General features: G+C 37.1%; 8 protein-coding genes and 1 long non-coding RNA gene across 19 annotated transcripts; 5 read left to right on the top strand and 4 right to left on the bottom strand.

Moving 5' to 3' along the window:
* Positions 1-17,527: 17,527 nt before the first annotated feature.
* On the top strand, positions 17,528-18,828 carry spn-D (spindle D). The gene is made up of 5 exons (XM_064684180.1): positions 17,528-17,743; positions 17,799-17,905; positions 17,971-18,131; positions 18,201-18,329; positions 18,587-18,828. Exons 1-5 carry the CDS (start codon positions 17,589-17,591, stop codon positions 18,767-18,769), a joined length of 735 nt encoding a protein of 244 aa, XP_064540250.1. The 5' UTR covers positions 17,528-17,588; the 3' UTR covers positions 18,770-18,828.
* Positions 18,829-18,996: 168 nt separating this feature from the next.
* dor (vacuolar protein sorting-associated protein 18 dor) lies at positions 18,997-22,718 on the top strand. Of its 2 annotated transcripts, none has more exons than XM_064684193.1 (5): positions 18,997-19,357; positions 19,425-20,065; positions 20,204-21,623; positions 21,958-22,109; positions 22,170-22,718. In XM_064684193.1, exons 1-5 carry the CDS (start codon positions 19,084-19,086, stop codon positions 22,632-22,634), a joined length of 2,952 nt encoding a protein of 983 aa, XP_064540263.1. In that variant the 5' UTR covers positions 18,997-19,083; the 3' UTR covers positions 22,635-22,718. The 2 variants fall into 2 exon arrangements, with proteins under 2 accessions (XP_064540263.1, XP_064540264.1); XM_064684194.1 differs by having other exon boundaries at positions 18,997-19,204.
* Positions 22,719-23,161: 443 nt separating this feature from the next.
* LOC135429747 (protein C19orf12 homolog) lies at positions 23,162-23,786 on the bottom strand. Its single transcript, XM_064684196.1, has 2 exons — positions 23,574-23,786; positions 23,162-23,500 (listed from the first exon to the last, which is right to left on the bottom strand). Exons 1-2 carry the CDS (start codon positions 23,773-23,775, stop codon positions 23,280-23,282), a joined length of 423 nt encoding a protein of 140 aa, XP_064540266.1. The 5' UTR covers positions 23,776-23,786; the 3' UTR covers positions 23,162-23,279.
* Positions 23,787-23,846: 60 nt separating this feature from the next.
* LOC135429748 (uncharacterized) lies at positions 23,847-24,449 on the bottom strand. 2 transcript variants are annotated; one of them, XR_010436460.1, is made up of 2 exons: positions 24,274-24,449; positions 23,847-24,130 (listed from the first exon to the last, which is right to left on the bottom strand). It is a non-coding gene; the product is annotated as an uncharacterized LOC135429748 (long non-coding RNA). The 2 variants fall into 2 exon arrangements; XR_010436461.1 differs by having other exon boundaries at positions 24,213-24,449.
* On the top strand, positions 24,294-28,491 carry hfw (leucine-rich repeat domain-containing protein hfw). Its single transcript, XM_064684195.1, has 4 exons — positions 24,294-24,605; positions 25,662-26,566; positions 27,113-27,623; positions 27,694-28,491. Exons 1-4 carry the CDS (start codon positions 24,588-24,590, stop codon positions 28,084-28,086), a joined length of 1,827 nt encoding a protein of 608 aa, XP_064540265.1. The 5' UTR covers positions 24,294-24,587; the 3' UTR covers positions 28,087-28,491.
* Positions 28,492-28,596: 105 nt separating this feature from the next.
* Positions 28,597-54,463, bottom strand: LOC135429743 (coiled-coil domain-containing protein CG32809). 9 transcript variants are annotated; one of them, XM_064684183.1, is made up of 18 exons: positions 54,150-54,462; positions 53,099-53,280; positions 52,748-52,801; positions 52,528-52,667; positions 51,852-52,460; positions 43,493-43,583; positions 42,759-42,851; positions 42,352-42,466; positions 41,074-41,172; positions 39,972-40,135; positions 39,680-39,745; positions 39,532-39,615; positions 39,169-39,231; positions 38,548-39,010; positions 38,309-38,491; positions 38,019-38,112; positions 32,197-32,373; positions 28,597-31,977 (listed from the first exon to the last, which is right to left on the bottom strand). In XM_064684183.1, exons 2-18 carry the CDS (start codon positions 53,202-53,204, stop codon positions 30,943-30,945), a joined length of 3,636 nt encoding a protein of 1,211 aa, XP_064540253.1. In that variant the 5' UTR covers positions 53,205-53,280; positions 54,150-54,462; the 3' UTR covers positions 28,597-30,942. The 9 variants fall into 9 exon arrangements, with proteins under 9 accessions (XP_064540253.1, XP_064540254.1, XP_064540256.1 ...); XM_064684184.1 differs by having other exon boundaries at positions 54,317-54,458; XM_064684190.1 differs by lacking the exon at positions 28,597-31,977 and adding an exon at positions 37,397-37,417 and having other exon boundaries at positions 32,212-32,373; positions 54,150-54,463.
* LOC135429741 (uncharacterized) lies at positions 40,367-41,067 on the top strand (the record flags this gene model as incomplete). The annotated part of the gene is made up of 3 exons (XM_064684181.1): positions 40,367-40,382; positions 40,451-40,649; positions 40,710-41,067. Coding segments are annotated over exons 1-3 (573 nt in total), but the record flags the coding sequence as incomplete, so codon positions are not given.
* b6 lies at positions 45,742-51,358 on the top strand. Its single transcript, XM_064684179.1, has 5 exons — positions 45,742-46,389; positions 48,284-48,377; positions 48,477-48,597; positions 50,274-50,495; positions 50,560-51,358. Exons 1-5 carry the CDS (start codon positions 45,864-45,866, stop codon positions 51,268-51,270), a joined length of 1,674 nt encoding a protein of 557 aa, XP_064540249.1. The 5' UTR covers positions 45,742-45,863; the 3' UTR covers positions 51,271-51,358.
* Positions 54,464-56,252: 1,789 nt separating the features above from the next.
* Positions 56,253-58,427, bottom strand: a6. The gene is made up of 2 exons (XM_064684182.1): positions 58,109-58,427; positions 56,253-58,039 (listed from the first exon to the last, which is right to left on the bottom strand). The coding sequence occupies exon 2, from the start codon at positions 58,035-58,037 to the stop codon at positions 56,754-56,756; it is 1,284 nt and encodes a 427-aa protein (XP_064540252.1). The 5' UTR covers positions 58,038-58,039; positions 58,109-58,427; the 3' UTR covers positions 56,253-56,753.
* Between the last annotated feature and the right edge of the window lie 12,663 nt (positions 58,428-71,090).

Consider the following 71,090-nt stretch of genomic DNA (forward strand, 5'->3'; position numbering starts at 1 on the left):
CAGATTAATAGTTGGGATCCATACGAATTCAAAAAGGTATAAAATTTCAAAATCGGACAGCATTTACCCGAGATATTCAATAAAAATCATCGAAAAAGTTTCGTTTTTCGAACCGACCCCGAATTTGAGAAAAAACGTGATGTAACCCCTTGCCATTTTGATGATTTTGGTCAAAAATTAGATTTTTATTTTTTTGATGCCAATCGATAGTACTGATCCTTACGAGTCGAAAATGGTATAAAATTCCCAAATCGAACACTATTTGGCCGAGATATTAAAAAAAATCATCAAAAAAGGTTGACTTTACAAACGAATCGGTTTTTGGAAAACCACATTTTTTAACCCATCGATTTTTAAAATGTTTGAATGCAGATTAATAGTTGGGATCCATACGAATTCAAAAAGGTATAACATTTCAAAATCGGACAGCATTTACCCGAGATATTCAATAAAAATCATCGAAAAAGTTTCGTTTTTCGAACCGACCCCGAATTTGAGAAAAAACGTGATGTAACCCCTTGCCCTTTTGATGATTTTGGTCAAAAATTAGATTTTTATTTTTTTGATGCCAATCGATAGTACTGATCCTTACGAGTCCAAAATGGTATAAAATTCCCAAATCGAACACTATTTGGCCGAGATATTCAAAAAAATCATCAAAAAAGGTTGACTTTACAAACGAATCGGTTTTTGGTCAACCACATTTTTTAACCCATCGATTTTTAAAATGTTTGAATGCAGATTGATAGTAGGGATCCCTGCGAATTCAAAAAGGTATAAAATTTCAAAATCGGACAGCATTTACCCGAGATATTCAATAAAAATCATCGAAAATGTTTCGTTTTTCGAACCGACCCCGAATTTGAGAAAAAACGTGATGTAACCCCTTGCCATTTTGATGATTTTGGTCAAAAATTAGATTTTTATTTTTTTGATGCCAATCGATAGTACTGATCCTTACGAGTCGAAAATGGTATAAAATTCCCAAATCGAACACTATTTGGCCGAGATATTCAAAAAAATCATCAAAAAAGGTTGACTTTACAAACGAATCGGTTTTTGGAAAACCACATTTTTTAACCCATCGATTTTTAAAATGTTTGAATGCAGATTAATAGTTGGGATCCATACGAATTCAAAAAGGTATAACATTTCAAAATCGGACAGCATTTACCCGAGATATTCAATAAAAATCATCGAAAAAGTTTCGTTTTTCGAACCGACCCCGAATTTGAGAAAAAACGTGATGTAACCCCTTGCCATTTTGATGATTTTGGTCAAAAATTAGATTTTTATTTTTTTGATGCCAATCGATAGTACTGATCCTTACGAGTCCAAAATGGTATAAAATTCCCAAATCGAACACTATTTGGCCGAGATATTCAAAAAAATCATCAAAAAAGGTTGACTTTACAAACGAATCGGTTTTTGGTCAACCACATTTTTTAACCCATCGATTTTTAAAATGTTTGAATGCAGATTGATAGTAGGGATCCCTGCGAATTCAAAAAGGTATAAAATTTCAAAATCGGACAGCATTTACCCGAGATATTCAATAAAAATCATCGAAAATGTTTCGTTTTTCGAACCGACCCCGAATTTGAGAAAAAACGTGATGTAACCCCTTGCCATTTTGATGATTTTGTCAAAAATTAGATTTTTATTTTTTTGATGCCAATCGATAGTACTGATCCTTACGAGTCCAAAATGGTATAAAATTCCCAAATCGAACACTATTTGGCCGAGATATTCAAAAAAATCATCAAAAAAGGTTGACTTTACAAACGAATCGGTTTTTGGTCAACCACATTTTTTAACCCATCGATTTTTAAAATGTTTGAATGCAGATTGATAGTAGGGATCCCTGCGAATTCAAAAAGGTATAAAATTTCAAAATCGGACAGCATTTACCCGAGATATTCAATAAAAATCATCGAAAATGTTTCGTTTTTCGAACCGACCCCGAATTTGAGAAAAAACGTGATGTAACCCCTTGCCATTTTGATGATTTTGTCAAAAATTAGATTTTTATTTTTTTGATGCCAATCGATAGTACTGATCCTTACGAGTCCAAAATGGTATAAAATTCCCAAATCGAACACTATTTGGCCGAGATATTCAAAAAAATCATCAAAAAAGGTTGACTTTACAAACGAATCGGTTTTTGGAAAACCACATTTTTTAACCCATCGATTTTTAAAATGTTTGAATGCAGATTAATAGTTGGGATCCCTGCGAATTCAAAAAGGTATAAAATTTCAAAATCGGACAGCATTTACCCGAGATATTCAATAAAAATCATCGAAAAAGTTTCGTTTTTCGAACCGACCCCGAATTTGAGAAAAAACGTGATGTAACCCCTTGCCATTTTGATGATTTTGGTCAAAAATGTTTGAATGCAGATTGATAGTAGGGATCCCTGCGAATTCAAAAAGGTATAAAATTTCAAAATCGGACAGCATTTACCCGAGATATTCAATAAAAATCATCGAAAAAGTTTCGTTTTTCGAACCGACCCCGAATTTGAGAAAAAACGTGATGTAACCCCTTGCCATTTTGATGATTTTGGTCAAAAATTAGATTTTTATTTTTTTGATGCCAATCGATAGTACGGATCCTTACGAGTCGAAAATGGTATAAAATTCCCAAATCGAACACTATTTGGCCGAGATATTCAAAAAAATCATCAAAAAAGGTTGACTTTACAAACGAATCGGTTTTTGGTCAACCACATTTTTTAACCCATCGATTTTTAAAATGTTTGAATGCAGATTGATAGTAGGGATCCCTGCGAATTCAAAAAGGTATAAAATTTCAAAATCGGACAGCATTTACCCGAGATATTCAATAAAAATCATCAAAAAAGTTTCGATTTTCGAACCGACCCCGAATTTGAGAAAAAACGTGATGTAACCCCTTGCCATTTTGATGATTTTGGTCAAAAATTAGATTTTTATTTTTTTGATGCCAATCGATAGTACTGATCCTTATGAGTCGAAAATGGTATAAAATTCCCAAATCGAACACTATTTGGCCGAGATATTAAAAAAAATCATCAAAAAAGGTTGACTCTACAAACGAATCGGTTTTTGGTCAACCACATTTTTTAACCCATCGATTTTTAAAATGTTTGAATGCAGATTGATAGTTGGGATCCATACGAATTCAAAAAGATATAAAATTTCAAAATCGGACAGCATTTACCCGAGATATTCAATAAAAATCATCGAAAAAGTTTCGTTTTTCGAACCGACCCCGAATTTGAGAAAAAACGTGATGTAACCCCTTGCCATTTTGATGATTTTGGTCAAAAATTAGATTTTTATTTTTTTGATGCCAATCGATAGTACGGATCCTTACGAGTCGAAAATGGTATAAAATTCCCAAATCGAACACTATTTGGCCGAGATATTCAAAAAAATCATCAAAAGAGGTTGACTTTACAAACGAATCGGTTTTTGGAAAACCACATTTTTTAACCCATCGATTTTTAAAATGTTTGAATGCAGATTGATAGTTGGGATCCATACGAATTCAAAAAGGTATAACATTTCAAAATCGGACAGCATTTACCCGAGATATTCAATAAAAATCATCGAAAAAGTTTCGTTTTTCGAACCGACCCCGAATTTGAGAAAAAACGTGATGTAACCCCTTGCCATTTTGATGATTTTGGTCAAAAATTAGATTTTTATTTTTTTGATGCCAATCGATAGTACTGATCCTTACGAGTCCAAAATGGTATAAAATTCCCAAATCGAACACTATTTGGCCGAGATATTCAAAAAAATCATCAAAAAAGGTTGACTTTACAAACGAATCGGTTTTTGGTCAACCACATTTTTTAACCCATCGATTTTTAAAATGCAGATTGATAGTAGGGATCCCTGCGAATTCAAAAAGGTATAAAATTTCAAATTCGGACAGCATTTACCCGAGATATTCAATAAAAATCATCGAAAAAGTTTCGTTTTTCGAACCGACCCCGAATTTGAGAAAAAACGTGATGTAACCCCTTGCCATTTTGATGATTTTGGTCAAAAATTAGATTTTTATTTTTTTGATGCCAATCGATAGTACGGATCCTTACGAGTCGAAAATGGTATAAAATTCCCAAATCGAACACTATTTGGCCGAGATATTCAAAAAAATCATCAAAAAAGGTTGACTTTACAAACGAATCGGTTTTTGGTCAACCACATTTTTTAACCCATCGATTTTTAAAATGTTTGAATGCAGATTGATAGTTGGGATCCATACGAATTCAAAAAGGTATAAAATTTCAAAATCGGACAGCATTTACCCGAGATATTCAATAAAAATCATCGAAAAAGTTTCGTTTTTCGAACCGACCCCGAATTTGAGAAAAAACGTGATGTAACCCCTTGCCATTTTGATGATTTTGGTCAAAAATTAGATTTTTATTTTTTTGATGCCAATCGATAGTACTGATCCTTACGAGTCCAAAATGGTATAAAATTCCCAAATCGGACACTATTTGACCGAGATATTCAAAAAAATCATCAAAAGAGGTTGACTTTACAAACGAATCGGTTTTTGGTCAACCACATTTTTTAACCCATCGATTTTTAAAATGTTTGAATGCAGATTAATAGTTGGGATCCATACGAATTCAAAAAGGTATAACATTTCAAAATCGGACAGCATTTACCCGAGATATTCAATAAAAATCATCGAAAAAGTTTCGTTTTTCGAACCGACCCCGAATTTGAGAAAAAACGTGATGTAATTTTTAAAATGTTTGAATGCAGATTAATAGTTGGGATCCATACGAATTCAAAAAGGTATAACATTTCAAAATCGGACAGCATTTACCCGAGATATTCAATAAAAATCATCGAAAAAGTTTCGTTTTTCGAACCGACTCCGAATTTGAGAAAAAACGTGATGTAACCCCTTGCCATTTTGATGATTTTGGTCAAAAATTAGATTTTTATTTTTTTGATGCCAATCGATAGTACTGATCCTTACGAGTCCAAAATGGTATAAAATTCCCAAATCGAACACTATTTGGCCGAGATATTCAAAAAAATCATCAAAAAAGGTTGACTTTACAAACGAATCGGTTTTTGGTCAACCACATTTTTTAACCCATCGATTTTTAAAATGTTTGAATGCAGATTGATAGTTGGGATCCATACGAATTCAAAAAGGTATAACATTTCAAAATCGGACAGCATTTACCCGAGATATTCAATAAAAATCATCAAAAAAGCTTCGATTTTCGAACCGACCCCGAATTTGAGAAAAAACGTGATGTAACCCCTTGCCATATTGATGATTTTGGTCAAAAATTAGATTTTTATTTTTTTGATGCCAATCGATAGTACTGATCCTTATGAGTCGAAAATGGTATAAAATTCCCAAATCGAACACTATTTGGCCGAGATATTAAAAAAAATCATCAAAAAAGGTTGACTTTACAAACGAATCGGTTTTTGGTCAACCACATTTTTTAACCCATCGATTTTTAAAATGTTTGAATGCAGATTGATAGTTGGGATCCATACGAATTCAAAAAGGTATAACATTTCAAAATCGGACAGCATTTACCCGAGATATTCAATAAAAATCATCAAAAAAGTTTCGATTTTCGAACCGACCCCGAATTTGAGAAAAAACGTGATGTAACCCCTTGCCATATTGATGATTTTGGTCAAAAATTAGATTTTTATTTTTTTGATGCAAATCGATAGTACTGATCCTTATGAGTCGAAAATGGTATAAAATTCCCAAATCGAACACTATTTGGCCGAGATATTCAAAAAAATCATCAAAAAAGGTTGACTTTACAAACGAATCGGTTTTTGGAAAACCACATTTTTAAACCCATCGATTTTTAAAATGTTTGAATGCAGATTAATAGTTGGGATCCATACGAATTCAAAAAGGTATAACATTTCAAAATCGGACAGCATTTACCCGAGATATTCAATAAAAATCATCGAAAAAGTTTCGTTTTTCGAACCGACCCCGAATTTGAGAAAAAACGTGATGTAACCCCTTGCCATTTTGATGATTTTGGTCAAAAATTAGATTTTTATTTTTTTGATGCCAATCGATAGTACTGATCCTTATGAGTCGAAAATGGTATAAAATTCCCAAATCGAACACTATTTGGCCGAGATATTCAAAAAAATCATCAAAAGAGGTTGACTTTACAAACGAATCGGTTTTTGGTCAACTACATTTTTTAACCCATCGATTTTTAAAATGTTTGAATGCAGATTGATAAAAAGTATAAAATTCCCAAATCGAACACTATTTGGCCGAGATATTAAAAAAAATCATCAAAAAAGGTTGACTTTACAAACGAATCGGTTTTTGGTCAACCACATTTTTTAACCCATCGATTTTTAAAATGTTTGAATGCAGATTGATAGTAGGGATCCCTACGAATTCAAAAAGGTATAAAATTTCAAAATCGGACAGCATTTGCCCGAGATATTCAATAAAAATCATCAAAAAAGTTTCGATTTTCGAACCGACCTCGAATTTGAGAAAAAACGTGATGTAACCCCTTGCCATTTTGATGATTTTGGTCAAAAATTAGATTTTTATTTTTTTGATGCCAATCGATAGTACTGATCCTTACGAGTCCAAAATGGTATAAAATTCCCAAATCGGACACTATTTGGCCGAGATATTCAAAAAAATCATCAAAAGAGGTTGACTTTACAAACGAATCGGTTTTTGGTCAACTACATTTTTTAACCAATCGATTTTTAAAATGTTTGAATGCAGATTGATAAAAAGTATAAAATTCCCAAATCGAACACTATTTGGCCGAGATATTAAAAAAAATCATCAAAAAAGGTTGACTTTACAAACGAATCGGTTTTTGGTCAACCACATTTTTTAACCCATCGATTTTTTTAATGTTTAAATGCAGATTAATAGTTGGGATCCATACGAATTTAAAAAGGTATAACATTTCAAAATCGGACAGCATTTGCCCGAGATATTCAATAAAAATCATCAAAAAAGTTTCGATTTTCGAACCGACCCCGAATTTGAGAAAAAACGTGATGTAACCCCTTGCCATTTTGATGATTTTGGTCAAAAATTAGATTTTTATTTTTTTGATGCCAATCGATAGTACGGATCCTTACGAGTCGAAAATGGTATAAAATTCCCAAATCGAACACTATTTGGCCGAGATATTCAAAAAAATCATCAAAAAAGGTTGACTTTACAAACGAATCGGTTTTTGGTCAACCACATTTTTTAACCCATCGATTTTTAAAATGTTTGAATGCAGATTGATAGTTGGGATCCATACGAATTCAAAAAGGTATAAAATTTCAAAATCGGACAGCATTTACCCGAGATATTCAATAAAAATCATCGAAAAAGTTTCGTTTTTCGAACCGACCCCGAATTTGAGAAAAAACGTGATGTAACCCCTTGCCATTTTGATGATTTTGGTCAAAAATTAGATTTTTATTTTTTTGATGCCAATCGATAGTACTGATCCTTACGAGTCCAAAATGGTATAAAATTCCCAAATCGGACACTATTTGACCGAGATATTCAAAAAAATCATCAAAAGAGGTTGACTTTACAAACGAATCGGTTTTTGGTCAACCACATTTTTTAACCCATCGATTTTTAAAATGTTTGAATGCAGATTAATAGTTGGGATCCATACGAATTCAAAAAGGTATAACATTTCAAAATCGGACAGCATTTACCCGAGATATTCAATAAAAATCATCGAAAAAGTTTCGTTTTTCGAACCGACCCCGAATTTGAGAAAAAACGTGATGTAATTTTTAAAATGTTTGAATGCAGATTAATAGTTGGGATCCATACGAATTCAAAAAGGTATAACATTTCAAAATCGGACAGCATTTACCCGAGATATTCAATAAAAATCATCGAAAAAGTTTCGTTTTTCGAACCGACTCCGAATTTGAGAAAAAACGTGATGTAACCCCTTGCCATTTTGATGATTTTGGTCAAAAATTAGATTTTTATTTTTTTGATGCCAATCGATAGTACTGATCCTTACGAGTCCAAAATGGTATAAAATTCCCAAATCGAACACTATTTGGCCGAGATATTCAAAAAAATCATCAAAAAAGGTTGACTTTACAAACGAATCGGTTTTTGGTCAACCACATTTTTTAACCCATCGATTTTTAAAATGTTTGAATGCAGATTGATAGTTGGGATCCATACGAATTCAAAAAGGTATAACATTTCAAAATCGGACAGCATTTACCCGAGATATTCAATAAAAATCATCAAAAAAGCTTCGATTTTCGAACCGACCCCGAATTTGAGAAAAAACGTGATGTAACCCCTTGCCATATTGATGATTTTGGTCAAAAATTAGATTTTTATTTTTTTGATGCCAATCGATAGTACTGATCCTTATGAGTCGAAAATGGTATAAAATTCCCAAATCGAACACTATTTGGCCGAGATATTAAAAAAAATCATCAAAAAAGGTTGACTTTACAAACGAATCGGTTTTTGGTCAACCACATTTTTTAACCCATCGATTTTTAAAATGTTTGAATGCAGATTGATAGTTGGGATCCATACGAATTCAAAAAGGTATAACATTTCAAAATCGGACAGCATTTACCCGAGATATTCAATAAAAATCATCAAAAAAGTTTCGATTTTCGAACCGACCCCGAATTTGAGAAAAAACGTGATGTAACCCCTTGCCATATTGATGATTTTGGTCAAAAATTAGATTTTTATTTTTTTGATGCAAATCGATAGTACTGATCCTTATGAGTCGAAAATGGTATAAAATTCCCAAATCGAACACTATTTGGCCGAGATATTAAAAAAAATCATCAAAAAAGGTTGACTTTACAAACGAATCGGTTTTTGGTCAACCACATTTTTTAACCCATCGATTTTTAAAATGTTTGAATGCAGATTGATAGTAGGGATCCCTACGAATTCAAAAAGGTATAAAATTTCAAAATCGGACAGCATTTGCCCGAGATATTCAATAAAAATCATCAAAAAAGTTTCGATTTTCGAACCGACCTCGAATTTGAGAAAAAACGTGATGTAACCCCTTGCCATTTTGATGATTTTGGTCAAAAATTAGATTTTTATTTTTTTGATGCCAATCGATAGTACTGATCCTTACGAGTCCAAAATGGTATAAAATTCCCAAATCGGACACTATTTGACCGAGATATTCAAAAAAATCATCAAAAGAGGTTGACTTTACAAACGAATCGGTTTTTGGTCAACCACATTTTTTAACCCATCGATTTTTAAAATGTTTGAATGCAGATTAATAGTTGGGATCCATACGAATTCAAAAAGGTATAACATTTCAAAATCGGACAGCATTTACCCGAGATATTCAATAAAAATCATCGAAAAAGTTTCGTTTTTCGAACCGACCCCGAATTTGAGAAAAAACGTGATGTAATTTTTAAAATGTTTGAATGCAGATTAATAGTTGGGATCCATACGAATTCAAAAAGGTATAACATTTCAAAATCGGACAGCATTTACCCGAGATATTCAATAAAAATCATCGAAAAAGTTTCGTTTTTCGAACCGACTCCGAATTTGAGAAAAAACGTGATGTAACCCCTTGCCATTTTGATAATTTTGGTCAAAAATTAGATTTTTATTTTTTTGATGCCAATCGATAGTACTGATCCTTACGAGTCCAAAATGGTATAAAATTCCCAAATCGAACACTATTTGGCCGAGATATTCAAAAAAATCATCAAAAAAGGTTGACTTTACAAACGAATCGGTTTTTGGTCAACCACATTTTTTAACCCATCGATTTTTAAAATGTTTGAATGCAGATTGATAGTTGGGATCCATACGAATTCAAAAAGGTATAACATTTCAAAATCGGACAGCATTTACCCGAGATATTCAATAAAAATCATCAAAAAAGCTTCGATTTTCGAACCGACCCCGAATTTGAGAAAAAACGTGATGTAACCCCTTGCCATATTGATGATTTTGGTCAAAAATTAGATTTTTATTTTTTTGATGCCAATCGATAGTACTGATCCTTATGAGTCGAAAATGGTATAAAATTCCCAAATCGAACACTATTTGGCCGAGATATTAAAAAAAATCATCAAAAAAGGTTGACTTTACAAACGAATCGGTTTTTGGTCAACCACATTTTTTAACCCATCGATTTTTAAAATGTTTGAATGCAGATTGATAGTTGGGATCCATACGAATTCAAAAAGGTATAACATTTCAAAATCGGACAGCATTTACCCGAGATATTCAATAAAAATCATCAAAAAAGTTTCGATTTTCGAACCGACCCCGAATTTGAGAAAAAACGTGATGTAACCCCTTGCCATATTGATGATTTTGGTCAAAAATTAGATTTTTATTTTTTTGATGCAAATCGATAGTACTGATCCTTATGAGTCGAAAATGGTATAAAATTCCCAAATCGAACACTATTTGGCCGAGATATTCAAAAAAATCATCAAAAAAGGTTGACTTTACAAACGAATCGGTTTTTGGAAAACCACATTTTTAAACCCATCGATTTTTAAAATGTTTGAATGCAGATTAATAGTTGGGATCCATACGAATTCAAAAAGGTATAACATTTCAAAATCGGACAGCATTTACCCGAGATATTCAATAAAAATCATCGAAAAAGTTTCGTTTTTCGAACCGACCCCGAATTTGAGAAAAAACGTGATGTAACCCCTTGCCATTTTGATGATTTTGGTCAAAAATTAGATTTTTATTTTTTTGATGCCAATCGATAGTACTGATCCTTATGAGTCGAAAATGGTATAAAATTCCCAAATCGAACACTATTTGGCCGAGATATTCAAAAAAATCATCAAAAGAGGTTGACTTTACAAACGAATCGGTTTTTGGTCAACTACATTTTTTAACCCATCGATTTTTAAAATGTTTGAATGCAGATTGATAAAAAGTATAAAATTCCCAAATCGAACACTATTTGGCCGAGATATTAAAAAAAATCATCAAAAAAGGTTGACTTTACAAACGAATCGGTTTTTGGTCAACCACATTTTTTAACCCATCGATTTTTAAAATGTTTGAATGCAGATTGATAGTAGGGATCCCTACGAATTCAAAAAGGTATAAAATTTCAAAATCGGACAGCATTTGCCCGAGATATTCAATAAAAATCATCAAAAAAGTTTCGATTTTCGAACCGACCTCGAATTTGAGAAAAAACGTGATGTAACCCCTTGCCATTTTGATGATTTTGGTCAAAAATTAGATTTTTATTTTTTTGATGCCAATCGATAGTACTGATCCTTACGAGTCCAAAATGGTATAAAATTCCCAAATCGGACACTATTTGGCCGAGATATTCAAAAAAATCATCAAAAGAGGTTGACTTTACAAACGAATCGGTTTTTGGTCAACTACATTTTTTAACCAATCGATTTTTAAAATGTTTGAATGCAGATTGATAAAAAGTATAAAATTCCCAAATCGAACACTATTTGGCCGAGATATTAAAAAAAATCATCAAAAAAGGTTGACTTTACAAACGAATCGGTTTTTGGTCAACCACATTTTTTAACCCATCGATTTTTTTAATGTTTAAATGCAGATTAATAGTTGGGATCCATACGAATTTAAAAAGGTATAACATTTCAAAATCGGACAGCATTTGCCCGAGATATTCAATAAAAATCATCAAAAAAGTTTCGATTTTCGAACCGACCCCGAATTTGAGAAAAAACGTGATGTAACCCCTTGCCATTTTGATGATTTTGGTCAAAAATTAGATTTTTATTTTTTTGATGCCAATCGATAGTACTGATCCTTACGAGTCCAAAATGGTATAAAATTCCCAAATCGGACACTATTTGGCCGAGATATTCAAAAAAATCATCAAAAGAGGTTGACTTTACAAACGAATCGGTTTTTGGTCAACTACATTTTTTAACCCATCGATTTTTAAAATGTTTGAATGCAGATTAATAGTTGGGATCCATACGAATTTAAAAAGGTATAACATTTCAAAATCGGACAGCATTTGCCCGAGATATTCAATAAAAATCATCAAAAAAGTTTCGATTTTCGAACCGACCCCGAATTTGAGAAAAAACGTGATGTAACCCCTTGCCATTTTGATGATTTTGGTCAAAAATTAGATTTTTATTTTTTTGATGCCAATCGATAGTACTGATCCTTACGAGTCCAAAATGGTATAAAATTCCCAAATCGGACACTATTTGGCCGAGATATTCAAAAAAATCATCAAAAGAGGTTGACTTTACAAACGAATCGGTTTTTGGTCAACTACATTTTTTAACCCATCGATTTTTAAAATGTTTGAATGCAGATTGATAAAAAGTATAAAATTCCCAAATCGAACACTATTTGGCCGAGATATTAAAAAAAATCATCAAAAAAGGTTGACTTTACAAACGAATCAGTTTTTGGTCAACCACATTTTTTAACCCATCGATTTTTTTAATGTTTAAATGCAGATTAATAGTTTGGATCCATACGAATTTAAAAAGGTATAACATTTCAAAATCGGACAGCATTTACCCGAGATATTCAATAAAAATCATCAAAAAAGTTTCGATTTTCGAACCGACCCCGAATTTGAGAAAAAACGTGATGTAACCCCTTGCCATTTTGATGATTTTGGTCAAAAATTAGATTTTTATTTTTTTGATGCCAATCGATAGTACTGATCCTTATGAGTCGAAAATGGTATAAAATTCCCAAATAGAACACTATTTGGCCGAGATATTCCAAAAAATCATCAGAAAAGGTGGACTTTACAAACGAATCGGTTTTTGGTCAACCACATTTTTTAACCCATCGATTTTTTAAATGTTTGAATGCAGATTAATAGTTGGGATCCATACGAATTCAAAAAGGTATAACATTTCAAAATCGGACAGCATTTACCCGAGATATTCAATAAAAATCATCAAAAAAGTTTCGATTTTCGAACCGACCCCGAATTTGAGAAAAAACGTGATGTAACCCCTTGCCATTTTGATGATTTTGGTCAAAAATTAGATTTTTATTTTTTTGATGCCAATCGATAGTACTGATCCTTACGAGTCGAAAATGGTATAAAATTCCCAAATCGGACAGTATTTGGCCGAGATATTCCAAAAAATCATCAGAAAAGGTGGACTTTACAAACGAATCGGTTTTTGGTCAACCACATTTTTTAACCCATCGATTTTTAAAATGTTTGAATGCAGATTGATAGTTGGGATCCATACGAATTCAAAAAGGTATAACATTTCAAAATCGGACAGCATTTACCCGAGATATTCAATAAAAATCATCAAAAAAGTTTCGATTTTCGAACCGACCCCGAATTTGAGAAAAAACGTGATGTAACCCCTTGCCATTTTGAGGATTTTGGTCAAAAATTAGATTTTTATTTTTTTGATACCAATCGATAGTACTGATCCTTACGAGTCCAAAATGGTATAAAATTCCCAAATCGGACACTATTTGGCCGAGATATTCAAAAAAATCATCAAAAGAGGTTGACTTTACAAACGAATCGGTTTTTGGTCAACCACATTTTTTAACCCATCGATTTTTAAAATGTTTGAATGCAGATTGATAGTTGGGATCCATACGAATTCAAAAAGGTATAACATTTCAAAATCGGACAGCATTTACCCGAGATATTCAATAAAAATCATCGAAAAAGTTTCGTTTTTCGAACCGACCCCGAATTTGAGAAAAAACGTGATGTAACCCCTTGCCATTTTGATGATTTTGGTCAAAATTAGATTTTTATTTTTTTGATGCCAATCGATAGTACGGATCCTTACGAGTCGAAAATGGTATAAAATTCCCAAATCGGACACTATTTGGCCGAGATATTCAAAAAATCATCAAAAGAGGTTGACTTTACAAACGAATCGGTTTTTGGTCAATCACATTTTTTAACCCATCGATTTTTAAAATGTTTGAATGCAGATTGATAGTTGGGATCCATACGAATTCAAAAAGGTATAACATTTCAAAATCGGACAGCATTTACCCGAGATATTCAATAAAAATCATCAAAAAAGTTTCGATTTTCGAACCGACCCCGAATTTGAGAAAAAACGTGATGTAACCCCTTGTCATTTTGATGATTTTGGTCAAAAATTAGATTTTTATTTTTTTGATGCCAATCGATAGTACTGATCCTTATGAGTCGAAAATGGTATAAAATTCCCAAATAGAACACTATTTGGCCGAGATATTCAAAAAATCATCAGAAAATGTGGACTTTACAAACGAATCGGTTTTTGGTCAACCACATTTTTTAACCCATCGATTTTTTAAATGTTTGAATGCAGATTAATAGTTGGGATCCATACGAATTTAAAAAGGTATAACATTTCAAAATCGGACAGCATTTGCCCGAGATATTCAATAAAAATCATCAAAAAAGTTTCGATTTTCGAACCGACCCCGAATTTGAGAAAAAACGTGATGTAACCCCTTGCCATTTTGATGATTTTGGTCAAAAATTAGATTTTTATTTTTTTGATACCAATCGATAGTACTGATCCTTACGAGTCCAAAATGGTATAAAATTCCCAAATCGGACACTATTTGGCCGAGATATTCAAAAAAATCATCAAAAAAGGTTGACTTTACAAACGAATCGGTTTTTCACAGATTGATAGTAGGGATCCATACGAATTCAAAAAGGTATAACATTTCAAAATCGGACAGCATTTACCCGAGATATTCAATAAAAATCATCAAAAAAGTTTCGATTTTCGAACCGACCACGAATTTGAGAAAAAACGTGATGTAACCCCTTGCCATTTTGATGATTTTGGTCAAATATTAGATTTTTATTTTTTTGATACCAATCGATAGTACTGATCCTTACGAGTCCAAAATGGTATAAAATTCCCAAATCGGACACTATTTGGCCGAGATATTCAAAAAAATCATCAAAAGAGGTTGACTTTACAAACGAATCGGTTTTTGGTCAACCACATTTTTTAACCCATCGATTTTTAAAATGTTTGAATGCAGATTGATAGTTGGGATCCATACGAATTCAAAAAGGTATAACATTTCAAAATCGGACAGCATTTACCCGAGATATTCAATAAAAATCATCAAAAAAGTTTCGTTTTTCGAACCGACCCCGAATTTGAGAAAAAACGTGATGTAACCCCTTGCCATTTTGATGATTTTGGTCAAAAATTAGATTTTTATTTTTTTGATGCCAATCGATAGTACTGATCCTTACGAGTCCAAAATGGTATGAAATTCCCAAATCGAACACTATTTGGCCGAGATATTCAAAAAAATCATCAAAAAAGGTTGACTTTACAAACGAATCGGTTTTTGGTCAATCACATTTTTTAAATCGATTTTTAAAATGTTTGAATGCAGATTGATAGTTGGGATCCATACGAATTCAAAAAGGTATAACATTTCAAAATCGGACAGCATTTACCCGAGATATTCAATAAAAATCATCGAAAAAGTTTCGTTTTTCGAACCGACCCCGAATTTGAGAAAAAACGTGATGTAACCCCTTGCCATTTTGATGATTTTGGTCAAAAATTAGATTTTTATTTTTTTGATACCAATCGATAGTACTGATCCTTACGAGTCCAAAATGGTATAAAATTCCCAAATCGGACACTATTTGGCCGAGATATTCAAAAAAATCATCAAAAAAGGTTGACTTTACAAACGAATCGGTTTTTCACAGATTGATAGTAGGGATCCATACGAATTCAAAAAGGTATAACATTTCAAAATCGGACAGCATTTACCCGAGATATTCAATAAAAATCATCAAAAAAGTTTCGATTTTCGAACCGACCCCGAATTTGAGAAAAAACGTGATGTAACCCCTTGCCATTTTGATGATTTTGGTCAAATATTAGATTTTTATTTTTTTGATACCAATCGATAGTACTGATCCTTACGAGTCCAAAATGGTATAAAATTCCCAAATCGGACACTATTTGGCCGAGATATTCAAAAAAATCATCAAAAGAGGTTGACTTTACAAACGAATCGGTTTTTGGTCAACCACATTTTTTAACCCATCGATTTTTAAAATGTTTGAATGCAGATTGATAGTTGGGATCCATACGAATTCAAAAAGGTATAACATTTCAAAATCGGACAGCATTTACCCGAGATATTCAATAAAAATCATCAAAAAAGTTTCGTTTTTCGAACCGACCCCGAATTTGAGAAAAAACGTGATGTAACCCCTTGCCATTTTGATGATTTTGGTCAAAAATTAGATTTTTATTTTTTTGATGCCAATCGATAGTACTGATCCTTACGAGTCCAAAATGGTATAAAATTCCCAAATCGAACACTATTTGGCCGAGATATTCAAAAAAATCATCAAAAAAGGTTGACTTTACAAACGAATCGGTTTTTGGTCAATCACATTTTTTAAATCGATTTTTAAAATGTTTGAATGCAGATTGATAGTTGGGATCCATACGAATTCAAAAAGGTATAACATTTCAAAATCGGACAGCATTTACCCGAGATATTCAATAAAAATCATCAAAAAAGTTTCGTTTTTCGAACCGACCCCGAATTTGAGAAAAAACGTGATGTAACCCCTTGCCATTTTGATGATTTTGGTCAAAAATTAGATTTTTATTTTTTTGATGCCAATCGATAGTACTGATCCTTACGTGTGCAAAATGGTATAAAATTCTAAAATTGGACATTATTTGGCCGAGATATTCCAAAAAATAAACAAAAACACGATTAAAATAAATTCTCTCAAAATTCTTTGAAAATTTGTTCTAAGTCGATTGGACGGTAAACATACATTTTTTATCCAACCGTTTTCCGCCAATTTACCACTGTTGCGGGCGAAAATTTCCAAATCGCTGAAACACGTTTTCATTAAGTTCTTATGTAGAGCTTCAAAAATCGGTTTGAAGCAAATCGGACAAAACTTAAAACTTCAGCAAAAAAATCTTAGAATCGCATTTTCCACCGGGGAAGCTTTAATTTTTTACGAAAAATGTGAAACACGGCTCAAGGGATTTTTGGGGAGGGGAAGGGATTTGCTCGCGAAACGTCACCCACAAAATCTTTGATCGCCCTTTCCACCAAGGAGGAATGCATTTTCCAAAAAGTGTGAAACACCCATCAGATGAATTTGAACATAGATCTTTGAAAATGAGTTTGAGGCCGTTTTAGTTTTATACATCGGGGTCAGTTCTTTGTTCATGATTTGTGTATTAAAAACTGTAATATCTGGTCCCTATTTGTTGCACAATATTAAATTCAATTCATCCATTTGAAAGTTTGTTGACTATTTACCTAGGAACACTTTTTTTAAAAAACCTAGTTTAAAAAACCTAAAAAAAACATTGAGCCCGCCAAAACATATCTGTTATTAATTACAGAGACTTTCATAATTAATCACCGAGCTCTGTTAACAGGCATTTAAAATGTATCCCTTCGCTTGATCATAAATAAATGTATGTGTCGGAAGTTTGCGAACAGCTGATAATTTATCGATATCTGCTGTTAATCTTGATAGCACACCAGAGAACTCAAAGCTATTGCCGATATTGAAACGCTTTCATTAAACGCAAATCTCAATGGAATTGAAAACTGCGAAAAGTCTTAAGGACGAGAAATCTCTGACGATTACAACTGATATAACAGCGCTCGATAAATGTTTGCGAGGTGGCATTAGACCAGGCAAAGTATACGAATTGGTAGGCAAACCAGGTACAGGAAAGACCCAATTATGGCAAGTAACAGCAAATGCTTAATTTAACATTTTCACTTAGCAACCGATATTCTAGTATGAAGCTCTGCTTGAATGTTCAAATACCCAGGTATGCTTGTGGTTTGGCGGGCAAGGCATTATATTTTGATACCCGTAAGGATTTTGATCCAGCTAGACTAAAAGGTTTGTGATAAGGTGTTTTACAACCATTAAGCAAATGTTAAATCTACCGATTTTCATCCATACAGAGTTGGCCGAAAATCTTGCTGCGCGTCTGAGATACACATCAAAATCAGCACCCACAGCAACGCAAATGTTACAGAATGTGTATTATGTAGACTGCCGCAATACAGCTCAACTTGTGGCTGGCTTATTGAATTGCCATAAGTACCTAGAGAAGGAGCCCAATGCACGCACACCAGCGAATGCTTATTAGTAAATAAGCTTGCTAAAGAAAACCTTTTGTTTTCCCTTGCAGATAAAACTGATTATAGTTGATTCAATATCATTTGCAATTCGTATGGTAAATAACGTCTCCGATCGGACAGAACTCCTGATGGAAGTACACGATGGTATGCGTCAACTTCAGCGGATGCACGATGTGGCCGTAAGTGCTAATATTCCAGCCAGTGTTGCCAATTCAGCTATTTTCTAGCTGAATTTGTCTATTTTCAAAAGGTCAGCCAAAAGAGTCTTCTTTTAAATGATTTGCCAACTTTTAAGGAATTATGATTATTGGCAATATGTGATCTAAGTTAACAATTATTAAGATTAGATTCGGCTTTTTTATTTTTGAAGTGACAGCTGGCAACACTGATGCCGATCTTCATATCATAAATATGATAACTGCTTACTTCTTCGCAGTTCGTCCTAACTAACAATCAAGGATATCGACGGCGAATAAGTCGGTTTCAATTACAGGCCGTCCTAGGTCAAAAGCATTCGCATTTTATAAATAAACGCATCTGGCTTACAGAAAACGAATGTTTTGTAGGTAAAACGGCGAAAACAAAAAGATTAATTTGCAAATTATTTAAATACACGTAATAATCGGATGTTTTTTTCTAATAAAAAGTTTAATCGCATACTATTGTGAGGTACATGAATTTTGTTTATTTTAATTATTTAAAAATGTAACTACACGATTATTTGAATTCGCTCGCGAATTTGTGCATCAAACGAAAAAATACAGCATTTTAGTATATTTAAGTTGCGAGCCTAATATTTTTTGGGATTTTTTTGCGCATTTCCATCGGTCACACGAAATAGGGCGTTTATTGGAAAATAACAAGTAGCAGTTAGACAAAGATTAAAAACAACAAACCCATAGCCATTTTACAAACCAGATCTACAAAGTCAAAATGGCACAGGCCAAGACGTCGCAGCCAAAATTCTTGCCCCCCATCGAAAAGAGCTCTAATACTTACGTTGCCACTGCCGGTGGAAACCCATTCGACGAGGCTGAAGATGAGGAAATATTCAGTAAGCGCAGGATGACACTTAATATACCCAGTAATTGCAGCGGGGACTTGATGCATTTAATTGTCGCAAACAACTGGGTGTTTTGTTTGCTGTCAGCAGAAGGGCGGCTGACGCTGCTGCGATTCTTTCCACCTCGCGCAATTCCACCAGGCCGTGAGCTAAGCCCTTTTCTATCGATTGCGTATCTTAAAATTAATAATAATTCTGCACTTGCTTACAGAAACTGCGTTAGAAAAATATCTCGCTGGCTATAAAATTACAAATATTTTTCTTGATACTACCGGCCATCACCTCATTGTTTCACTGGTGCCCAAATCACCAGGTGTCTCGTCCGACTTTCTCTACATACACAGCACGGAATCGCCCCAAGGACAACAGCTTAAAGTGCGTCGAATCGAGAAGCTAAAAGATCACGAAATCACATCGGTTGCTTTTAACACATACCATGGTGACAAATCCACGACAGGCTATATACTGATGGGCACCAGTCGCGGGCTCATCTTTGAGACGGAATTGAGCACAGCCAGCGACACGCAGAGAAAACAACTCTACGACCTCGGTCTGGGTCTTAGCAAATATCCCATTAACGGGCTGGAGGTGCTGCGTGTGCCCAATAGCAATCGCTGGATAGTTGTGGCCACCACACCGGACAGTATTTACACATTCCACGAAACGCTAAAGCCGGAAGAACGTTCCCTCCAGCCCATATTTGCGAGCTATGTAAATGGCGAGCGGGAGCCATACTGTGAAAAACAAAAAACCGATTTGAGTTACTCAACGCTTCGGTTTTTTGCTCCTCCCAATAGCAAATATCCAAAACAATGGGCCTGGCTGTGCGGCGCTGGCATACGCATTGGTGAGGTAAGTGCAAACTGAAAGATAAGGTTCCTAAAAACAGACTGATAGAGAGAGACGGACATGACTATATCATTTGATCAAAAATATATACACACTTGTATATGTGTTACACCTCAAAATAATGTTTGCTCCTGATTATAGCTTTCAATAGATCCAAATAGTATTACACCGCTGATGGGGGACACATTGATCAATTTGGATTTGGAGAAAGGCAAACATTTGTCTTACGACGAGCGCCGTATACATGTACCCAAGTCCTTCGTGCTGACGGAATATCATGCCGTGCTTCTTTACGCGGACTACATAAAAGCCATCTGTTTGCTTAACCAGGAGTTAGTCTACTATGAAACATTCGATGAGGCCAGAGTTGGGAAGCCTTTGAATATGGAACGGGACGCTGTCACAGGTGCCATATACGTTTACACAGATAAAGCGGTCTTTACGCTAAGAATCACCCGCGAGGAGCGAAACATATGGCGTATATATTTAAATAAAGGCCAATACGAGCTGGCAACGGCGCATGCCGCCGGAGTGCCCGAGAATCTGCATCTGGTATTGGCGCAGCGTGCCGAGGCCGCATTTAAAGAGGGCGCCTATGAGGTGGCCGCAAATTATTATGCAGAAACCAATGAAACATTTGAAAAGGTGTGCCTAAAATTCATGGTGCTGCCCGATAAAAGACCGATAGTTAACTACGTTAAAAAGCGACTCACTAAGCTGACCATGACGAATGTGCAAGAACGGGCCGAACATCAAGCTGATGCCATCAAGGCCTTAATCATCTGGCTGATCGATCTATATCTAACGCAAATTAACACGCCCGGCAAGGACGAAGCCTTGCGCCAAGAATGGCAGGCGGAATACGATGAGTTCATGCGTGAGCCACCTGTTTTGGCATGCACAAGTGAGCAGCGGATTGCCGTGCGACAGCTGATTGCAGAGCATGCGGATCCACACAACTTGGCGCAATTCGCAATCTCTATAGACGACTACGAGGAGGTGATCGGACAACAGCTGAAGGCAGGCAAACATGCTGAAGCGCTGCAAACGCTGTGTAAGCAGCGAGATCTGACGCTCTACTACAAGTATGCGCCTGACCTGATGGAGCGGCTGCCAAAGCAAACGATCGATGCCCTGATGGCACAAGGCTCCAAATTGGAGATTGAAAAAGTAGTGCCCACCCTTATTGTAATTGATACGCCGGAACAGCGGGAGCAGGTTATACGCTATCTCGAGTTTGCCGTCTATAAACTAAATACCTCGAACGATGCCATACACAATTTTCTACTGCATCTATATGCGCAATACGATACAAAGCAGCTAATGAAATACCTGGAGATACAGGGCCGGGATGAGACATTGGTTAATTACGAAATTCACTTCGCATTGAAGGTGTGCACTGAATTGGATGTGAAGGTCGCCTGTGTGTTCCTGCAGTGTATGCTGTGCATGTGGACAACTGCAGTCGACTTGGCGCTACAATTCGATATGAAATTGGCCAAAGAGACGGCATTAAGGCCACAGGACAATGAGACGCGCCGCAAATTGTGGCTACGCATAGGTGAGTATATTTATTGCAGGGCTTCGAACCGGCTTCCTGCATTTTCCTAGATCCATAAACCAAGCGTTTGGTTTGTCTTATATATTTTCACAAATGTGTTAATGAAACAAGTCAATTTTCAATTATTTCCGTAATTACAAATATGTTGTGATTAATCGCAAGTTATTTGAAAGATTTGATTCTTGGGATTCGGCTGTGTTTTTTGGCAACTGATTTAGCTTAAAGTTGGGTATATATGAAAAAATTAAATGCAACTGCGGGTTCGAAGCGGTTTGATGATAAATCGGTTTACAACCTTATTGTACTTGTACTCATCGTATTAATAATCCTATAGCCTACCATGAAATCAAGGGTACGAACGATGTAAAAAAAGCGCTGAGCCTGCTAAATGAATGCGATTTGTTGCGGATTGAGGATCTGCTGCCATTCTTTTCAGACTTTGAGAAAATTGACAATTTTAAAGAGGCTATTTGTGATGCTCTAAAGGTAAGTTTGACGTATGACACCAAATTACATATATATAAATTCCATGGTTTCTCCTTGCAGAAATACAACGAGCGCATACAGGCGCTGCAGCAAGAAATGGCTGAAACAAGAAAGCAGTCGCAACTTGTGTGCAAGGAACTGCGTCAACTGAAACAACACAGCATTCGGATGGAGGCGCAGGATGTGTGCGATATCTGTGATCTTATACTGCTGGTAAAGCCGTTCTTTGTGTTTATTTGCGGGCATAAGTTCCATAGCGACTGCCTGGAGAAGCAGGTCTTACCAATGTTAAATAAGGAGCGCAGTCGCCGACTAACGATGCTAAAGCAACAAATGGAAACTTTAATGGCACAAACAATTGGCTCGACCAATCACACAGCCGAGCAGCAGGTGAAACGCGTTGATCTCAAAACAGAAATCGAGGAAATACTTGCGTCCGATTGCCTCTACTGTGGCCTGCTGATTGAGACCATAGACCAGCCTTTTTTCGACGATTGGGATCAGGTCAACGTTGAATGGGAATAGCAGTCTCTTAGTTATTACAGCATAAACATGTATATACTAGAATAAACTACCCGGATCGCCTCGGTTCAGATGTTCAAAATGCAAGTGGTGCCGAAATTTATTGTGTTAGATAAAATAGAAATAGGTAGATAAAATAGAAATTCTACTTTCACCGAAGAAGTTTGGATTTTGCGAAAAATGGGAAACAAGTCTCAAATGATTTTTTATGTGGATCCTTGGAAATGAATTTGAGGGCCGAAATCTTTGACCCCAATCCCGCAGGAGGAATGGATTTTCCAAATAGTCTGAAACGCACCTCAAATGAATTTACACAAAGATCTTTGAAAATGAGTTTGTGGCCGATGTGGGATGGTCGAGAGAAAAGTTGCATACAAACGTTTTTCGCGATTTTTCCACACTTTCGGTTGGAATTTTCCGAAAATTTCCCGTCTTAACGTGCACCTACATGTCATAAGGTAACTACAGTGAACGTTTCAGCTTACCAGCTCTTAAGGTTTGGGCTGTGCGTTGACAAACAGGACAAACAGTTTTATATGTGTAGAGATATATAGTATCTAAGGCAATTATTATTAAAAAATACATTTGCTTATGTACATCAGTAAAAAATCGGTAATTAGACCAGGGCGCATTCCAGTTATCAGGTTATCAGTCAACAATCTGCATGCGCAGTTCATTGGTAACAAACGACATAATTGTACTGAGCACAGCCTGTTGAACGGAGGCATTCTGCGTAATCAACGGAAGCAGCATTACCAAGTCTGTGGGATGAACCTCGGCGATGGCTTTTGTCACATGCTGCACTAGCTGTTCGCGCTGCATGTCTGTCAAATCGTTTAATATAACCTCGCCCAGCGGCTTAAATGTGCCTGATAACAACAAACAACAACAAATTAATAAAATACAGCACGAATCATCATGATCAACACACGGTACACTAACCACTGGTCACTTTGTAGGCGGCAATTCCTCCGGCAGCGCCACCAACAGCTAAGCCCACTGGACCCATCAGTAGGCCGCCTGCAAAACAGCAGGCAGCACAGATCGCTGTGCCCTTTGCGGATTGTTTTACAGCTACACGTATATTCCGCTCATCAGCCACAATTGCAATAGCTTCCATTAGCTCGCGCGTATCAATCGGCATTTTGATTATCTATTATAGAAGATGATGAAATAGTTTAGGTTTTGCATAGACGTACGGCTTAAATTATCTGCATACTTGTTCGGCTCTGTTATTGTTGGTATTGCATGCGATTCATTTATATTACGCGATATTTCCTCAGACAACATCTGATGTCGCGTCATGGTACAAAGAACAGTTATTATACTGATATTCCTGCGGAAATACCTTTTCCATAGAAAGAGACCAATATATGTATGGTGGTGGCACCACCGATAGTTTTAATATTTATGAAAAATAACGCAGATTTACTTATTCCCAGAATATTAGAAACACAGTTGCGATAGTTTCATCGAGATTCTTACATCTCTAATGGTAACTATAAAAATATGATGTCATTTGGTATTTTAACGCATTGAGAGCAATGTTCAGATTCAGTAAAAATGCCAAAAAATACTGACTTTTTAGATTCAACTTATAACAACCATGTTTAGTATTTTAGTAGATGAAAATCGCGCTTACTACTTGCTGGGCAGCCTTAAAACACTGTTGCGTGCGTGCTGTTGTCGATAATATTCGCTATTTCTTGATTTTGTTCAACATTTCGGATTAAACTGTATACTACTGAATTTATTTTGAAAATACAACAATTTGTTTTTTTAACACAAAAACAATTGACCGATATGACTGAAATTATTTCTGTAGTGTCGTAGTTTTAAGCATACGCAAACAATATAAGAGATTTAAAATTTCGAAAATGTGATCATGTTTTGTTTTTAAAACATACAAATGCTTATTTACCAAATCGCAGTTGTCGTCGCGCTTCAACAAAGGCAATGGTTGCTTGTAAAGATGTAAGTCAATCGCGCATACGCAATACATATGTGCAAATGTACCCAATTTTATACTGACATATATGCATGTGTATTTCTGTTTGCTTGTATATGTCAACATTTATGTGAACTTTAAGCTTTATCAGTTGCGTGCACATAAAATGCATTTCTAGAATATAATTTTACAGCGTTTAAGACTCATTGCATATTGATTTGTTTGTATATCGACAATTTTAATGTGAGGATCACATTGAGATGGGTAAATGCTCTGAAAAAATATACGACGTCAAAATATTTATTTGTATAATGCGTATACACATATATATTTTGCATATATGTATGTATGTACGTTACTACATACGCGAATTCTCGCAGCATTAACGTGAATATGGCTATATTAGCTAACATCCATTAGTGCTCGCATAAACATATAAAGGAATAATTGAATTTGCGGCAATTCGTAAATAAATTAAAAAATTAGCGAACCGGCGTCATGTATAATTAACAAGAGTAACTAGAATAAGCTGAGCAGATTGTATATATTTATATGTACGCATGTATATGTGTTTACCTATGCATCTGTCTCAAGGAATAAGTATGTATATGTAAAAACGCTTGCGTACATATATAACACATTAAATGTTTATGTGTATGTACATACCTAGTTACTTGTTGATATACCCCGTCTGTGTCTGCGGCGCGCCTTCGACTTGCTCGTTAGCCAGTCGACTCGTCTATCCACAGTGTTGCATTGCATAGCTGAATTAGCTATAAAAGGCTAAAACATTTGAACATTTTAACTGTTTGCTGCCACTGTGGGTAGCCAAATGTAGCTAGAAAATAGCTGAACTGGCAACATCAGCAGCAACACTCAAGTTAATTACCGCAACCGGCAACCGCAGGCCAAGCCTTGTTCTTATCGAATTACATGTGCGCTAATTAATTGTGCAAACATCCCGCTGGCTTGGCCAGGCGTCGTATTAATATTTACATTTGTATTTGTATTTGGATATCCGTTTTGTGGCACAATTAATAGACAATTTCAATAAAATTCGCGCGCCCTTTTTGTCTTTGCAGCTGGTTTTATTGTTAATGCTGGTGGCACACGCATGCGCGCGTCCCGAGCAGCAGCAGGTGACGGTGCCGCCACAGCCTCTGGCAGCAACTCCATCAGAGCAGGCGTCCCCGTTGGTAACACAATCGATAGAGGAGGTGGATATGGTCACGCCACCAGCCCCCACGCCGGCACCACCCAATCAACATCGTGTCAACGAAGCAGACAACTCAGATTCATTGCCAGCTATAACACCGATGACCAGTACGACGGCTGCTACACCGTCAGCGGAAGTCTCTTCCGAATTGCCAGAATATCTGAGAAACTGTTTTTATGCGGAGGAGGAGCTGTGCCACAACTGGCGCCGCCACAACGCTAGTAGCGATGATCCACACATACCCGATCGTGCGGATATCCAGCTGGACACTGGCGCCGAAAACATGACAGCGGATAATATGACTGCGTACAGTGGACAAAATGGCAGCCTGTCGCTCACGGCTCACGGTCAGCAGAGTCCTGGAGAGCGCGACTCGAACGGCTGTCAGTGCCGTGAGCATCCGACGCGTGTTAACTCTTGGTACTGCTGCAATATAACGCATATTTCGATGATCTCCAGTTGCAGCAACATATCGAAATGGACAAACCTGCACGTACGCAATCTTACCGTGCAGGCTATGGATCTCTCCAATTCAATATATCGATCGCTGCAGTCGCTCGCCGTCACGGATGGAAATATAATGCAGCTGACGAATGCCTTTCCGCGACACTCCAAGCTCAAGTGCCTTAACATATCGAATAATAACATTTCTGAGATCGCATCCCGGGCGGTCAAGGATGTGCCCCACCTAGAATTTTTTGGTATATCGAATAATCTGCTTTCCCGTGTGCCAAATCGAAACCAGAACAAGAACATTGCCTTGGACATTAGGTGAGTGTTGTCCCCTAGCCTTGTAGAGACTTGTAGAGACTAAAATATATATATATATAGGCCTGATCACCATCAACAGCTGAGTCCATATAGGACTTCTATGGAAACTCGTGCTTCTTTAAATATAGATTTGTTTTAGAGGCAAGCCGGGTTGGGGCACTTTTTCATATAGCTTCCATAGCCAGGATCGATCGGTCAAAAGTAAAGATATTTTTAAGATCAAAGTTATCAAAGTCATGAAGGTGGAGATTTCGAACAGAATACCCTGTAATGCTTATTGTAATCACATGAGACCTTGGTTAGACAACATTTAAGAAAAAAGGTTTATAATAAGGTGTTCGTCTAATGGGGATAGAGAAGCTTCTTGTTTTGGCTCATCCCAACAGTACTGTACTCGTACGAGTAGATTGCGTGAATCATAATTTAACGATTATTTTAAGATGGAGGATTAGGTGGGTGTCTACTAGTATTTGATAGCTACCGATCACGTTGCTGTACATATTCAATTCTGTCTGTCTTGAATAATTATAATATCATATCTTATAGTGGCAACATGCGTTTGCTCTGTGAGCCCCTCAGCGAGATCATCTATATCGATTCATTCAACATTGTTAATCCGGAGCACTCGTTTTGTTTGTATAACGCGACACACAAGTGGTTTAATTCGACGGATCTGGTTTCCGTTAAGCAACTTGAAAGCATCAAGAAATGTGGCACCAAGTGTCCGAGTATACCGAATTATGGCAACTGTTCCTGCAATATATACAGTATCATGATAATACAGGGCGATCAATCGAGGACCGTGTGTAATGTCGATTGTTCTAACCTTGGCTTGGTTGAGCTACCATCCCAGTTGCCGGACAACACGTTTACGTTAAACATAAGCAACAACAAAATAAGCAGCCTCGGCGATCATTTCCACACAAATCCCACTTATTACAATATTGTTAAACTGGTCGCCGATAATAATCATATATCTTCTATATACGAATTTGAGGGCACCAAGTTCATTGAGCAATTTCAACGCCTCTACATGCGGAACAATTCGCTGAGTAAAGTGAGCCAAACGAAATAAGATTCCCACTTAACATGGATATACTACTATTGTCGTTTACTCTTCCTTTCAGATACCCGAATATTTTTTGAACAATGCTCTTATGGATACGGGCATTGGACGTCGCATTTATCTGGCAGAGAACAGACTCCAATGTGATTGCAATTCGGCAAAAACGTTGCAAAACTGGCTTAAGGAACGCAGCACCGATATACCCGACTATATGGACATAAGATGCCGCAATTTACCTCAAAGCGTCATCGAGCTACAGGAAACAAAGCTGTGCCAGTCACCGCCCGACTGGACGGACTACATATACTATTTAATAGCAGCGGAGGTAATACTCCTGCTAGCTCTGATCACAAAGGTCTCCTACGACTACTGGGTTTTTAAGACAGCTGGCTACCTGCCATGGCCAGCAAGCAAAATGCCGAAACTGCCCTGCGACTGGCTGTGCGAGTCCTAGATTAGCTAATCGATAAATCGCGAGACTGGACGTTGACATAGCATATCCGCTTGACACTTCACCATGAGCGACTATAACAAATATCGAGTTTGATGTGCCTTCTTACATATATATATTTATTTATATTGCAACAGATCTATCTGTTTACTGGAATGAAATGTTGTGTACCAGCTAAACGATATGTACCTATATATATATATACCTATAGCCCATGACACACTATAACGGATATCATCGATTTCAATGTGCCTTCTACTATCTAGTTTTTAAATAACCCCTATACACGTTGTAATGAAATGTTATGTATATTTGATGTCAATTATTGTATGCGAATTTGTGTTTGATCGTGAAATATGTGAATATGAATTTACTGAGCTATATAAAGAAATAATGAATATCCTAAAACATATAGTCTTAGTTACTTAGTCTTAGTTTTGCAGGATTCGCTTTTGTGTATGTACATGTAAGTACGCCTTCTAAAAATTCGATTAAAATCAGTACAGCTGGGGCTACTTTGCGTATGATATATTTATTGTTGTGGTTTCTTGCAATTTAAATATGTATTACAATAATTTTAAGAAAAAAATGCGCATTTTTATGTTCACATCTATGCATGATGATTTTGTATAGTTGTTTGTTTTTGGTTTTTTTTTTTTTATATATTTTTATTATTGTTATTAATCTTTATAGTACCTACTTTATGCCATGTTACTAGAAGTATTGCCACGCATGTTTGCAGTTGATTGTGTGTAAATGTGTGTGTGCCTAATAAGAAAAACATTTACGTATACATACATACATACATTCAATACCATTTGATTTGGTGGTGTTTTTATGCATTACTATATTTTAAAATATGTTTAATAAGTTTTATCATTATTAAGTTTTGCCGCTTTATAGTATTTAAATACTTTCACATATGTAGTTTCGTACTTCTTATCGCTGTAATCAATTCTTTTGAATGTATTTTCGTTGCGTGACTTTTTTTTTTGTATGCTATACATATTTGTCAAAATTTAAATCAAAGTGCTTTCATTATTGAAAATATGTATTAATAATGTGTATAAATATTTTGAGCGCATCTTTTTATTTTCGTTATATTTGTATATAGTATGAATTAAAAATGTCAATTAGTTAATTCGTATCGTATTGATGTGTAATTTAACGATTATGAACAATACTCACTATTCGTCGATTTTGGCGTAGCTCGATTTCGAAAGTCGAGCTACGTCAAAATCGAGGAACATTTTGTTTATATAATTATGTTTCTCTATTTACTATGTGAAACATACAAATAACGATTTTTACAAAATATGCTTATTAACTGATAAAATGTGTATCATTGGCAGGGAATAGGAATAGTTACATGTAACCGTCGTATATATACATACATATAAAGGCATAAATACGTAAAATTACATCCAAAAAACTGGGAAATGCATTTTAAATTTATATAAAAATCTGGTACAAGTGCAACAAATTTTTAATTGTATATATGAATATGTACATCTAATACCCTTACGGTACACGAATATTATGCTAAATGTATAATAAAACATTTTATATATGTTTGTTTGTAAGTATGTATGTACATATGTATGTCAGTGTACACATAATTTGTATTTCAAAAGCATTCCAATTTGCTAAAAACATGTAAAAACTTAAGTATGTATTTAAAAATTACTAGCTATGAAGAGCTGTGCTATGAAATATATTAAATATGTTTCGACTAAAACAGAGCGAAGTGCCATACATACATATATACAACTTGGAAATAACTGAGCGCCTGAATATATGATAATTTGTATAATTAAAAAAAACAATAGACTTGATTTGAGGAGCACTAACAAATAAATGGGCGGACCGACATGGCTCGAATGTGATGCGCACATTCGTTCAAATTAATAAATACATATACCCATTTAATGGGCGTACGGTATAAGCAATAACATTTATTTTCGGTATTCCGAAGAAATCGACTCTTCCCAAAAACGTCGTCAAATTGTTTTCAGTGTGATAGATGGATTTTGGAAAGAGTACACCGTGTCGGGGATAAAATTAGCTAGTTTTATTTTCTAAGAAATATAATCGTACCTATTGATTATTTTTAGTAATTATTCATTACATTTTGATGACCTAGATATATAGAACTATCAGTCTCACGTCCCATACCAAAAAAAATAATAAAAAAATAAATAAATAAAAAAAAAACGAAATATATTAAAGTAAATATGTAAACAGCAAAATGTTTGTATGTGATGCTTTTCCTTGACATTGTGGTCTGCCTATTTAGGACCAGCTATTTCTCTGAACCAGGATATAAATATTTCGCTAATGGATAATAGGTAGACATTTCATGCGTTACGGGGGGGGGGTTCTTTAATATTCTACTCATGCTCGGTATGCATATTGTCCAAAATCTTTTGAACAGGGACATATACTATAAGATGTACTTATGTACATACATACATACAGCTATGTGCTGCTATTATTCGGGTGCATGTGTCTAAAGTTTTGGATTTTCATTTGGCAATGGGTACATACAAACATACACTCGCACATTAACGTATATGAATTTTTGTATGTACGACATTTAGATGTAACCCGTATAAGTACGAGTTTAGTTTCTTAACATTTCTTAACAATTCTATTATTCAATTATTAATGATATTACAGAGTCTTCGTGTGTTATGATGTCTGGTTAGCAAGAGTGACAAAGATAGTGATATACGGATACGGGTGAAATTCGTGCAAGTGACAGAGATAGAGACAGACACATAATGCTTCAATTAACCGGGCGCTACAAACAGATTAAATATCAATTTTCGTTTCGCTCCATGCCAATTTCCAGTTGTGTTAAAGTATTTCCGTCTCATACACCTGCTTAGTGGTCATTGTAGATGTTTGTTGTAATTGTGTGTTTGCAGCAGCAGCAGCAGCAGCAGCAGCAGCTCCTGTACCAATTGTCCCAACAACAACAACACCACCGCCGCCGACCACACCACCCGTAGCATCACTGATCAACACACCATTTGTAGCCACAGTAGTGTCAGCCGCCGCAGCGTCGCCACCACAGGCCAGATTCAATGCGGCGATCTTTTGCTGTATATTCGATTCGCCGCTGGCCAAGTGTTTAAGGTCCTGTGTGGAGCAGGATATGTCCACCGAGGGTATTTTGCTCATTTGTTGCAAGCGCTGGTATTGTTCCTGCAATAGCTTCTGTTTCTTTAATAGTTCCTGGTGCCGCATTTCGAGAGCAACCTGCCGCTGGGCATGATCGTTGCCGGACTCATTGCCACTCGAGTTGTCGCCACTGGAGGTGTCGCCACCGCCGATAACGACAGTTTCGATGCTGATGTTGATATTGTTGTCAGCAGCTGCTGCTGCGGCGGCAGCTAGTATGTTCTGTGGCACATTTGGGCTTGTCGGACTGGCCAGTGGACTGCGTGAGCTGGTACGCGGCGGCGGTGGTGGCGGTATGCGTTTGTGACCCACTTTAGTTATTAAATCGGCGTTACGCTCGGGAACTGGTGGTTTCATGATGCTGCTGCTGCCACCATTTGCCAGACTGTCACGCGCTGGGAATTCGTTGTCCGATTCGCTGGGGAACGAGTGCAGGCGACGTAAACTGCCCATATTGGTGTGCACCATTAGCTGATGCTGCTGCTGCTGCTGCTGCTGGGACTGGGACTGGGACTGGGACTGGGTCAATGGGCCACGTGAATGTTGTGCGGAGCCTGTTGCCACAGCCATGACCATGCTGTTGGTGTTGGCCTGTTGCATATTTACGTTGGATTCGGTGAAAAGGCGAGCCTGGGATATTTGCGTGGTGACGGTACTTTGTACAGCAGCCTGGGCGCTCTCATCGGATGCCGAGTCTTCGGGGCGTACCTTTGTCAATACACTCCGGGGTAGAGGTCAATAAGTCTATATATAATATGCTGCCAAACTAACGAGCCTTTTTAAGATTTCGATTCTTGATTTCGCATTTGCTTTTGGCAACACTTTGGAATTTGATAGATTTGAATGGAATTTATATATGGGGAACACCAAATCATTAAGATTCCAAAATCAGAATCGAAATCTAGAATAGGCCCGTTAATCACTTACCTCGAATTGTTGCTGTTGTTGTTGTTGCTGTTGTTGTTGTTGTTGTTGTTGCTGTTGTTGTTGTTGGGCAATTGGCTTTGAAAATGTCTTGAGCTCGTCTAGCAGAGCATCGAGTGCGTTTTCGGGTGCGAATCCCCCGCTGACAGTGAACGACCCCATCCTGGGTGTTGGGATTGGCTACAAAAATATATAATTGTACAATTGTGAATGCATAAATGATAGCCGAAAAATTGAATTAAAATTGAAGTTTCAAAAACATTGCACATTTATACATAGTAGTTATTGTATGTATATAGTACTTCATGTGGCACAGCAGTATTGTTAAATAAATACATTTTGTACAACTTTTAAGAAAACCCATCAAGTTAGTGGCTAAAAGAAAAATGACAAAGCCATAATGCCGTCAATTTACAGGTTGCATACAAATGAATCATGCTGTGCGCACAAGGACAATATTTAGTATGGGACAATATTTAGTATCACTACAACAACAATATTTTACAGAATTAGCTCGTTAAATTCGTAACGAAAATAAGTGTATATAGTTTGATAATAATAGTAGCTCAACATGCAGAATAATACAAATCAATGTTTAAGGTATAACAAATCAGAGACCATACCAAGTCTTAGGCTCAGTAGAGTTTTTATATTAAGAATTTTGGCCTAGGTGATGCTGATCTGATTTTATCTTATCAATTTAGAGAACTGAAATAAATAAATGTGCTCCAATAGTTAAGGCTTTCCATTACTGCGATTAAAACTCGTTTTAGTTTTCTTTTAAACAATAACTTTCAAAGCAATCTCCAAGTCTTTAACATCGGACCGGTATGGCTAAAGATATGTATGAATATTTTTTGCACATTTTAAAATTAGCCCATTTACATGCAGCAATATCGATATTCTTATTACAAATTTTATGAAGTACACAGAGTATGCGTAGGCAAACAAAACAAGCTCTTACATTTGTGATTAAATAGTTTTTTAAAAAAATTCGAATGGGGTGAGGTAGACATTAATTAGGACTCAGTATTAGACTATGTGACGTTAAACAGAAATACATAAGCGACATGAAATATGTAAGATGTAGTATATTAAACATAGCTCCAAATGAAGTCTTCACCGATTAAATATTTGGGTAAGTTCAGGATCGATTGTTTATCAATAAATAAATAGGCTAAGGTGTGTGTAGACTTTAACTTTATAAATTGTTAATTCGTTTTTATAGATGGCATCATAGTTAAAAATAAATATATGTATATGTATATTTGAAGCCGTCGATGACTGAATGTACGATGATGGGTAAATAGATGATGGTTAAAACTTCAAAGACAACAATCGATGAGTGAGAATATTATGTGACTGACTGCTTGCATACATTAATTTGTAAAAACTTGGCCTTTTATTTGGTTCGATTTGTTTAATTTGATAATGATATATTGATTGACTGCGCGCTTTTAAATGATTTGTGTATGCATAAACAAAGGTACATTTAAAGACATACTCTTTTTTGCAACTACAACATTAATATACAAATATTATTTTCTTATATATATATATTTATTTTATTTGTTTACTAGCTTTGGGCTAATAATAAATATTTGAAAAAAAATTCTTGAAAGCAAATAAACATTCTATAAATATGATGTTTGCATATTTGAAGTCTTCGGCATACCGAATCTTACTCTTTCCAAAAGTTGTACAATTTTATTTAAATATTTAGTAGCCAATCACAGAAAGGCAAAGGTATTTTATTTTTTTCTAGTTTTTCAATCATAAATTCCAATTAATAGGAAAAGTCAGCGGCAGTCATCAGAGGGGAATAATATAAATGTATAATAATTGACCAATGTTATTTATTGTTGTTGTCTTTTAAATAAAAATATATGTATGTTTGCAATTGTTTCTGTGATGAAAATGAAAATCTGAATTGCCATTATCCATTATCTTTTGAACGAGTAAGTAGAAAGTGAAGGCTGGAGACAGGGCCCCACATACATACATGCATGCACACACAAGTTAATGAATTTGATTCAGTTATGGTAAAACTTTTTGCGAAAGAGCTTTTTACATAAATAATTTGACAAAAAACACAACAGAGGAGAGTTGAAGAAGAAACAGATTGTAAGTATTTTGTAAAGTATATGAAAGTTGTCTCGAATTGTTGTCAAAGAACAGCAAAACATTACTGTTGAAATTTTTTTAATCATTTCGGAACTAATACATACATATCGACTGTTTGCAAATAATAATACCCGAACCAATGCATTAGTGAAGACAAATGAACAAGGTTTGGCTTCGCAGCAGCTTTACCACATAATGCATAATGTCATTTATTTAAAAGATATATGCAAATAAATAAACCTATATTGGAACATAATTATTAAACCATACATGAGATACATAAAGAGCTCACTCATCAGAGAATAATATTTCTATAGCCAAATTGAAGATGGAATATTTTGCAAATTATGGCTCAGCATACAACATATTAATATCCTTATAGCGGGTATTGTAATTATGACAAGAAATGCGTAACTTATAGAAGGAGACATCTCCCGAAACCCTAAAATAAAGTATATATATATGCTTGATATGTATCTATACACTCTGTAACAGCTACATATGCCCGTCTGCCTGTTTCCAAGAAACTATTCTCTGTCTCAGTCATGAAACTTTTCATCGGACGATTATATCATATCAACTTCCAGAGGAAAGATCTGTCGGAAATGAATTTCTTGTCTATCCAGATATTTTGAATATACAAGGAATAGTTTCACGATGCTCTTTACATATGAAATATGAATAGCATTGGATGACTAGAATGAGTTTTTATAGTCTTTTTTTTTTTTTGTTTTGATATTTGTTATATTTTTGATGTCCCCAACCCCTCGTCCCCAATCTATATCATATCAAATATATATGTATAAGTTTTTTCAAATCATTTTGTTGATAGTTTTACAATCCAGACTGTATAGAAATAGTAAGATGTGTGTAGAGGGGTGCACGGGCAGACCACAGACGAAAGCAATGATAAACGAATATTAATAAAAATATATGAATATTTTGAGCACACAAGGAGGTGTTGTTTAGGAGCACATTTGAAAGTTGTGTTTTTTTTTTTTATTATTATTATTTATAGGGACATCTGGGATTTAAAGTATTTAATGGAACGGGGGGAGATTAAAACGATTTTTCTACCACAGAGTTTGTAGCTGTTAAGTCTTTTTGAAAACATGTATAATAAATTGTGTGTCAATTCCATTTACCTTTCATTTTTTTGCTTGCCTGTCATTGTCTACGTTCAAGCATTGATTTTTTTGATTAATTTTGACTACAAAATTTGGCGATCTATTATTATATTTAGGTACTTTGATCCGTAGCTTTTTCAACATTTTTAGCTCTTCATATCATTTGTAATTTGTAATTTGTAATTTATATAATTTGTAATTCCTTTAGCGCTGAACATATGAAGGAATTTGTAGCCCAGAAGTGTGCACACACACACACGCACACACACACACACACACACACACACATTCAAGGTGTATGGTTTTGCCTTTGGACAAACCCCTTTTGGAAAGCACATTACGCACACACATTCATATATGTATACACATAAGTTATATATTATATATATGTAACTAATGATTATTGCAGTTGGTAATTGTGTGTGTTTTGGGCTTATATGTAGCTTTTTATATGAGTTTAGTATTAATTAGAAGTTTATAGCAGTAGTAAGTAGTATACAAAAATATAAACTAGTTATGTTTAATGCGGAGCAAATAATGTTTAGCTAAAATAAAATGGACATATTTTTTTATGAGTTCATCATCATTTAAGAATGGTTTTTAGTAATTTTTGGTTTTTTGTATTATTTTTTTTTTTTTTTTGGTTTTTTTTTTGTAATATTTGTATTTTCAGTCATTACTCAGTAATTGCCTCTTTGAAGTTAGAACTCCATCGCCAGTTAAACTATGTGGTTGTTGTTGTTGTTGTATACGATATCAAAATTGTTAGTTCCAAAAAAGGCAAGAAGAAGAAAACGAAATCACTAGGTAAACCTCATTTGATAAGACTTTTTAGCTTTGATTGGTTTGTGTTTTGATCATCATATCAATATATGAATAGCGTGTTTCAATACGTAAAACGTTTTATTCGCTTTTATTAAAAATAAACTTTAAATTTGGTTTTTTTTTTTTGTAATGGTTCCCCCTTTTTATGGAGATGAAGAAACATCGGTGAAGCTTCGCCTTTCGAAAAAAAAAACTGTTGTGGGATTTGTTTTGGAGTTAACACTATATCAATGAAATAAAGCATAAAGAAGGTGTCGCAGTATGAACAAAAAACTACTTATATTAACAGCCAATTGCAACTTGTTCATAATAATCTGCAGAAAACAAGAAAAACAAAAAAAAAGCATACGAACCAATTAGTTTAGAAATAAATATGATTGATTTACTAGATAGCACTAAATACTAGCTTGCTTATTGAACCCTTGCAAAGTTTTGAATAACCGTTTATACTCGATGCGCACTATTTAAGATGAAATGAGTTTAAAATAGGTTTCACATTCCTTTCCATATATATACACACAAATTAGGTAACTAGTATATATTTGTTTAAATATTCCAAAAGATTATGTTGTCTGCAATTCACTTGGCGTAACTGCAATATCTCAAGGCAATTATCAAAATTTACCTCAGAAAAACTATTAGAGATTTGCAAATAATGCGGATGATAAAAGACGCACACAAGTGAAACTCATTCAATTGCTGATTTAAAAAGTTAATTTGGCCTACTATTTACTTTTAATTAACACAACAAATTTGTTGTGTTCTATATAATTTGGCTAGCTTTTGGTCAGAATTGGGTTACAGACAATAATTTAAATGTAAAATAAAGTATGAGTATTTGAATTTTTCAGTTTTTAATTAGTTGTAAGCATTTATACACATATGTTAAAACATAAACATGACTTAATGCTGAAATTTGAACCAAGTAATCTACTATGATTGAATATTTGTAGTATATACTATTGTGTATGTAAGCATGTATATAAAACATATACAATTCCATTTACCAAATTGAAATGTACTTAAAAATGGGGTTCAAACAGTTAATGTTGAATGTTGAATGTGATGAAACATTTTTGATTTGACTAGATTTGCTTTGTTTGTTTCTCACGTAAATATTCACTTACCTAGTTCAAAGGCAAGAGTACCTATTCTTTTACAAAACAATAATATTAAAAGTATTATTATAATGTCAATCAGCAATTGAATTGTTAAATAATTTCATTTTCATCTAACAATGTTTTTCGATTTGACGGACAGACGTTAAATGTTATACTGGACCGATCAAAAGTGAAAGGATTATGTTAAATTACGTTTCATCGTTTTTTTATAAAGTGATATCTCGAAAATATCCCAAATTTCGCAAGCAAAGTTACCTCTTAGAACACTCTATGTAAATTGATCAGATATTTAGTCTGCGGGCTTTTAACGATATATTTAGCAAGGTTACTAGTGTGCAAAAGAAAAGTTCATTTTTGCAAAATTAAACTTGGCCAATGCATAATTCTTTTCGGTCAAAAGCAACTAGTTTTTGGTCATCGAAAAATTACAAAGAATATTTTTTAAACATTAGTATATATATTTGAATATATGTATGACACGGTATGGTACGGTGTTTAATGCGCAAAAATAGCATTGGCAGTACAGCCCTAGGTGTTTTTTTTTTTTTTTTAAATAACTATTTTATTTTAGTGTACTGGTTTTTGCAAGAATATATATTTCTATGGGCATCTCTATGGAGGGACTCACCTTGTCGGGCACCGAAATATCGGCGGAACGCAAAGACTCTTCATTTACTGACGGCTCATTGGGTGGTAATCGTTGTTCCTGCACGCTTGCCAAACTGTTCGGTGAATTATTTGTATATTAGCAAAATATATATAAACATATTTGAAAGTAAAGTCTAGCATCGGTTAATTTGTTTGCTTCGATTTCGGATAGTCAACTCGTGCTTGACTTGTTTAACCCAATCAATTGTTGAGGTATCCGAAACGCATTTCGGTTAAATCGATGCGGGGCTCTATTTGAAATTTACAAACCGTTTAAGTGTCACCAAGGTGCCCGTAAGCTTTTTGCAGCGTCGCAAGGCCGACTCTAGGCGATCGGGCTCTTCTTTTAGGAACTTTTCTTCACGTACCACTTTCTCCATCTCGTTAGATAATATGCAACGCAAGCCATTCGATAGTGTCGGAAATTTGAGCTTCAGTTCAGCAACAGTTTTGCTATAATGCGGCAGTATTAAGATTGAATTTTGAATATGTTAACTTATTGCACATACCTGGCACGACTTAATACCAGCGCCATGTCCTCGACAGCTGTCATATTGACGCGCGTACGTCGATTGATAACCTCGCCGCGTAAATTCTCCACCGAAGCCTCCAAATCGCTTAGATCCTTTTCGAGTCGTATGACCTCCTGCTTGTATAGTTCTTCTTCCCGGGAGATGCGCGTGGTGTCCTGATCGCTTTGCCCCCAAAAGTTGCCATTGCTGGCCAACAATGTGGCACGTATACGCATAAAAGTGCTCTTGATATCCTCCCGTACGGCCACGGACTGGGCCTGCGATAAACGCCTCAAAGTTCGGACTTCCATGCGCAAATCCTTTGCCTTTTTTTGCAAGCCACGCAAATGATTGTAGACCTCCGGTGCGAGTGCAATGTCCGCACGGTAGCTGCTGGGATGCGAGGTCTGGGCCAACACAATGGGCTTTGGCGGTGGAGGGGGCTTTAGGCGATCGCGCTCTGTGGATTGATTTTACGAACAGCAAATTAAATCATTTACGAATTTGATTATTTGTAAAAAGTATATATTTTACGTGATTTGCGTTTAATGCATGCGTGATTGTTGTAAGTCGTTTTAAAGTAAATGATTCCCTTCGTTTCTTTTATAGCGTTCTTACCTTGAGACGACGTACGCGGCAAGGTAGACGACTTGATTGCCGGCTTGGTTGGTTTCGTATCAGCTTTGGGTCCGGTGCAGAATTATTTGTTTGAATAGGGATGAGTGTTAATATTATATGGCAACAAGTTTGGATCTGTAGTCTTTGGTTCTACTCTACTACAATTGTCTAAGTGATTTATGATATATATATCTGGATGATATATAAACAAAATAAAGTCAAGGAATGCAAAGTCAATGTCCAGATTATTAAACATCATTTGACTTCAACAAAAACCAAATGAAGCAAAAAAGCGAAAACAAAGAATGATATATGTATAAAATTTTGATGATATGTAATTTCTTGAATTTTGTTTTTATTTACCGGCATGTAGGGGATTATGTGACTTGGGTATTCCCTGTATATCGTCGCTAAATGAAACAGATTTCTCAAAGGACACGGATTTTTCTGAAAAAAAAAAAAACAGCACATGTCTGGGATGTACGTGCAAAAAAGTTTGGAGTACACTTACGACACGAGTTCTTTCCCAGTTTGGGTGCCTTTTCTCTAATATATAGCTCATCAGCGGAACCATTAGCTAAACAAAAGGAATAAAATAAAGATTAAAAATCAGAGCTACAATTGTGAATAGACGGTCAAACAAGCTCAAAAGCATTCACACAAATGAAGTTCTACCTGTTCGAGTCAGCCAAATGTTTGACCTGAGTCAACTTTTTAATTGCAACTCGAACAGCTCGAACCGAACTTGCTTGACCGTTGTTCGAGTTCACGATTGGATTAGAATCATATATATAACGACATACCTTGCATTTGTGTTGGCACAACGAGATAGTTGGAATCCAATGTGGGCACAGACATTGGCGCAATTTGGGGATTTTGATTGACCAAAGCCTTCTGGACCAATCCAGTCAAGTTGGCCAATTGACGCTCCATATGCTCAACGCGTATGCGATGCAAATCTTCGGGTCTGCAAATGATAAATAAGAACATTCGACACGCTATTGAACAGATACAACTTTTTGATTTACACATAAGTTTGGCTCACAGTTGTGACAAGTTCTAATTGAGCAACCAAGCCGAAAAAGAGGCGTCGGAAAGCTCGAAATAATTTAGTCAGGCAAGCGTTACAAAGACGGCTGCACAGAAATCGTAGCCCAATCGCATTCATGGCCAAATGTTTACACACAGTCGCAGAACTATGGCCTATTGCAGCGGTAGATATTCATATAATTATTTGAACCACTTTTACTCTGATCGATATATTGTTGTTGTTGCTTAACAGTGACCAGCACGCCAGAACGCTTTGCAAGCTGTTTGTCGAATTTTCAAATCGAAGATTTGCTGGTATTGAAGAAATCAATGGAACTCATGGCTCACGCAGAGAGACACCGCCGCGAAGGAGACCTTACCGATGATATTGCACCAAGTTGCACCAATACGACTGATGAGCCGCAGCGCTTGGCTTTAATGGCTGCTGATCGGTGGGTCAAAGGTTAACGCCCCTCTTTTCTCCAATTCCTATTCACGTTTCTTTTTTTTAGGGGGGTTGACCACGGCATATCGGGCCAACAGCCCTGGCAAAGCGATCCGGCCTGGGTCGAGGAGAAGCCATCCAAGCTGCAGACCTTGTTTCAAATAAGCATCACTGCTCTGGCCTTTCTTTCGTTTGGCGGCTATTTGCTTTGCCTCATCGTTCAGGCCATCAAGAGCAAGGGCACAACCTATTTTCATCCGGTGGCCACGGCAACTACAACCAATACAAATGGCAACGTGAAGCGTATCAAAATTTACAGACGCAGCCGACGTAGACGGAGCATCAACTCGGCTCACATTCCAAATATACTCATGGCGGACTATGCGACTTATATGGAATCCGTACGAAGGCAGCGTTTGGGCTATGCTCACCTGGTTGGGTCGTAGATCTGATTACCACGATGCGGCAGACGATTAGGGCCCACTTTAATGCCGTACAACGAGTACTGGTCTTCCGCGAGGGCCACATCGCTGTGAAGATAGTAGAAAGAGAGAGAATTTATATAAGTATATATTAGAATAAACTCCCGACATCTTAACTTAACTCTGTTAGACTGTCACTCATGTTCCCATTCCGCGTCTATGCACATTAAAAACAAATATTTTTTGTCTTCGGGGAATTCTACTCAATTTACTGATTATAATTATTATTGTTCACCTTTAATCGATCATTTTCCACCATTTCACTATTTCATTGCGAATAATAACAAACTAAATAATCGGATATAGAAATTGCTGCTGGATTTGAACCGGCGACCTTTTGCTTGTTAAATCAATGCTCAGACATTGGCTACATGTTTTTTATACTCACTTTGGTCCAAGAGGAAGCTTCAGCAGCTTTCCAGCTTTAACAGTTTCAGTTGTCAAGTCAGTAAGTCTGAACAGTAGGATAATACATACATACATATATATATATATATCTAACTAGCGGGTATAACCCGGCCTTGCCCGTGGCAAGTATGTTATAAAATCAATGTTCTCAAACAAATTTGAAATGATTTTGAAACTGAGCGGACGGTAAACTAATAACTTTCATAGAAACGTTTTCCGCCAATTTACCACTGTTGCGGGTGGAATTTCCCAAATCGCTGAAACACGTATTCATTACATTCTTATGTAGAGCTTTGAAAATAAGTTTCAAGCAAATCGCAAAAGCAAAGGAAAAAATAAAACTTCGCCCAAAAAATCTTTAAATCGCATTTCCCCCAAAGAAGTTTGAATTCCGCGAAAAGTGTGAAAAAAGTCTCAAATGATTTTTCTTATAGATCTTTGGAAACGAATTTGAGCGCGAAACGTCACCCACCAAATCTTTGACCTCCATTTTCACCAAGGAGGAACGGATTTTTCGAAAAGTGTGAAACACCCCTCAAATGAATTTGAACAAAGATCTTTGAAAATAAGTTTGAGGCCGATCGGATGGTAAACAAAAAAGTTACATACAAACGTTTTTCGCGATTTTTCCACACTTGCGGGTGGAATTTCCCGAAACCCCGTCCTAACGTGCACCTTTATCGCATAAGGTAGCTACAGTGAAAATTTCAGTTTCCTAGCTCTTACGGTTTGGGCTGTGCGTTGATCACCTATCAGTCAGTCAGTCAGTCCGTCGGTCAGGACAAACAGTTGTATATATAGAGATATCTTATAGCTAACCTTTGTTCCTCGTCAATGATGGGCGCCACAACAGCGCCGCGTGTGCCGTACTGGCTATAGTATGGTTCCTCATAGTTGCCACGTACGCTCCGTTCCGGAGAGCTGGTGTATCCGTCTGCAAGATCAACTCAGTTAAAAGTGGTTTATTTTTGCAGTATATAGAATAGAAAACTAAAAAATAAACACTATTCATACAAGAAAATAACAACAACAAAATATATATATATTTACGAATTAGTTCGATATATAAATCTTACTAATTTGTAAGTGTGTCACGCTCAATTTTGTGAACCCATAAAAAGCGTATCCAATGGAACTTAGATTATACATATATGAATGTACATGGAAAAAAGTGATTTGTTCTTATCGGTAAGTAAAGAAAAAAAGAGAGGTATATATTCGTGTACCTGGTATACTGTATAATTGATCCGAGGAATATGGAAACAGGGGTTCCATGCTACCCCTTCGATTAATCGATCTGAATGGTTTCACAGGCGTTCCTTTTTTATATTTTATATTTAATTATACATAATAGATTTACGCATGGGGTTTTTAAACAAAAGCATGTTCAACGTAATTGTATATATAAATATGTATGTATGCTATGCTATATTATTCATACATATTTATAAAGATAGAATATGAAAACAAACTCTTTTATTTACACCCAATATTTTTTTTATAACGTAAATTAACTTATTGAACATAACTTTTAAGAAAACACAAGAAACAACAATTAATCTTTAGTTATTATTCCAATATATATATATATATATATATATATATATATCCATATAGTATTCAGATTTGGTAAAGCTGATAAAACTTAAAAAAAAACAGACACACGGACTTAACTTTATCAAGATTTATATTCTGAACAAAGGGGAAGGTCCTTTAATGTTTAACACTTAAAACGGACTCGTTTATTTACAAATCTTTAATGCAATACACACACATACGCACACATATATATATATTTCAAAACTACGTATGTGTGCATGTACACAGTCCTTCGTGGTACTGAGATGAAACACAACCCATTGAATAAGCAAACCAAAGTAATACAAATCTATGTCCAAATAAAAAGATGTACTTAAAGTAGATGTAGTTAGGCTTAGACTAATAAATAAATTAGACGCACCCATCGAGACTTTGGCACGTTCCGAGGCGTACATGCCACGTGGCAGGGTCTGCGAGGAGCCAACATAATATGGAGCTGGTTGTTTGCCAATCTGAAATAACAATAATAGGAACATGAATAATACAGTCAACCAACTATAATTTATTAACAAATAAAGACTTACTGATGCGGATTATGAAACGAAGCCTTATGTTGGAATCTGAAATTCCTAACTATTTTCTATATTTTAAATGAGCCGAAGCTTAAAAACAAATCAGTCGCCCAAAAAGCCGCTGAGCCGAAACAAAACTATTTTAAAAGCTGGCTTGGCTAAGGCTTCTAAGGGCAATCAGCCGGAAGCCGGTTCAAACTGTAAGCCTAAGCCCCGAACCATGTATACAAATATATTAATGTATGTAGATAAATACTTAGTTTGCAACCAGAAGTGAAGTACAAGTTATTATTATTTTTCAGCCTTGACATTTTCATACGGGCAGCAATTGGCCTTCATTCGGATGGCAAAAAAAGGTTAATAAGTTTCACTTTAATTTCAATTCAACAATGTTTGGCTGGGAATTCCAGAGGGCTGGGCCAACAACCAACAAGACGAAAAAACATAATCGATGCACAAATGTTGTAACAAAAAACAACACACACCCAGTTAATCAAAGTCTTTGCCAATTATTGACGTGTTGTTTTGCTCGTTCAGCAGCTGATATTGCTTGATATATACTTTCTCTTGTCAGAGACCTTTATTTTCTATTCAAATCATAGGCGATTCGACTTATAAGAATAGGAAGCTGATAGAATGTCAGGGTATTCGATAACAGACCGAAGGATCCACAGATCGAAGGATCCACAGATCGAAGGATCCACAGATCGAAGGATCCACAGATCGAAGGATCCACAGATCGAAGGATCCACAAGCACAAACAAATACATTAGGCAACAAACAAATATATTTCTATCTTTCAGCTTAGATAAAAGCTTTCAGTTCAAGATTTATATATTTTATTAAATTAAGTATATATATATATATATTCCACATGATAAGCAAAACAGTTGAACCCCAATAAATGTAAATGGATCGAATTACTATATCTTTAGCTGCCTTACGATCGATCGGCTGAGAATTAAATCTGAATAAATTCTTGTTTAATAATTTTGATCGTTTTATGTGTTTGCCGAAAATATATAGTAAATATGCACCTGATCTGATTTAAATAGGCGAGTCGTCTGCACGTCTGATTCTTCGGAGGCTATCTTGGCGTATCTTGATAAAACTTAAAGTTCTATATCGTGTAACTATACTGGTAACTACTAACCAAGTATATTTTCACTATCCGTCAAATCAGCCCACAATATTAAATAGCTGCCATAAAAATGTTTTCTCTAAAACTAAGATTTAAATTATAACTTTAACAAACTCGGCATTCATGACTTTTAACATGGAATCTTGTCAATATCAGAACTTTGTTATATAGAGAATCTTTTATATGAAGAATCGGTAAAAATAATAAATCAGTAAGCCCAAATTTGACCTTTACGACCTTCCAATATATTAAGAATTCAAGAAGACAGATCTTTTGTATAAACGCGAGTTATCTAAGAGGAAATTTAGTTTTTTTAACCAAACTCGGCATTCATGACTTTTACCATGAAATCTTTTATGTGTGAAGAATCGGTAAAAAATAGAATTTTCTATAAATAGTTCTTCAATCATAAAGCCCAAATAAGAATTCTTCATAATATGACTTTTATAAGAACAATCATTGGAAGCTCATAAAAGCGAGGTATCGGCGAGAAACAACTGTTCTGTTTAGGTCAATTTTCTTAGCTGTCGCATTTAATATTTGTCAATCGGATGTTGACTGATTTATTAATGATGAAAGGAAACCGCTAGAGTTATTATAACACAAGCCGAGTGGAGACAGTTGGCTTATAATAATTCGCATTCAACTGGCTGTGAGGGGCAGGTGGGCAGGTTGGTAGGTGGGCAGGTGGGCAGCTGTATCAGTGTTTTAACTAAGCTTGAGAGTACATACTTACATAAATGTGAGCACACACACACATACATAGGAGTGGTTCATTCGTTGCATTCAGACAAAAAGCTCGGCAACCAGTTTCAATTTCAATACAATTTTACAATTTGTTACAACTGGCCCGAGAGACGTACTCGCACAATCGTCGGGGTTGTGCTACGGGCTCTCGGTTTTTGAGTTGTTTATTTTTTTATTTGTATTTTTCTTCTTCTTTGCGGCTCCGGTCGACACAGCTTTGGCGCATGCGTAGACGGCCGTCAGTAAAGTGCGAGACAGCGCCGCAGACGGACGTAGAAACGGTATAAGTTGAATTCCAAAAAAGTACCAAAGGTATTCCCCCGGTTAATAGTATGGTTAGGCTACACAATCGAGCAATTTGGCCAACAGGCTGTGGAGCGGGACTTGTGCTCATCACGTTGCTCGGTGCGCGCATTTCGTTCGCTTGGAAGCCGATTGCCTCCGGCAGCCCCATAACATCGTACAGCCTAAAGCAATCGCATCCAGGTGAGGCCAGCAGCAGCCACGAGCTGGCCACCAGCTATGCCCAATTTGGTGGCGATCAAAAGGAGGAGGACGCTATCGTGAATGGCGTGGAAACAGGCATCACGCACCCGATCACATTTGCCGACGATCACGAAAATCATTACGAGTCGTATAGCTTAAAGGACGACGTGGTTGTTGATGAACCTTCTCTCAGCTTTCCGCGCACTCCACTCTACGTCTCCGACGATCGCTGCAGTGTCAAGAAATTCGCATTCAATCAGGACGGCGCGGTGGAGTACAACAACGAGTTGCCCGAGCTGGATCAGTTCACGTTATGTTTCTGGATGCGTTTTACCAATCACAGCGGCGACCATGTCATGTTGACCTACCAAGGTGAGTGTGTTGGGCGGCTTAAGGTAGGTTCATCTCGGGGATTATTAATTTGAATACAAAAAAGAAGGGCCGGGCCGGCTCGTTGAAGATACTTTCTTTAATCAACACACACAATCACAACACGACGACCTTTTTTATATAAGCGTAAGTTAATTGTTTCGAGTCAACTTAAGAGAGACCTTCGCTTTGTGCGAGACCTGTGACCAACATAATTTCGAACCTGGCCCCAAAAAAAAAAGTGAAAGGGATCCAACTTCCTGATGCCAAGCGCAGCGAATAGACAGTGAATGTTTTTGATCTCATGCCAGCAGACAATTTGTGATCATGTTGATGTTTTTGTCCGATTTGATTTTGACAGATAAAATGCGTGACAGCAGGGCTTAACACACATTTTTTGATGGTCAACACAGACAAAGACACAGACACAGAGACAGACAAAGATACAGGTCATTTATTTGATTATAGCAAGTATCTTGGAGATGATTTGACTACTCTTTGACTTTTATCTTCCAACTATTTTCAACTTCCCCACAACGACGACGACATCGTTGCTTGAGAGACAGACCACATTACATAAGCGCTAAATTTACCTGTTTGCCTGTTAAGCGGCTGCTGCTGCTACCGCCTGCTTTTGTTATTTCAACTGTTTGAGATTATTTTAAATATGCAATTTGAGCTGCGTGCAAAAGCTTCCGGAACCTGGACGGAGATGCCGTCTTGACCCGAGACAACAACACCTTCCACTACTAAACCTGCAGCCAAAAACATTTACTTGCAACTAAACTGGTCGACGATAGTCTACTCTGCCTCTTAGATATTACATATGCATCTATTATGTTAACAGGATTTCTCTATATTTTCCGCGAGTGTCAAAAGATAGATACATGTGTCATCAATAGGTTAAAGATTTAAATCTGATCAACTGACTGACAGAAGCTTTCTTAAGGATCGAAAGTGCGCTAAAACTAAAACGGGCTTTGGAAAATTTAAACTCCAAGTGTGAGAAATAGTTGCCACAGTTTGTAGAACATCAAAAATGCAGCTCAGGTGTGCCATAAAATTTACAATTGTTTTTCTTTTTCGTTTCATTTTTCCAACTTCAATTATTTTTTTGCACACTGCGTACGAAGTTTGGGAATCGTAGACAGAAGTCGAAATATTTTGTTAAATACTTTTTGGGAAATATTTTCCTTTGTTCTTTATAGTTGGTGCGAATTATCCAAACAATTTGGGCACCATTTGTATATTTAACAATATTTATGGTTAATTTCTTCTAGTAGATAATAAAAGATAAGTAAATTTTATACAAATAATCAAAATATCTGAGACTATATGAACTAGAGTTCAGATATCAAGTATCTTACACTTTTTTGATATCAGTTAATTAGTTTGGAGTTGAATTATTTTTCTTTATAAATATGTTACTTTTGGTCCTGAATCTGCCTTTAGTTGGCGCGAACTATACAAACAATTTCGGTACCTTAACATTGATAATATAAACATCTCAAACTATATGAACTAGACGTTATATACGAAAATTTAGATTCTCATGCACCATTCAGATATCAAGTATCTTTCACTTTTTTGATATCACTTAATTAGTTGGGAGAATCGTTTGCCCCGTTAAGACAAAAACATGAACATATTTATGTAACTTTTGGTTCTGCATCTACAAACAGTTTTTGGTACCTTAACATTGCTAATATAAAAATCTCAAACTTTATGAACTAGATTTAGATTCTCATTCATTCATTCAGATATCAAGTGTCTTTCACTTTTTGGATATCACTTAATTAGCTGAGCGAGCTCGTAGTTGCAACACAGCGCAGCAGCATCACGCAATTTGCTCTGATTTCATAACCAAGCCAATTAACTCTGTCTCTCACTTCTACAGTGGAAAAGGAAGCACGCGAAATACAAATCTGGGTCGCGAATGCGCAAAATTCCAGTTTCCTATCGATGGCCATAAAAGGTCAGCAAATGTACAGGTACGTTTCATTGCAATCATTCAAAAAGTAACATATAGGTTTATAATATTGGCTCTGTTCTCTGTTTTTTTCTGTGGGGTTCACCTGATTTTGGTGCAGATTGAATTACCCGCTGCGTATGCGGCAATGGCATCACATGTGCAGCTCGTGGAATGGAAAGACCGGCGAGTGGCAAGTCTGGCTAAAGGCAGAACGTATCGGGCGTGGCTTCCACAATTCGGTGAGTAACAAGTCTAGTCTCAAATTACGCGTTTTAAATCGAGCAGCGGAAACAACATTAACCAAGCCGCTAAACGACAACAACAACTGCCTACAGACGGCGACACAAATTGCGGCAATTGGTTAACAGCCATATTTGAATTATGCCATTTGCTGAGATATTAAATATCACTTTTCTCACAATGTGCACCGTGCCCATATATATATATATATATATATATATATATACAGTATCACAAAGCTGTCTGCTTATGGCCAATCAAAACTGATGTTCTTCGCACCTTGTTCGGCGCGTATTTAATGCATCTTTATGAATTGCGGAAAATTATTCGAGGAAAACAGTTAATCGCGAGTTTGGTTAAGATATTTTGAAAAACAAAAAAGTTTGCCATACAACAACTTAATTTTCGACCGATCGTTCCTATGGAAACTATATGACATAGTGGTCCGATGTAAATAAGATTTTGCATTAATAAAGGGAACATAGTAAAACTAATAAATGCCGAGTTTAGTTAAGATATATAGATAAAGAAAAAAGTTTTTCATACAACAACTTAATTTTCGACCGATCGCTCCTATGGAAGCTATATGATATAGTAGTCTGATGTTAATAGAATTTTGCATATACATATATGAAGAGTATAGTAAAACTAATAAATGCCGAGTTTGGTTAAGATACATAGATAAAGAAAAAAGTTTTTCATACAAGAATCTACTTTTCGACCGATCGTTCCAATGGCAGCTATACGACCTAGTGGTCCGATGCTAATAGGATTTTGCAAAAATAGGGGGAACATAGTAAAACTAATAAATGCCGAGTTCGGTCAAGATATCTAGATAAACAAAAAAGTTTTTCATGCAAGAACTTAATTTTCGACCGATCGCTCCTATGGAAGCTATATGATATAGTGGTCCGATGTTAATAGGATTTTGCATATATATGAGGAGTATAGTAAAACTAATAAATGCCGAGTTTGGTTAAGATATATAAATAAAGAAAAAAGTTTTTCATACAAGAATCTACTTTTCGACCGATTGTTCCTATGGCAGCTTTATGATATTGTGGTTCGATGTTAATAGGATTTTGCATATATATGAAGAGTATAGTAAAACTAATAAATGCCGAGTTTGGTTAAGATACATAGATAAAGAAAAAAGTTTTTCATACAAGAATCTACTTTTCGACCGATGGTTCCTATGGCAGCTTTATGATATTGTGGTCCGATGTAGACAAGATTTGGCATAATGGTAGGGAGCATAGTGAAATATCGAAATGCAGAGTTTGGTCAAAATAGCTTGATAAACAACAAAATTGTTCATACAACAATCTACTTTTTGACCGATGGTTCCTATGGCAGCTATATGATATAGTGGTACAATCCAGTCGGTTCCGACATATGTAATGTGTGGAACAGTAAGAGGCTTTTCTGCAAAGTTGCATGACGATAGACTCGGCTGTTGATACTGATCAAGAATATATACACTTTATTTGGCTCCTCCTATGCGTTACACATCTCACGACCAAATTATAATACCCTCTGCAAGGGTATAAAAATGTTTGCATTATTTTGGTCAAGTTGCAGTTTAGGTGCATTAGAAAGCCTACAACTGTTGCATGTTGCATGAATCCCAATTCAGTTATGTTTATTATTTTATAATCGATCAAACATTTTACAGCTAGTAGGCCATAAAATACCGGCAAAAGGAATACTGCGATCAGGCGGCAGCTCCGTTACCGGTGAAGTGAGTCACGGTCTGCACTTTGAGGTAACAATGGTACAAATTTATCGCGTAGCATTGAGCGCGGGCAAGGCACATCGGGATCACAAGCACCACCATGTGCACCATGTCGACCACGATGGTCAGGAGGTGTCCAGCACACCGCGTGTGCCGCCAATGGTCAGTATTTAACGGTTATGCTCCCTTATCGGACGACAACTAATAACTTGATGACTCAACACAGATAAATCGACCTCAGCCGATGCACTCGCTGCTCGCCAGCGGCCAAATCCCCACCAGAGTGCGCATCAATCTGGCCGGTTCAGGGCCAACGCAGAAACCGAACGGCGCCAACGCTGCTGAATTCCAGCCTCAACAACAAGCAATAACCGTCAACACGAATTTCGTCAACGGTCAGATTAATGCTGGTTCTCGATTGGTGGCCCAGCAGCTACTTGGTATTTCGCCCATATCCCAAAGCCGACCCGCAAGTGAGGCGGGACGGTTCCAGATGCTCAGCAACTCGGCCAATGTGCAGTTCATAGATGAGACAGAGACGCATATACAGTTCAAACGAGACGCGGCGACTCCAACGAACGACAAGAAGCTGCGGAAACGAGGCCTCGTCTTACTGGACGATGGTTCTGTTGTGGATGATGGCCTTGGCAGCAGCAGCAGCAGCAGCAGCGACGAGTTTAGCAAATACAACGGTCTTGCCGACTTTGGAGGTCAGCAGTTCAAGCAGGATTTGACTTTGAAAATGACTCTTGAGGAGGAAATCAGTTCACACGACCGCGAACCTGCCGAAGAGGAAGTCAAGGCAGTCATGGGCATCTGCAGCAACTGCGACCCGGAGCCATTTCAGGGTGCGATTGTGTTTGCCTGGAAGAACGTGGAGGAGCACATGAATAACACGCTCAAGGGTCTCAGTGTGGGCACCTGCGGCAACTTCTAGCTGCCTCTACCACCAGTCAGCAAAAAATAAATACATTTAAGCAGCAAGGAGCAGGGGGCAAGGAGCAGGGCGGTGCATATAACGCTTATTGTACATAATTACATATGTTATTTTGTTTGTTTTTTTTTTGTACAGTAAATAAGTATCCACGTATGTACGTATATTAAACATATGCATGTACATACATACGTTTTAAAGCTGGGCAACCGACTTTTTCCTCACCTCTATGTATATATGCACATATTTATATAAATATATATATCACGGTGGGTATCCACGGTCTTGAAATAGTTGTTTATAAAACCAACGAACCTTTGGCAAATAAAACTAACTACAATCTTTCTCTTATATTTAATTCGGGGATACTAGCCCAATAATCAAAAATGGTTTCCGTTTCGAACCTGCTTTCCCTATCAATAAGTCCTTGCCTACTCACATATATATTCAAATTTAAAATAATAATTACTTTTTCCACTAAAAGCCCAAGAATAAGGTTTGGTTCGTATGGTTCACATAAAATGGAGCTCCGGATTCGAGCTGGTTTGGTTAAAAAATCGGCCTTAATTTGTAAAGCGTCTTACCTTGGACTTGTGGATGTGCTGGTGCTTGAAGTCCGAATCGAATTCTGGCTCACTGAAGTAGCTCTGATCCTGATCCCAGCTAGATGGTGCTTGGGGTAGTGGCTGTGGTATGCCGGGACCACCTGGCAAAATCTGAGGCGGAGCGGCTACCTCTGTGGACTCGAAGAGACGCAGCACCGAACGATCGCGTATTTCGCGCAGATGAGAGCGCACATCTTCCAATTCATAAAACATATCCTTGCTGGCATCATGAATGTAGATCTTAACGTTCGGTCCTTCCAAATACGACATGGTCAACTGACGGGGAAACGAGCGCACAAACAGCGCACGCACCGTGTCGATCGAGGTGATTTCATTTGGGAGCAGTGCTCGCTTTGTTTCGGATCGATACTGTAAAAATACTAGGCCCAGCGGTCGCTCCAGTGTCTTGGAGGGTGTGCGCACCACTGGCAAAGATGAGCGCTGTTTACCGCCGCGCCGAAAGCCAGTGCTAGCCGTTTCCACCTCGGACATAATGCCGGGGTCATCGTCGAACAATGGACCCTGATTAACGGGTGCATAGCCGCGCATTGGCTGATTCTTCTTGTTCTTTTGCGCTCGTGTACTCATCTGTAAAAATAGGTACGAAAAGTGTTGCAATTGGATTTCGTCTGGATTGTTGTGGTTGCTTGCTTACTTCCAGGTCCATGGCACGTTGCTGCTGTGGCATTTGATGTGCGTGAGGATGTTGAGAGCTGCCATAGACTAAAATGTCGCCACCAAGTGTGTGGCGCCGTGGATCGTCGCGGCGCATTGCGCGTCTGCGCTCGTCGCCTCCTTTAAATGAATACGGAAAAACCAGATAAATCGAATAATGGTGCTGCTGCCGATGTATTCATGTTTGGGTTATTATTTACCTTGGTCGTTAGTCGGCAAGCGGCCCGGTTTGTTCTCATTTTGCCAGTCTTCTTCTGAAAATGTAGCCAAAAATGCGTTAATAATACGGCAAGATAATAAACAATCGAGCGCACTCGTTATCGATAGATGATAGTTGATATCGATTATTGCAATGCCTGCAAGTTCCAAGGTATGTACATATTTTGCCAGACCCGGTTTATTTTAAATGGCATGTATTTACATATGTATATGTATGAATACATATATGTATGAACTTACATGTATATATGTATGAGCATATGCATTTGTATGTGCAATTATTTTGCTTGCCTCTCTTTTATTTTACCGTATTAGCTATTCTTTGCAATTACCTCCTTCTCGTCCTTTGCGTTTCTTTTTCGACGATGAGCTGCTGTTCGCACTGCCACTTTGATTTGTTGATGCACTTTTATCTTTGCTCTTCCAACGGATCAACATTTTGCCGCTTTACTAGTTATTTGTTTAAAAGTTAATTATATTTGGCTTTTAAATTATTACGCGCAAGATTTGTGCACTGTAAGAAGAAACCAAAAAAAGTTAAAATACTTATTATTCACATACATTTTTGCAAGTGAAAAATAAAATATATGGATACATACATACATATGTGTAAAAATACAATTCGAATCGTTAATATGTATGTAAATATTTAAGTATAAAGCGAGTTGAATAAATATATGTATGTGTGTGTGTGTGTATATGTAAGTATTGATCTATTAAAATTGCACTGCAATTATGTACGCACATACACATGCATTGGTGTATACATGTATGTATGCATGTCAAAAACTTCGATGAGTCTGGATAAAGCGGCTTCATTTTAACTTTGTTTACATTTTGTACCGGCACGAATATTCACAAACATATGTAAATGTGTATGTGCGTATGGATTTAAATACGTATGTGAATTTGTGTTATAATTTTATATCTGCTTGCATGAACATATACACATCCTATCGAACATAACCATATACATATTTTACACTACTTATAAATGCAAAAGCACTTGTGAGCAAACATGTGTAAGTATTTAGTGTACATATGTATGTATGTATTGAGTGTACGTGGGTGTGGTGGAAAATGCCAAGCATCAATAACCGCCGAATAAGTACGAATACTTTATGCTCCTTTCGGGGCCTGCATACATACATACACACATATGTTCATATGTATGCACAAACATACGTACATGCAAGCTTCAAAGTGAATGTTTCGAAAATTTTGTTTGAATATCAAAATATCTTATTGTAGTGGCATTTCAAAGGACATTGCAGCTGTATTTACATATGAATATGCATACATACGTCTGAATCGAGGGTATAAAGATATATGTATGTATGTATGTAGGCACATATATGTATATGACAGTATGACAGTATTTACCATCTAAAAATTGTTTAATGCGGACTGCATTATGTAGATACGCATCTAATTATGTTTAACAATTATAATTCTTATGAAATGCTTTATTCAGCCGAATAAGGACAAGGAAATTGGAGTACAAGTACATACGTACATATGTACTGTTGTAAATGAAAAATATGTTGTACCAGTAGCATGGCCGGGCCTCTTTGCTGCTTAACGTCAAATTTATACACTTTGTCAGTTAGATCTCGAGATTTAATGATGTTTTTGACTCATCTCGCGCTAATCGCAGCCGTCGTCGCAATTGACCGCGTTTAAAACCCGTTCGATACGTTTTAACACTCAACAGCAAAATTATTTCTGGTATATCAGAATACGTTTCCGCCCTAAACGCGGTACGCGGGATAATTTTAATGGCGCATGCGTTGGCCAATTGCGCCGGTGTGGCCAATTTGCAAAAAGAATTTCAAAGCGCAGACAAATGAAATAATAATAAATAAATTCGCATTAAAATGTACAATTTCACAGATTAAATAAATATGAACTTAATGCAACAGTCTGTCTTTCATTTGCTTAAAAAAAGCATTATATATATATAAAAAAAAACAAATATAATACATGCATACATATTTTATTATATATATATACAATTAATGTTCAAATTTTTCAAATCAGTCTCTAATTTTTTCCTTCCCTGTTGTTGTACGAATTCGATATATATTTCTTACATTTTCGGCTGTAAGGAATATATACAACTCCTGAATATTAATTTGCAAAATATTGTTTCATCCCAAAATAAGAAAACAGGCTGTAAAAATAAGAACCACATCATATGGTCTCCGCACATAAACATACATTAATTGATTCTATTAAATAATTTATATATTAATAAAGATAGAATATGCCTCATAGATTTTTACTTTAGTATATGGCTTAAACAATCCAATTTGTAGTTACAGGGTATGACTTTATAAGGTAAATATTAAATTTATGTTATTTTCTATCAGGCCAAAAAAAAAAATCAGCTTTAAATATGTTTTATCCTCGTTTAGTTTACATGCATGAAATGCGGCTACTATAGAGTTTACAGCGAAAAATATAGCGCCCAACAAATTTATTATTTACAAATCAGCATAACATAAGTTTAGGTTTGAGTAATCTCTATGTTGGTCATATTAAAAATAGTTACTCGCTTACATCAACCAGTTACTCGCTTACATCAACCAGTTACTCGCTTACATCAAACAGTTACTCGCTTACATCAGCCAGTTACTCGCTTACATCAACCAGTTACTCGCTTACATCAACCAGTTACTCGCTTACATCAACTAGTTACGCGCTTACATCAACAAGTTACTCGCTTACATCCAACCAGTTACTCGCTTACATCAGCCAGTTACTCGCTTACATCAACCAGTTAGTCGCTTACATCAACCAGTTACGCGCTTACATCAAACAGTTACTCGCTTACATCAGCCAGTTACTCGCTTACATCAGCCAGTTACTCGCTTACATCAGCCAGTTACTCGCTTACATCAACCAGTTACTCGCTTACATCAACCAGTTACTCGCTTACATCAACTAGTTACGCGCTTACATCAACAAGTTACTCGCTTACATCAACCAGTTACTCGCTTACATCAAACAGTTACTCGCTTACATCAACCAGTTACTCGCTTACATCAACCAGTTACGCGCTTACATCAACCAGTTACCCGCTTACATCAACCAGTTACTCGCTTACATCAACCAGTTACTCGCTTACATCAACCAGTTACTCGCTTACATCAACCAGTTACTCGCTTACATCAACCAGTTACGCGCTTACATCAACCAGTTACTCGCTTACATCAAACAGTTACTCGCTTACATCAGCCAGTTACTCGCTTACATCAGCCAGTTACTCGCTTACATCAACCAGTTACGCGCTTACATCAACCAGTTACTCGCTTACATCAAACAGTTACTCGCTTACATCAGCCAGTTACTCGCTTACATCAGCCAGTTACTCGCTTACATCAACCAGGAAAATTGCATATTAATATCATTTTATGGTATTCTCATAGAGAGGATAAGAACATCGAGAGCCGGGGTTACGTTCTATTTAAGAATGTAGACAAGTTGGACAATGACAATTGATATATTTAATATGTACATAAAACTGTCCAAACGAATACAAATTGTACAGATAACAGTTGTATAGTTTTCGTATACAAATATAAATCTACTTTTGTCTATAATTATATTACATAAATATTGTGTATCCCGTTCGCATAAATATATTATTCCATTATTGTTTATAATTTTACTGTTTTTTGTAAGCTTTGCAGACTTTTCCTGCCCGATTTTGTACGTTCAAAAAGGCTTAAAGTATGAGAGAGATGCAAGATGGGAGATGGCAGACACAAGCGAGTATGAAAGAGAAACACAATCTGCACCATGCTCGGAACTGCTGAAACTGCAAAGAATCGGGAACTACAATTCTATGTAAATATGTTATATATATTTGCACTAGAGGCTAGTTAGAGAAAAAATTCTGGACCGCTACATTTGTTTTGTATCTCGGGGGGGATGATGCAAGTGTTCGGGTCGGGGAATGATTTAGTGGCGTTCCAAGAACTTTTAACCTAGTTTGCGACGCCTTGTCGACTGTGGCCCTGTCAAAGTCGGCGGCGCTACGACCGGCAGAGCTACGGGTGAGCCATGGCCGGGATACTGTAGATGCTGCACCACAGACAATTGTGGCTGTTGCTGTTTCAGTAGCTTGGCGGCAGCGTGTGCCTCGGCCGCTACCACGGGATGTGGCACATCTGTGCTCTTGCAATAGCCGCCGCTGCCAGCATTTCCGCCATCACACTCGTCGTCGTCTGAGATCAGTGATATGCTTAGGTCGCTGGATAGCTTCAGCGAAATGGGCGCCGGTGGCGACGGTGCCACCATGGGCGCTACCTTGGCACGCATCGCCGGCGACAGCTTTTGCAGCTGTTCCGGCAGCAGATCATGTGCGTATTCGGGCACACCACTGGAGGCGAGTCCTTCACGCAGCTTACTTAGCGACAGCTCGTAGATGCGATTTGCGATCACCGTATGTACGGTGGTTTCATCCGGTAGTGTGGCCGTCACATCGCTGCCCACATCCACATTTAGGTAACCATCGAAGTGGTTTGTGGCCGTGTTGCTGGGTGTGCTGCTGCAACTGTTTGGCTGGCTAAACGATGCGTCTCGTGGCTGGCGGCGTCTCTGGCGCGCCTGACAGTTGGCAGTAGTTGAAGTTCGGGGCACCAGCGACACGGTCACCTCTTCCATGTTATCGGAAAATGTGAGCGGCGCCAATGGTGGCGGCGAGCGCATCAATTGACGCCTGCTGTAGTTCAGCATGCCGTTCTCTTCGTCACTGGTGAGCACAATGCTGTCGGTAAACGTGGTGGTGACATCTGCATAACGTTTTCGTGGACGAAATAATTTGCCATCATCGCCTCCCCGACCTCTGCTGGCAGCTGGCATCAGCAACATGGTAGAGCTGTGCGCCGGCGCCAACTCAACCGGCACTAGGCTTATGTTCGGCATCGTCGATATTTGCAAGCTGCCGGGCGTAGGCCTAGATGGTGGCAGATGGTGTCCATTGGCTACTGACAAATCGGGCGCTTTGTGGTCATCGTCATCATCATCATCCGACAGTAGATCAATTGTGATGTCCGCGGGCAGCGCAGCAGCCACGTGACGCCGCGATAACATCATTAGATGGCAACGTTTTCCTCCGCTACGTTCAGTCTTGGTGGCGGGCGCCATGTAGAGCTGTTGCCGTTCCCGCAGGCGTTCCATCCATTTGCTCAAGCGGCGCTTAAGGCGCTTATTGTCAAACAAATTGGATGAGATGTAGAATGGTTCGGAATGTTTGGTATTCATTGCTGTAAAATGCGAAAGCAAATCTATCAGAGCTTACTTCGGAATCGGTTTATTTTGACAGTTTTACTTACAGCTGCTGATTCGATTGTGATTTTGATTTTAAAAAAACTTCCAAGCGCCGCTTGGCATCGCCGATTTGTGGAGTCTCTGCGCAACCACCAGGAGGCCTACCACCAAGTACAGTTAGTTGTTGCCGCAGTTGCAACTTGCATAATTGCGTTAGATCCACAAAAGTTTTTGCTCGAAATGTTGCCAATTGTTAGTAAATTTACTTTTTTCTAATAACCATTTTTTGTATTCGTATTTAGCGCAAATATAAAATTTTGTTTTTGTCGCAGTTTATCGCTTTCAGTTTGTGTTGCCTTTTGTTTTTGTTGTAGTGTTTTTTTTCGTGCTGTTTATTTTTGCGTAGGGATGTAAGAAAGTGCATCGATGGCAATGTTATCGATATGTCGGACACTGCAACACTGCGCTTGGGTGTACAAATGTGACCTCGCTAAATGATTGTTGTCCCTGCTAATCAGCTGCTGTACCTAAACGGCGCGTGAATTCAAAATGTTGATATTTGAAATTTTCCCAGACATATTTAAAAATAATAATTTGTAGTTTAGTAATGGCGTAGTCAAAATGCTTTAAGCATATGCTGATAAAGTATTATCTCTGCCAGAAATATTTAAGTGCTTGCATACATACAGTATTAGAATTAAGTTAGTGGTAAATTTTAATAAAAATTGTCAAGTCCGTCTTTTCTACCATTGCCCCTAATCGGAGGCTCGGCTAGGTACTGATTTGTCAGTTCTGTTGCAAGACGAACGCCGCTGAAAGTCGACCTTCGGGTCAGATTTGAGTTGGGACGACAATTGACAAAGGAAACCTACCGACACGACAGCCAGTACGAACGAAACTTAATAATAAAAAAAACGTTAAGTAAAAATTGGCGCCACCCACAAATTTTGAGCTGCTTACACAATTGAGCGCATGCGCCATGGCTTTGAGTGGTATTTCGAGAGCTTTCACTCAAAACAGCAAAGAGCTTTCAGCATGTTTGTGTTCCGACAACTATTCAGATACGGCCAGTCGGCGTTTAGCCGTGTACGTTGTTGTGCCTCTGAGGCTTCTGTTGCTTTCAATTTATTTTACAAATTGGGGAAAGGCCATACGTTTAGTTGCTTAAATTGTGGGGTATTTTACAAAAACTTCTTGGTTGTTTGCCAAATTATCAGCTACACATTTTCTTTATTTATTAAATTCATTATTTAATGTGTAATTGATTGATCGATTTAACGACCTAATTTGAATGAAGTTATTTAATGTTTTTATAATATCATTATGCATTTACATATAAGTGGGATTTTGGGAATGTAATTGAATGAATGAATGAAGTAGGTACATTTACAGCTAGAACAAATTTGGGCACTTTCCAACACTTATATAGCGATCACGATCGTGATCACGTATAACGTGTGTGCTCAACACAGGAAAGTTATTTATGTCCCGAAACTAAAACTGATAAATAATCTATGTTTCCTGCAATCTATTGTTAAGGCAGCATAAATTACCATGAATACTCATCATATACTCATCTGTGTGTTAATTCAAAGCCAAGCCATATTCATTCCGTTAAGTGCGATTTTAAAGGCGTCGTTTAATTCCAATCTGCGAGTCAGCTAATGTCTACTTTAAATATTGCAAACGAAAGACTCGGCGGGGTCCCGGCGAGGGCAGAAAATTGGGCGCAGGGTGGCGAAAGCAGCGTAAAGACAATAGACAGGAACCACAACAAAAATTATAGACTCAACTTGGCTTGACTTGCCACTTGGCCGCCCACAGTCTCCAGCTCCCGCTCCCGCTCCAGCTCCAGCTCCCGCTCCAGCTCCAGCTCCAGCTCCAGTTGCAGCAATGCGCTTTGGCCGCTTAAATTCAACAAGCGCGGAGAATAAAGCATTTGCCGCGTTTAGGCGCACACGCAGACCTCGACACCGACTCCGACTACGACTCCAATTGCGAGTCCGACCCGGCCACGACCCCGCTGGCAATGGGTTTCCTGTCTCAGCAACTGCTTGGGCCGCCTTGGTGCCGGCTGTGCATTAAAATGAATTTCTTTTGTATGCGTTGTGCTTGTCGAAACGGTGAGACTCGAGCCGGAGTCGATTTGAATGAATGCACGTCCTTGCTGTTTTTGTAGCGGAGCTCAGGCCGAACTCCGTCTCCGTCTCTGTCTCCCTCGTCATCGCCCTCATTTGTGCTGAAGTGCTGGCGCATCGATATTGCCTGCGTCCTTGTCGACCACGTCGGGTTTGCTTCTTGACGTCGTCGTTGGCGGGACGTCTTTTAAGTGTTTGCATTTTTCAGGTGTTGAATTTTCATTGTACTTGTCTTTGCTGTTTGCCGCACTTGTATTTTGCTTTGCTTTCTTTCTCTTCCCATTAGTTTTTCTATCTTTTTTTTTTTTTTTGATTTTTTTTGGCATTACGCCAAATGTGCAAAGCCAACAAAATACCAAAAGATTGCACATTGCACCTGTCTTTTGGACGGCATTTTGGTTTACGGCTTCAGTCTGTTCAGCTTTTGTGTACGTGGCTGAATCCGTGTGTGTGTGTGTGTGTGTGTGTGCTTTAGGGTAATTCTCTGACATGTCCTTGTTGCTGTTTGCTCTTATAGTTGTTGTTGTTTTTATAGATGCTTCTGGTTAAAGCTGCCGCTGTCATCGGCGGCCAAACGCTACTTATACCCTGCACCGCTAAATGAGCATAAAAGGGCTTTTTAATATGCCAACCTTAAATCTTGATAACCTTGCTAGTAGATGCTAGTTGGTCATACTGTAATTATCGATAGTTCGATTTATATAGTCTTGAGCCTTGCTTTGGCATGATCTAGATATCGCCTATCTGCTGTTCACGGCTGCTCAATACAAAATGCGCACGCTGGCCTGATTAGGATTTCAATTTGATTTCGCATACTTGTTCTCTCCGAAGAAAATTATGCAGTCAAGTTTTAATAATTGAATAATTAAATATTTAAATGACACGTAATAGCAACCCTGTTTATTGAACTTTTTCAAAACGTCAGCTGGCCACACTACCGATTCAGTTTTGCACGTCGACCGCGAATATATTCAATAAGAAAATGTTGAAATTCTTGGTAACTGCAAGTTGAGTACGCCATACTACAAGGTTCCGCTTAGTTATAGTTATTGCTTGTGTGTGTGTGAGGATAATAAAGCCGTTTAACATGAGCAACATCTTCGCTCGCCGCTATTGAGATTATATACAAAATTCTAGCTACATAAGATGTACATACATACATACATAGCTGATACTGGACCAAGCTTTAATCAAATTGAATAAAGCACGCATTAATATCATTTTTGAGATGGGCCGTGGAACGACATCTGGCCGTGGTCAAAAATAATAACTACATAATGGGCATCTGCAGCCCTGGACCTGCAGCTGTACCTGTGCCTGCTGCAGCAGGGGGCAAGTGGCCCTGCAACGGTAACGGTAACGGTAAGTAGAAATTTGCGTCAATAGGATTGTTAAAGAGGCTTAAGTTAAATGGGAAAACTTCCGAATCAATGAACCGCAAATTGCATGCGAAATGCCAAAACGAAAATGTCGCCGACCAACTGTTCTAGCAACCTGCCATGTATATATGTATGTGTGCATACATATGTATGTATGTACATATGGCTGAAATACTGGACTGGACTGAAAATGAAAGCGATCCGCTCGGTTCCATACCGAACTGAATTCAAAGCCGAATATCTTGAGAGCGGCTTAGTAATCCATATAATTCTAATAACACTGAGCAACTTTTGTATGAACACACACACACACGTGCAAACATGTGCTCAGGTGCGTAGTCCGGCAGGGGATAGCCCACACACGAGTAAGAGATGTGAATATATATATAAGAGTGCGCTGCTCGGAACGACCCGACTGAGAAATACCCTTCTGAGCGCACACATGCTGCGTACTTTAATGCAAAATACATTCTATATTTACTTCGTTTTTTTTACACTTGTGGAGGGTATTATAATTTTGTGGTGAAATGTGTAACGCATGGAAGTAGACATCTCCGACCACATAAAGTGTATATATTCTTGATCAGTATCAACAGCCGAGTCGATATAGCCATGTCTGTCTGTCCGCATGTCTGTTTCTATGCGAACTAGTCTCTCAGTTTTAAAGCTATCGTCATGAAACTCTGTCTGATGCACACAATACATATGTCGGAACCAGCTGGGTCGGACTACCATATCATATAGCTGCCATAGGAACGATCGGTCGAAAATTGAGTTGTTGTATGGTAAACTTTTTTGTTTTTTAAGATATTTTGACCAAACTCAGCATTTAGATATTTCACTATGCTCCCTACATTTATGCCAAATCTTGTTTACATCGGACCACAATATCATAAAGCTGCCATAGGAACAATCGGTCGAAAAGTAGATTCTTGTATGAAAAACTTTTTTCTTTATCTATATATCTTAACCTAACTCGGCATTTATTAGTTTTACTATACTCTTCATATATATGCAAAATCCTATTAACATCGGACTACCATATCATATAGCTGCCATAGGAACGATCGGTCGAAAATTGAGTTGCTGTATGGGAAAATTTTTTGTTTTTTAAGATATCTTAACCATACTCGGCATTAGCTATTTTCCCTGTGCGTCTTAGATGCGGGCAAAGCATTGTGAGAATTATGAAAAGGTAGGGTCTGTAAGGGTATTAAATCTTCGGCGTGCCGAAGATAGCCCTTCTTTCTCGTTAGGTTTTCGAGTTATGCTTAAAATACAACATCTGTATCTGTATTATAAAAAGGAGAAGTGAAAGGGTATACAAATATATAATTTTCGAATTTCAAGACGAACTGAGAAAGATGGACATGGCTAGGTCGACTCAGCTCGTCATCATGAATAGGAATATATATACTTTATTACGTCAATCATGCCTCCTTATACGTGTTACATACATTTGCACAGAACTATTAAACCCTTTTACTTATATTTAAAATGTTAAGGGTATTCAAACAAAACCCATCTGAGTTTAGTTTTTATTTGATTTATTTTTGTTGTATACAAAACGTGCCAACTTCAGAGATGGCTTCCCTTGGAGACAAAGGGCAGATAGAACAAGTATTGTGTGAAGGAATGACAAATGTTGACTGATATACTCGTATTGCAACGAAACTTTATATATACATATATATATAGACTTGGTATTGTAATCGCATTTGTGTAGAATCGAAGTGGATGCAACTATTCGTGGACAATTCAAGTACATAGTGTTGCAGGGGATGCCTTTTTATAGGGTATTTGGCAATGTGGAACTTCTTCTGGTTTTTACTGACGAGTACTCACTCGCCCTTAATGGCAATTTCATTTCCTTCAACAAGTTATAAAACATGTGTGTGTGTGTGCGCGAATGCAAGGAATGGGGCCTGCGATGACAGGGAATTCAATTTCGCGTATTTTCTTAACTTAATCCTTTTGGCAAGCCATCGACACATACATACAGCATATTGATGCAGGGACAGACATCCTATTTATTTATGAACAGCAAACAGACAAAAATACATCCCCATACAATAAACCGGCATTAGTATATAAATGCGTTTATCCCTTGATCATAGACGAACTCATTTTTGGCAAAAATCCAGCGATTGTCGCTTAAGTGCCGCTTGGCTGCATTATTTAAATAATAATTACTTTTATTCAAGTAATAATATCACAACCTATTATTCTAAGTCACATGAAGGAATATGTGTAAATAGGCTTTACGGTATTACAGTAGATGAAAAACAAGCTGTATAGTATATCAAAAATCAAAATGGATATCTTTCTGTCTGGCATCGGGCCGGCATCTCAAGTAAGAAACTCAAAGACATGAAAGATGCTGTATGGTTTTACTATAAAACAGTGGTTCCTTATTATTTGCACTCGTTAAGTGATATGATAGTTCTCTTAACTTTTGTGATTGCTTACATTTTTGCTAAATGAATAAACAATAGTGTGGATACAGATATGGCGCAGTCTTTGTCGGTAAAGAACATAGACTCAAGATAAATACTAAAATTTAACTAAATGCTTTAAATAGGGATTCCGATTTCTAAGAAGTAAAGTTAACAAAAGGTACTCGTGTATCATCTTCTTGGTTAACTTTGGGGAAAGTTTCAGGACTTAGATATGGCTCTCATAGCGCTCGGCTTGAGCTTAACATATGAACTATTATATTTTTCAATTTTTATTTTAAACATTGGGGGTAATATAAAATAAGATTTAAAATAAACATATATTAGTACTATGGAAATTGGAAGAGATATCAACATAAAAAATAATAAACTTGTTCTGCGTACTCAGCTCGAAGTATACATATATTTTTATGAAATCTATGCGAAACAAGTTTGGGAACTTCTTAAAAAGAGGCATGTCCCAGTCACAAGTTCAACTACAACTACAATCGCGAAACAATTGTCGACTAACCTGACCCACTGTTGGTGTCTGCCTATAAGCCACATGCTGTGTATGTGTATGTGTATGTGTGTGCTTGTGCTTGTGTGTGGGTGTGTGTGTGGGTGTTTGTGTATTTGTTTATTATCCTTGGTAATGCATGCAAAGATGCTGCAAAGTAGCTTAATACTTTATGCACGCAATGAAAAGACTTTTTACGATCGCATTATACTTGTAGGTACTTATATTTTTGTAGATATTCCACTCGTCTATTCGATACAAACATATCATGCGAGTGAACACATGTCCCGATACATATATGTGTATGTATATATGTATGTATGTATGTTTGTAAGTATGTATATGTGCTCAGTCACTGCGTTTCGGCTTCGAGACAGTTTTCGTTTTCGTTTTCGAAGCACTTGAAGCCGTATCGCCTTTTACACAAGGGTGCATGTTAAATGTGCGTCACCATGTCGTATGAGTGATATCTGCTGAGCATAAACTATGCTATAAATAAGTTTATTATCGCGCCGTTCCCGTCGCTCGTGGTGTGTTTTGTTTTTGCCACCGAAAAACTTTACAATATAGTATCTCTGGTTTGTTGTTGCGAACTGGACCACAGCCCCTCATTATCTCCTCTCTCTCTCTAGATGCCATCGAAGCTGCATTAGTTTTATGTATCATAGCAATGCAAGGTTTGTCGCTATTTCTATACCGTGAGGTAGGAACTGGCTTAACTGTTTTCTGTAAATTGTATTTAACAGACAAAAGAAAGCTTTTCCATCGCATTTATTATATGTATTAGTGATCAGCACGACGAGCTGAGTCAAGATAGCCTTCTGAGTCTGTCTATGTGAACGTGGCGATCTCAGAAATTACAAAAGCTTTAGATTGAAAATTTGAAATAAATACGAAATATATGTTGTTACAATTTGTCGATATTTTCTCCCATTTGCATGGTATCGATATAAATCGATGCTAAAACATGGTTTTTCAGCATAACTTAAAAGTTATTAGAGCTTAATTTAAAATATAATGGGCATGTACACAATTTGGGTGCCACAATAACGTTCTGAGAAATTTCATAGGGTTTGGACTTTGACGCACCCACTTTTGTCAGTGTACTATTCTTAAGAATCGGGCGAGTGCAAAAGTACAAATGACGAATGAAAGAGAATGTTAAATAAAATATAAAAAATGTATTCAGGGTATTTGCTAGTTGGCCACTCCCACTTTTCGGATTCACCCACAAATGGCATGAATTTTCAAATTATAATTTCAAGTTACCTCTTACCTTTGTGGCTTATCGATACGAAATTCGATAAAACATTGCCAAAAACACGAATTTTTCGGGGCGAATACCAAAATTGTTTGCAAATGTGAAAAATGTGGTTTCTTATGAGAAAACGTATAGGCCACATTTTTTTAGATAAGAAAAAATTTTCTGACATTTACAAAAATATGTAAGAAATGTTGACAATGGAATTAGGCTCTTAGGCCACATTTTTCACATTAGAGAAAAAATGTGACATTCGCAAAAAAAGTATGAAATTTTGATAATGGAATTAGGCACTTACTAATAAACATATGTAATAACTTAATGAAAAGTAGTACAACTGAGGAATACTGTTTGAAGAGGCTTTAAACTTTTGAAATTAAATATATTTTGTTGCGCAGGCAAATGTAAAATGGACCCAAATGGACATAAAAAGTGCACAAAGCATTTGGTATTTTTGGTTTGTTTCTCTTCTCTATATACTTTTGTAATTATTTTGCTTCTGCTCCTAATTAATACAAATGGTTTGATACACAATAAAGATTTTTCAACTTGCCTCGTTACTGACGCTGGCCTGACGCTGGCCTGGCCTGGCCTGGTTGTTAGTGTCCTTGTTGTCCTCGCCGAGTAGAAAAAGTTTTCCCATTTTGAAAACTTTGTTTTTTGTGGCGTTTTCTGTTGCAGTTGCACCCATACACTTGCCACTAATACACGCACGCACATCCTATCGCTCATATACACGCGCACACACACACACACACACTCACACACACACCCACACACACATATACATACACATGCTCTAATATCAGCCCCTGCCCCATGGCCGCTATCTGCTTTGTTTTTGGCATTGCTTTTGCCTTTTACTTTTCGACGTCGACGTCGTCAACACTGCCGTCTTCATCAACGTGCATTGTTTTTGTGTAATTTTGCAATAAACAGCAAAACAATTTAAAAAACGAGCCAGCAAACGTCGCAACAAAGCAAAGGATGTAACGTTTTGCCCAAGTGGACCGACACCGACTAGCCTCAAACCCCTCGCGAGCGAGCGACCAACCGCGCACAAAAGTGGGCAATGGAAAAAAAGAAAAAATGAAACTCAAACAGAGCAAGCAAAGTGCTTATTTTTTGAAGAGTTCAACTGTGTGATACCCAGTTCGAGTCAATTTGAGACAATACACTCACACTCAACACGATTAGCTCGAACTCAACTGAAATAGACAAGTTGAAAGCGAACTCGAACTTATTGGTTCGAGTTGATCGTCTGCAAGAGCTCGAGCCGAAAATATTTTAAATCTGTCGAGATCGCATCCTATTCGAAACGGATTTTCATTGACCCGATGCAGGAGAACATTTTCCTAAAGAGCATTAATTAGGCATCATGTCTGCAGTCTGTTCGATTTGTGTGCAAATGGAGTATACCCGCTTGAATATATATTTGGCTCAAGGGGTACGCACAAAGGAGTAACACTTGCTATGGCAATGTTTCGGGCCTGGCTGGTCCTTTAAAGTTTTAAGTTCGAGTTCGACCCACTGTCCATTTGCCAATTTATATACTATAGCAAACTTTTTTGCTGCACAAATACTTTTGGTTAAGTTTGTTGTTGACTGTAAAAGAAAATGTTATGCGCCTGCCTCATTTAATATGTGGCCTTACGGGGCCCGCGTGGCTTCTTGGATTGTGGCTACTCGCAAGGTTCCTTGCATCTGGGCGCAGTTAATTTGTTATTGTTAGTGGCTGCCTACGGTTTCTGCCAGCTTCGTTTGGCTTTGCTCTCAGTTAATTGAAATATATTTATTAACTTTGCCTTCAATTTGCATACAGTTTGGTATTTAAATATGTTTGCATTTGCATGAGCGTTAATTGTTAATTGTTGTCTGTATCTCTGTATCAGTATCTGTATTGTAAATCTATGTACCTATGGGCCAACTTCTGGCCAACTTGCTGGGGCAAAGCGAGTTACGTAATTACCGCCGCAATTCTGCTTAAGTCGATTGGCTGGGTAAGGGGTAAGGGGTAAGGAGGTAAGGGGTAAGCTGGCTTAATGACCACTCATTACCGTTAATTGATTTCAATTAAATCACACCCGAAAACAGCAGCTTAGAGGGTACATAAAGGCAAATGCGACTGATGTAGCCACAACAACTTAAACAACAATTACAAAAATAATCAGGAAACAACACAACAACAACAACAACCTTCGGACGATAACGACCAGTCCAACAAGAACAAGGCGTCCGCACAACAGCAGAGGAAATGTCTGAAAGTAAAACAAGCTGAAGGAAAAGAAAAAAAGTGCGGGACGCTCCAGTGAGTGTGTAAGAAAAATAGAGGGAGATGTGCCTTAAGTGTTTGCACCAGGACACGCACCAAATGACCACGCACACGCCCACGCCCACGCCAATGTCCACGCCCAGCCATAATAAATTAAAGCATCTTTACACAATTTCAGCTGCTTAACTTAATAAAAACGCCAGCATGGAAAGTGGCAGCAAGGCAGCAGAGACCAGCAGCATCCAGATTCAGATAGAGCTTCAGAATCAGCTCCCAGCTTTCCCAGCTTCTGTTTCATCTTCAGCTCTCTCAGGCAGTCAAGCATCGACCATTCGCTGGCACTCGACGGCTGTTGCGGCAAAGATTTTCGGATAAAGTTAATTACGGCTCATTGGATATTCGAGGGAAAAGGGAATGGGAAAGGGAAAGGGAAAAGTTGCGCCGTTGGCAACAATCGAGATGTGGTTGTCGTCGCGTCGCGTCGGCCCAGTTTGCATTTGCATCTCTCCATCGCCATCTCAATCTGCGAGCACTATCCGCTGAAGCAATTAACAATAAAACAACACTTTTCTAATTGGATGAAACGTTTTGCAAGTTTTGCATCCGATATGCTTCGCTTGAATTAAAACCCAGTACTTAATGCCAGTCTGACGGGCAGACCGGGCGACGTTACGAACTGTCCATCATTTAGCGACTATTTAGCTCAAAAGTGCGAGAATAACGCAAATGGGTTGAGATATATAACATTACGTTAGAGTACAACCAACCCAACCCATAAAAGCTACAGATTTTACATTTCAAATACCATTCGCGGAATATATATATTTATAAAATTTTTTTCTCGACATCCCTGACTTTTTTATAATATCGATCAATATCTTTTATGAGACTTGCTTTCTAAAGCATGAGTCAAAAAACACAAATGATGAGTTTGATTGAAATAGTTCACTATTTAGATAAATACCCCCGATTCCCCCCACATAAAATATATAGTGAAAATTAGTTTTATTCTACTATAACATGCTAGTATATTCAGAGCATTTATCCTGTCGCAGGAACTTACATTATATTTAATCAATTTGGCATACTGGAGGGATCGTTTTGTAAAAATTGCAAAAACAAATTCCTTGGAGCTTTTAGCCGGTTGGCTGCTGCACAGTTTTCATATTCAATAGCTAGCTGCTTCGTGCGACAATAACAACAAAAACAACAAATTAATACAAATAGTCTGCCGTGGTCTGGGCCATAGATTATACTTTTGTAGACAGTTTCGCACTTGCCCAGCCCCGCCCCGCCCAGTTCCCCATTTGCCCAGTGCCTAGCACCCATCGTCTATTGTCCGGGCAGAGCTTAGGTTTTTTTTTCAAGAAGCTTCTCAATATCTTATCCACAGCACTTTACTTTGGCCATGGCCATGGTATCCGGCTATCTTCAGAGTCCTGCCGCCGCCGGCCAGTTCGTAGCTAATACTCTTTAAGACTGCGGCATACATAGATAGGCACATATATAGTTACAAGTAGGTATGTTCGTATATAAATTATTTATTGGTATTTTTGGCTTTTGAATTGAACCAACCAACAGATGCGAGGAGCTGGTGCACACATTGAAACCGAAAAGTGAAAAAGTTTTAATAGAATTTCTTTCTTGAAACTTATTATTTTTGCTATTGTATTTGTTTGCTGCACACGGTTGCGCCTTAAGATGCTATCATTCACTATCTCAGGCGTTCATTTCTCAATTTTTTCTCTCAACACTATAATGGTTTTTTAATTGTCCTGACAAATGCAGCTAAATCAACTATATGCTATGTATATGGATAATCGCCCCACCCCAACAGGATCATACCTGACTTAACCTCAGTTTTAATCTTAATAGTTACAAGCACCCAATTATTTTTCAATTCGAATTTTACAAGAAATGCGTATGTTACAGGCTTATAGCCTAATTCCACTGCCAACATTTCTTACAATTTTTGTTCCGAATGTTACATTTTGTTTCTAATATAAAAATAAAAGAAACCACATTTTTCACATTTGCAAAAAGTGTATTGGTATTCGCCCCGAATAGTTCGTGTATTTTGCGATGATTTATCGGATTTCTTATGGATCTTATGAAAAATATAAAAGATTCTTTACCATAAACAGCTGATATAGCAACGAAGGCAAAAGGTAACTGGTAACATTTCACAGTTTTTAACATTTAAAGATGACCAAATCCCGCTCAGAGTCTATTAAATGGAGCCCCTACTTCAAGGCCGTATTATTTGACTTTTAGAAGGAAAAAACTTTGTGGCGCTTGGGTAAATCAAATCAAATCGATCAGCTGTTTATTTAAAGAAGCGGTACTTTTGCCATTCACATGTTACCGATAACGGACACATGCCAATGGAATCGCAAAATGTGAACTTTGTAAATGTAACATATTTTGGGCAAGTGGAATCAGGCTGTAGTTATTGTTTTGGCGCAGGGTTCTTGTCGCAGATGTTTTATCGCAGGACTCTATGTGTGTCTGTGTGTGTGTGTGTGTGTCTGCGTTAACCTCAATTACGCAATTAGGGAAAGTATTCGTCAACATTCAATAAAGTTAACGTCCATTAAACACAACTACCAAACACAAATAAAGATCCCTCCTATCCTATTCTACCCAACTTTATGAGTATTTGATTTTAGTGCTGTAACTTTTGCTTGCTTAACTCTGGTTCGAATTTATTTGTATGCGTGCTAATTTGAATTATCGAAGTTGATGTTGTGTGTGTGCGTGTGTGTAAGTGTGTGTGCGTGTGATTTTGTGTGTGTACCATTCAAATGGTAAGCCAAAATATGGCGTTATAATAATTTTCATAGCAAAATTTACACATGCATAATTAATTAGTATCAAAAATTTAATACTCACACTTTGTATCTGCTTAAATATTTACACTTCGTGCCAAATTTGTATGCAAATCGCTTTGCTACAGACTGACAATTACACACACACACACACACACACACACACGCATACACACACACAATGTCTTGCAATTAAAAAATAATACAGTCTGTC

The sequence above is a fragment of the Drosophila montana genome, unplaced genomic scaffold, assembly GCF_035044405.1.
Source record: "Drosophila montana isolate Dmon_TW-CO22-7 unplaced genomic scaffold, ASM3504440v1 contig_2715_1, whole genome shotgun sequence".
Classification (NCBI taxonomy): Eukaryota; Metazoa; Arthropoda; class Insecta; order Diptera; family Drosophilidae; genus Drosophila; species Drosophila montana.

Excerpts from the sequence above, each read along its gene's own strand:
- a6 (XM_064684182.1), bottom strand. The coding sequence starts at position 58,037 with ATGAATACCAAACATTCCGAACCATTCTACATCTCATCCAATTTGTTT.
- spn-D (XM_064684180.1), top strand. The coding sequence starts at position 17,589 with ATGGAATTGAAAACTGCGAAAAGTCTTAAGGACGAGAAATCTCTGACG. Across the intron at positions 17,744-17,798 it reads ACAGGAAAGACCCAATTATG|TATGAAGCTCTGCTTGAATG; the intron begins GCAAGTAACAGC and ends CCGATATTCTAG. Across the intron at positions 18,330-18,586 it reads AGCGGATGCACGATGTGGCC|TTCGTCCTAACTAACAATCA; the intron begins GTAAGTGCTAAT and ends ACTTCTTCGCAG.
- dor (XM_064684193.1), top strand. The coding sequence starts at position 19,084 with ATGGCACAGGCCAAGACGTCGCAGCCAAAATTCTTGCCCCCCATCGAA. Across the intron at positions 19,358-19,424 it reads TCGCGCAATTCCACCAGGCC|AAACTGCGTTAGAAAAATAT; the intron begins GTGAGCTAAGCC and ends ACTTGCTTACAG. Across the intron at positions 21,624-21,957 it reads CAAATTGTGGCTACGCATAG|CCTACCATGAAATCAAGGGT; the intron begins GTGAGTATATTT and ends ATAATCCTATAG.
- LOC135429743 (XM_064684183.1), bottom strand. The coding sequence starts at position 53,204 with ATGTTGATCCGTTGGAAGAGCAAAGATAAAAGTGCATCAACAAATCAA. Across the intron at positions 42,852-43,492 it reads ACGTGCCAAAGTCTCGATGG|GAACGCCTGTGAAACCATTC; the intron begins GTGCGTCTAATT and ends AATATAAAAAAG. Across the intron at positions 39,011-39,168 it reads GCCGCGTACGTCGTCTCAAG|AGCGCGATCGCCTAAAGCCC; the intron begins GTAAGAACGCTA and ends ATCAATCCACAG.
- b6 (XM_064684179.1), top strand. The coding sequence starts at position 45,864 with ATGGTTAGGCTACACAATCGAGCAATTTGGCCAACAGGCTGTGGAGCG. Across the intron at positions 48,598-50,273 it reads GGCGTGGCTTCCACAATTCG|CTAGTAGGCCATAAAATACC; the intron begins GTGAGTAACAAG and ends AACATTTTACAG. Across the intron at positions 50,496-50,559 it reads CACCGCGTGTGCCGCCAATG|ATAAATCGACCTCAGCCGAT; the intron begins GTCAGTATTTAA and ends GACTCAACACAG.
- hfw (XM_064684195.1), top strand. Across the intron at positions 26,567-27,112 it reads AACATTGCCTTGGACATTAG|TGGCAACATGCGTTTGCTCT; the intron begins GTGAGTGTTGTC and ends CATATCTTATAG. Across the intron at positions 27,624-27,693 it reads GGAACAATTCGCTGAGTAAA|ATACCCGAATATTTTTTGAA; the intron begins GTGAGCCAAACG and ends TCTTCCTTTCAG.
- LOC135429747 (XM_064684196.1), bottom strand. The coding sequence starts at position 23,775 with ATGCCGATTGATACGCGCGAGCTAATGGAAGCTATTGCAATTGTGGCT. Across the intron at positions 23,501-23,573 it reads CGCCTACAAAGTGACCAGTG|GCACATTTAAGCCGCTGGGC; the intron begins GTTAGTGTACCG and ends TGTTGTTATCAG.